This window comes from Tauraco erythrolophus, chromosome 10, assembly GCF_009769465.1.
Source record: "Tauraco erythrolophus isolate bTauEry1 chromosome 10, bTauEry1.pri, whole genome shotgun sequence".
NCBI lineage: Eukaryota > Metazoa > Chordata > Aves > Musophagiformes > Musophagidae > Tauraco > Tauraco erythrolophus.
The window spans coordinates 74,740-145,807 of record NC_141474.1 but is presented as its reverse complement, the minus strand read 5'-3'; the positions used below and the strand labels follow the sequence as shown (position 1 = coordinate 145,807).

At 48.7% G+C, this 71,068-nt stretch overlaps 2 protein-coding genes across 2 annotated transcripts; both read left to right on the top strand.

Moving 5' to 3' along the window:
- The first annotated feature begins 30,305 nt into the window (after nucleotides 1–30,305).
- Nucleotides 30,306–49,721, top strand: LOC104376967 (olfactory receptor 6M1-like). The gene is made up of 2 exons (XM_086617685.1): nucleotides 30,306–31,169; nucleotides 49,632–49,721. The coding sequence occupies exons 1-2, from the start codon at nucleotides 30,306–30,308 to the stop codon at nucleotides 49,719–49,721; spliced, it is 954 nt and encodes a 317-aa protein (XP_086473811.1).
- Nucleotides 49,722–54,253: 4,532 nt separating this feature from the next.
- On the top strand, nucleotides 54,254–56,631 carry LOC147528146 (acrosin-like). Its single transcript, XM_086617683.1, has 5 exons — nucleotides 54,254–54,333; nucleotides 54,641–54,841; nucleotides 55,181–55,446; nucleotides 55,715–55,860; nucleotides 56,323–56,631. Exons 1-5 carry the CDS (start codon nucleotides 54,263–54,265, stop codon nucleotides 56,629–56,631), a joined length of 993 nt encoding a protein of 330 aa, XP_086473809.1. The 5' UTR covers nucleotides 54,254–54,262.
- The last annotated feature ends 14,437 nt before the right edge of the window (nucleotides 56,632–71,068 follow it).

The following is a 71,068-nucleotide window of genomic DNA, read 5'->3' as shown; positions in this document are numbered from 1 at the left end:
GCCAGAGTGACATTTGCTTTCCTCCACTCCTCAAGCACGTCTCCCGTTCCCCACGATTTAACAAAGATGATGGCGAGTGGCCTGGCAATGACATCCACCAGCTCCCTCAGCACCCCGCAGAAGAGTAAACCCGCACCCAATCAGAAGAGTAAAAGTGAGAAAACTTGTGGGTTGAAATAAAGACAGTTTAATAGATAAAGCAAAAGCCGTGCGCACAAGCAAAGCAAAACAAGGAATTAATTCACTACTTCCCATCAGCAGGAAGGTGTTCAGCCATCTCCAGGAGAGCAGGGCTCCATCCTGCGTAACAGTTACTTGGGAAGAAAAACGTCATCCCTCCAAACATCTCCTCTTTCCTCCTTCTTCTCCTAGCTTTTATTGTTGAGCATGACATCGTATGTTATGGGATGTCCCTTTGGTCAGTTAGGTTCAGCTGCCCGAGCTGTGTCCCCTCCCAGCTGCTGACAGAGCAGCATGAGAAGCAGAAAGGGTTTTGACACTGTGTAAGCACTGCTCAGCAGTAACTAAAACATCTCTGTGTTATCAGCACTGTTTTCAGCACAAATCCAAGACATAGCACCATACCAGTTGCTATAAAGAAATTTAACTCTATCCCAGCCAAAACCTGTACATTTCTAATATATCCACAGAATTTACATTCTTACCAGAAAAGCTAGCATACTACTTCAAGATTTATAGATCGTGTATAACTGAAGAATTATCCTGGCATGTTAATGTACACCATAAAGTAAACTGTGCAGACATATTACATATTTCTGTGTAATAAATGAGCCTGAAACTTTAATACATATTTTGTTCCTAAAATCAAATTATTTTATGCAGTATGTATACACTTAGTCTAAAACTCAAGTCTGAATCTTTTATTGTTCTGAATTAAGTTTAATTTTTAGTTTATACTCTTATTATGTTTTCTGAAATAAAATTTGATTCCAAAAGTTACTAATACAATACATGGAAATCTCCTTAACTGTAAACCCTCTGACCTGATGGTGTAAATTTCCAAAATTGAAGTTACAAGTATCTCTCAAAATCAGGAATTTATATTGTAGCATTCGTCAAATTTGCAGAAATTAGTTTATACCCTTAACTGCGTGTTTAGTCCAGCCATTGTACCTCTGACCATGAAGGACCTCATACCTACAAAGTCTTTCAATAGTGAGGAAAGAATGGTTTGGGAAAGCCAAATTTACTTTTGATTTGCAAAAGTAATTGGCAAATATTTTGTCTGGGTATGACATGCTTCCACTTCACAGCTATTAGTTTAATATCTTAGTTTCTCTCTGTGGTCTTTCCAACCTTGGAATGAACAGAACAGTTCAGTTGGAAGGGACCTACAACGATCATCTGGTCCAGCTGCCTAACACTTTAAGGTTGGCCAAAAGTTAAAGCATATTAACTTTTTAATTTCCCATGTCATAGAAAGGCATGGGAGGGCAGAAGATTCTGAGCAGTACCCTGCCAGCAATAACAGTGTACGTCTTGATGATTTTGATACTGGATGGAATTTCAGCAGCTTGTGTAATTTTCAGTGGAAGATAGGCACAGTGTTCTCTTCACAAGCCTAACAGTTTTCAGTATGAAATATAAGCTTCAATAGCAAATGATCTATTTCAAATTGAAAACTGTTTAATCCCAAATTTAATCCTTAGATAAAGTCAATTACAAAGCAGATCATTCTCCATCTCGATGGTGTCAAGTCTTTATGCTCCTGTGAGGAATTTAGTCTCACAGGTACTGCAGGAAAAGCACCTTCTAATTGCAGAGATGTTGGGATAAAATCATGAAAACACAGTGTTCCTCTCTCTTCACCACTCTTCACTGACTGCAAGAAATAAAGTCAACACAGTGTCAGTTTAAGTTATACTAGCAACTTCTATAAAGTGAAATGGTATGCTACTAGTATTGCCTAAAGTAACTCCTTTTAAAAAATGAAAGTCTTTATTTTTTTAATCTTCTGTTACACAGTAGAAGGTATATATTTATAATTACATAACTAAAGATCCAGAAATATAAAAGGCACTTGTATTAACCAAGTGACTGTAATTTAACAATCACTAGATGATATGCGGGAAGTTTGCAGGAATACATTTTTCAAAGCAAGAGGCAAAAATACTTTTTTTTCTGACTGTGTGTGGTATGCATAAATGGATAGACAGGTACTTGAGACAGCAGCCTGCAATACAGGCTCATGTCTGAGCCTGGCACATGGTGCCCAGCTGCTTATTGTTTTTAGCAGTAGGAGCTATTTAGCACTGGTTGATAGAGTCAAATGGCAGAACACACTTTCGTAAGGCATTTTCTTTTCCACACTTTCTCGCCACAGTTTGAATCAGTCTTAAGTCCATAGTAAGTTAATTCACTTTGATTTTTTTGTTGGTTCAAGCTACTTCTAGAATCCGATAGGTCACAGCAGGCAGGTTTTATCTATGCTCACTAAATCCTACTTGAGAACACTAATGTAAAAACCAAGCTCCTTTATTATACAGTGAAAAGTCAACTCGTCTCTTCCTGATTTCTTATGATTCCAGAGAGTCTCAGGAGAGGTTAATTTTTCTAAAGAATAAAACGTTACCTTTATTAAAAATTTTCTAAGAAGTGTCTTTTTTGTCTAAGGTGGGAGTTCCAGCAATTCTCTGTATCATCCAACAATACATTAAACACACCATAACCAAGGTCAATGCATTTATTAGTGAAAGAAATAATATTAAGGCATCTGAATTTAGTACTATTTAAATCTGCCAAACTGATATTAGAACAGCTTAATTTAGGATTTATTTAAAATATTCTTGTTGCATTTCCAACATAAAGTTTTATTAGTGGCTCAACCAGAATCATGTTAAAAACAAAAGAAACAAGCAAAAAATCTAACATAAGCCACAGTACAAAAAGCACACATGTAATTTTAAAACTTTCCACAATTTCATTTAATAAAATATTTTTTAAAAGCCTGTAGAGGTATTTTTGGTTCTGAAACTGCAGACGAATATCTCATGTACTTTTTTAAAGTGCTGGACTGCATTAACTTTCCCAAGAATTTCGTTAGAGGCTTGTCATATGTATGTCTCTTTAGAACTCTAAAAACCTTACTGTTTCTAAAATAAAATTGAAAATCAACCAGCTTTCTAAATTACTTGAGCCTTTGGATGAGAGGGCTGTAGTCAAGATGACAGCTAAATCTCCATATTAATAAATGAAAAAAATCAGATAATATTAGCAACTTAGAATGTCCTGCACTGTGGTAAAGGCTAGCAAAGGTTCTGTGGTTTTTGTTTTGAGGGTATTTTTGTTGATAAGTGTAGTTTTTTTGGTTTTTGGCTTTATTTTTTTTTCACATGTATTTGAATTCCTGGGTACTGACGAGAATTGGAAAGTCATAACGGTGCTGTACCTCTCTTCTGCTCTCTACTGCCATCTTGTGTACGTCTAATGTTATGTTAATGGACACATCTTCCAACCAAGATCTACTAATATGTATAAAATGTGTTTAGGATATAATGGATAAAGCCAGTGTACCTAGCTAGGCATGGATAGCATAACTGACAGAATTGGAAAAGGCCTGTATAATTGAATGTCTCCTTAAACTTTTAGTTTTACATTTGTAGTGGTAGTCTTTCCCATTTTTCTTCTCACGCTGGGAAATTCTAACATATGCAAATCACTGGTTGTTCAAGTGCCAGCTATTTCTTAAATTCCTCTTCTCCCCAAGTGGAAGACAGAATTATTGATGAACTGAAACATAATGACATACTACCAGAGTGGACTCTGTGAGAACATGGATTTGAACATGCTTCAACATTTCTATTGGCATGCAACTTTTTTGTTAATTGCTTTCTCTGCGTGAAGAATGGAGGCAACTATATGTATAAATGAGGTGTTCATCCGGGTGTCCACCAGGATCACCAGACCCTTCCCTTCAGAGGTCCTTCCAAGCCAGTTGGCCTCCAGCCTTTAACTGGTGCATGAAGTTATTCGTCCACAGAGGCAGATCACATTTTTGTTGAGCTTCAAGAAGTTCCTTTTCCCATTTCTCCAGTCTATCAAGATCCTTCAGTTTTATCAGCCAGTTCTCTGAGTTTTGTATCATCTGTGAACATGCCAATGCCTTCTGCCTCATAGGTCATTAACAAAGTCATTAGACAGTAATAGACTCAGTCTCAAGCCCTGACACACACTTCTTGTGGCCTCCAGCTGGAGTTTGTGCTGCTAAGCACAAATCTTTCAATCCAGCAGTTCAGTCAGTTTTTAATGACCATTTATTTTATCTAATCTGTACTTCATCAGTTTATAGGAAACAGTGCCAAAAGCCTTATTAAAGCTGAGATAAAAAACATCCACAGCACTCACATCATTCACAGAGCCAGTCATCTGATTGCAGAAAGCCATCATTTTGGCCAGACATAATTTCTCCTTCATAAATCCATGCTGACTACTTCCAGTCATTTCTTGTACTTATGATTGGAAAAGACTTTCGGGTTTACTTGTTTCTTCTTCCAAGCAGGTCCCTCTGCAGGCCAAATTCTGCTCTCCTTAAATCCAGGCTTGTGACCTCACTCTTTCCCTCTTTCTTACTCTCAAGATCCTGACCTCCACCATCTCATGGTCACTCCAGGCAAAATTCTTACTGTGCTTCACATCCCAGACCATTCTTCCTTATTTATAAGTATGAGATCCAACAAAGCACTTCCATTCTTTGGCTCCTTGATCACTTGCGTCATGAAGTTGCACCAATGCACTCCATAGATGCTTGCGGTCCAACACTACAGTAAGTAACAGTAGTTGAAGACCTTAAGGACTTGCAGCCCCTTGAAGATTAGAGCTGTCAATGTGAGGCTTTTTCCAGTTGTGTAAATAACTCCTTGCCTTTTCTTCTTCTTCTTCTCCTCCTTCTTCTTCCTCTTCTTCTTCTCCCTATTCTTCTTCTTTCAGACAGCCACTAAAACATTACCTATGCTGATCTGCCTGCTAATTCTGACTCATAAGTATGCAGCTGACTCATCAGCTCTTCAGGCAGAGTTCCAAGTGTTCCTGCTACTATCAGAAAAAGACTAATGGCCCTCCTTGCTTTCCTAGCCTGTGATTCCAAAGGGCCTGTATTTATCCTTTGCGGCACACCAGTCATGTGAGGTGTCTCAGTAATTCCTTTAGGGTCATAACTCTACAACTGCAAACACATCTGTAACTCCTCCTGTTTGTTCTCCATGTAATTTGTGTTAGTAGTGTACAAGTAAATCAGAGATGTATCCAGTTGCGCTAATTTCCCAGAATGTCTTTTTGCTTTGAAATCACTTATTAGCAGAAAGCTGTCATCTTGATTTTCTCAGGCTCTCTCTTCACGGTGAAATAGAAAGCTAACTGAAAAATATCTATCCTGTAAAAATTTATGTATATTTATGAAATGAACTATAATGGATTCTTTTTTATTCCTCCCTATTCTATTTGTTTTTACTTTGACTAATTTTGATAAAAACCACATTTTCTCTTTATCTGTGTTTGACACTAACGGAAGCTCAGGAAGGTGAAACACTTGATTTTTGCAAGACGGCTCAATGCTGTACCTTCTTTCATATAAAGCACTGCAGAAGATTTTGGACTATAATAAGAACCATCAGTAGTACTTTAAAGAGACTAGATGAATACTGAGAAGTGAGGAGATTAAACTTGTAATCTTGCAGTGACAGAAACTATTCACTGTAAAACACCATTTAGAATGTTTTCCTTTTATTGATTGCCTTGCTGTGAAAATAGACATTGCTTGGATTTATGTAGAAAATACTAGTTTGCCTTTGTGTACAGTGTTCTGAGAAGAATGGAAGTTGGTACTATTGTGGACCCATTAGAGCAAAATATGAACAAGTACATTAAAAAAATTGGGTCACAAGTAAGAGGAAAGGAAAAGGTAATGAAAATGAATCTGAAATTAAGTTAGCCACTGAATTGCTTTAGCTATCAAAGTATTAATATAGGGAGATCAAAAAAGGAAAGATTCTTGGAGATAAAGCCCAAAACTTGCAATGCAATGGTTGAGAATGAAGACAGAATCACAGAGAATAGAATGGGAGTAGTAGCATAGTAGCAGCTGTGTCCCCACCAACCAGTAAGAAAGAAACGCAAGCTTTCCTAGGTGTTGTGGGCTTCTGGAAGATGCATATTCCAAGTTATAGCCTAAATGTGAATTCTTCAGAAGAAGAATGATTTCACATGGGGCCCTGAGCAACAGCAAGCCTTGGAACAGTATACCTTGGGCCAGTTCGGGCAGGACAAGATGTCAAAAATGTGCTCTACACCGTAACCGGGGCGAATGGTCCTACCTGGAGCCTCTGGCAGAAAGCACCAGGGGAGACTCGAGGTCAACTCCTCCTGTTTTGGAGCTGAGGGTCCAGAGGATCCGAAGCCCGCTACACTCCGACTGAAAAGAAGATACTGGCAGCATATGAAGGAGTTCGAGCTGCTTCAGAAGTGATTGGTACTGAAGTGCAGCTCGTCCTGGCACCCCGACTGCCAGTGCTCGGCTGGACTCTACACATCATGCAACCGATGCCACATGGTGTAGAATGGGTTGCATGGATCACACAAAAGGCTCGTGTAGGAAACCCCAGTTGTCTGGGAATTTTGACAGTGATCACAAACTGCCCAGAAGGCAAAGATTTTGGAATGTCATCAGCGGAGTCGATGACAAGTGCTGAAGAGGCCCATCATATAATGAACTATTGGAGAGTGAAAAGCAACATGCCCTGTTTAGAGATCGGTCCTGCTGCATTGTAGGGAAACATCGAAAGTGGAAAAGCTGCTGTGTGGAGTCCTACACGACAAGTTGCAGAAGCTGCTGAAGGAGAAGGTGAACTGAGCCAGTTTGCAGAGCCATGCCCAATCAAAACTCCCACATACTGTAGAAGGGGATAAAGTCCCCATAGTGAGCATGAAGAATATGTTGGGGAAGGCAGTCAGGGTTAGTCCTGCCACAGGCAAAGGCAAATGCACTCATGGGACTGCTTTTGCCCAAGGATCTAGGTGCAATTGATGGGTGATGCAGGAGGATGGGGAAGCCTGATGTGTACCCCAAGGGGTTTTAATTTTGATAGTGTCATGTTTTGAGATCAAAAGACCAGTCTATCAGTGTCCCAAGTCAGGCGAGACCCTTGGGTCCGACTCCCCCTGTCTTCCCTTGGCAGCCCAGTGAATCGGAGGGTTGTTCGTCTGGCTTATCGTGGGACCCGGCACTAATAGACGAACAAGAGGTAATTTGGCCAGTATACCAGCTCCCAAGTCAGGCGAGACCCTTGGGTCCAACTCCCCCTGCCTTCCCTTGGCAGCTCAGTGAGTCGGAGGGTGATTCGCCCACTTATCAGGGACCGTCACTAGTAGTACTATGGGCCAACTCCTTATAGTAATTCAAAAGTTTCCAGAAACATATATATGTATTTTATTTGTGACAGAATACAGGTTTAAGGATAGCCGGTGACAGTGACTGACTACAAAAACAACTTTAAATAAAATACTACAGTGATAATATAAACTTATTACTGATCAGTGATAATACTAAATAGCTAGCAAGGTGTTAGTAACTAAGCATGTGTAACACAGAGCTCTTACCCAATAGGCGTCCCTAGTGAGGGGGAGAAGAGAGGTTCAACCCGTCGACTGATCCCAGACGTTCCGATGGAGGGGAACTTCTCCCTAGCATCCCCTTTGTCTTTTACCATTTTATATTATTTCTTTACTTTTAGGTGGAGCTCGAGTGACTCTAGTCATACATCACTTTATTAGGATTGGTGAAAATTTCTCTCGTGAGGGGTGGAGGTGTGATTTAGTAGCTAATTTGCCATTACTGCTAAGGCAGTGGTTGTGATTTGTCTTTCACCAGGCGCTCCCTCATCCCTGATAAGAGGGATGAGCCGTGGTACCTCCGTACCACTCTAGTCCTCACTTCAAGGATATTGTGTGGGCCTTGTTTGTAACAGGGGGTGAGCCGTGATATCTCCATATCACTCTACTCCCCGTTTCAAGGATGTTGTGTGGGCCTTGATTGTTGCCGGGAGCAACAGCTCTGTCCAGCAGGCCGTGTCCGTCCTGGGAGCAGCAATTGTGTTTCACTTCAAAGTCGCTCTTTTGAGCTAAATTTTGCAAAGCTGTATTTCTTCAATTTTCACCAATTTCAGTTATTTTCCCACAGATAGAGAATAGCCAGTATTATGTGAGTTACTAAATAACCCTGCTACTGTATGTCATCATTATTACTTTGCTATGTGTTTATATCAATGGTACTACAGTAAGAATCACATAGATTAGTGAAGGATGGACTTTGATGAAAGTGCATAGAGCACAGCAATGATGGAGCTAGAACGGGCTTTGCAACTGGTGTCCAGCAGCTTCCCTGAGACTGACATTTTGAATCCATAGACATGGATGGTGTCAGATACACCAGCCGTGAGCTCTGGATGCAGCGTGCAACAAGCTAACACATCATCTTTCTCGACCTAAAAGACAACAGTCTTTCACAACAGTCCCCCATCCTCCTTTCTGTTAGCTTTTATTGTTAAGCACAACATCATATGGTGTGGAGTATCTCTTTGGTCAGTTTGGGCCAGCTGTTCTGGCTATGTCCTACGTCCCTCTCAACCTCTTGCCCACCTTCATCCTACTGGTGTCTGCAGGGCAAGTTGGAGAGACAGCCTTGATACCGTGCAAGCACTGCTCGGCAGTAATTCAAAACATTAATGTGTTATCAACACTGTTCTAGCTACAAATACAAAACACAGCGTTATGAGGGCTTCTATGGGGAAAGTTAAATCCATTCCAGCCAGACTCAATCCAGCGATGTTTACATGGCAAGATTTTGGAAGCGGGGGTCTGACAGGGGTGAATTCTGTGAGATGTCAGAAGCTGCCCCTATGTCCAATGAGGGGCAGCGATGGCAGTAGCGTCTCTGTGATAATGTATTTAAAAAGAAGTAAAGTCTACTGCATGGTAGTAGATGGGAGAGACGAGAGAGGGTATGTAAAAGAAACAATTATGCAGACACCAAGGTCAGTGAAGAAGTAGGGAGAGGAAATGCTCCAGATGCTGAAGCAGAGGTTCCCCTGCAGCTTTTAGTGAAGACCATTGTGACACAGGTTTTCCCTCTGCAGCCCATGGAGGGTCCCACACTGGAACAAGTGGATAGGTCCGAAGGAGGCTGTGACCCTGAGGAGAGCCCACACTGGAGCAGGCTTTTGGCAGGACCTGTGGAGAAGAGTTCATACTGGAGCAAGTTTTCTGGCAGGACCTTGGAGCAATTAGCGAAGGACTGCAGTCAATGGGAAGGACTCACATTGAAGAGGTTTGTGAATTACTAACTGCCATGGGTAAGACCCCGTGCTGGAGCAAGGGAAGAGTGTGAGGAGGAAGGTGTAGCAGAGACAACGTGTTATGAACGGACCACAACCCCCATTCCCCATCCTCCTGCATTGCTCAGAGGGAGGAGGTATAGAAGTTGGGAGTGAAGTTGAGCTTGGGAAGAAGGGTTGGGTGAGGGGAAAGTGGTTTAAAATTTGTTCTTATTTCTTATTATCCTACACTAATTTTTATTGGCAGTAAATTAAATTAATTTCCCCAAGTCGAGTCTGTTTTGCCCATGACAATAGTTGCTATGTGATCAGCCTAGCTTAGTATTTTGTGACAGTCAATACAGGGCTCGAAGAGTTCAGGATAACAACCGATTTGACTAGAGTGTGCCAGATCCAATTTACAGCTGTTATAGCTGTTTGGCTATTAATTGGCAGGCTCCTGTGCTTGCCATTGGTCTCGCCTGCCTTACTGTGTATTACTTGCTTACTGGTGGTTGCTTTTTGCTTTTACTGTTTGCTGTAAGCTTATCATCTTACTCTGCTATGCCTGGGATCATTTTCATGACAGCAGTGGCCATGCATCGAGGCCGGCAGATGGCCAGGGCATGACTGCTGTTCCTGTGCTGCTCTACTAGACAGGCTGGAATTCCAGTTTGAACTCGAGTCAAAGGGACTATAACCTGTGGAATAAGCTCAAGTGGGAGCAGAACACCCTAAAGTACCTGTGGTCATGGATAACTCCATGTGGTCATAAGTACATGTGGTCATGAGTACCTGTGGTCATGGATAAGTACACCTTGAAGTGTCTGTAGCCATGGTTATATTTGTGCTGTAGCAGATATAGTTCTGAAGGGATTGTGGCCCAAAGATGTGTCCAAGTTGGAAACGGTACACCTCAAAGTACCTGTGGTTGTGGATAAGTCCATTCTGCAGCAGATACACCCTGAAGTGTCAGTGACTGTGTGCATGAGGCCATCCTGGGACGCTTCAAAGCATGTGTGGCTGTGGATAAATCTATGGCACAGCAAATACACCCCCGAAGGGACTGTGGCCATGAATAAAATCACGTTGGAGCAGGCTCATTCCTGAAAGGATTGTAACCCATGTATAAAGCTGCATTGTAGCAAGTGTATCTCAAAGCATTTGTGGCTATGGATAAGTATATGTCGCAGCAGGCTGCCATATTTATGAGATAACATGGTTGGTTCGTAGCCAAATTATTTGCGATGGAAAAGGTATGCATGAGACTCCTTGTACCCACAACTTTCTTTGTTCTTTGATAAATGAGTCTCGGAAAAAGCCACTTGCTGTTCATGAGTTAATCTCATGATCTGTGTTCCAAGCTCATATGCATCGATGCTTACTATGTCACTCTGCTCCTTCATGGATTTTCAGAGAACAGCTTGAAACTAAGGAAGTTCACGGCCCGCTACAGCTCAGGCCACTACCTCCTTCAGAACCTGCACCAAACCACTGCCAGTCTAGTCAAGGGGATGAGGGCATCCGTCACACTCTCTCCTATATTGTGCGAGATTTTTGTTTTACAATAATCAAAGTTGTGAGGTTTGTTAATTTTATAGTTATCTCTACTCCTAATTTTGAGTCTTGATTGCAAAATCAAGGTATTTTTTCCCACCTCTCCCCACACAGTTACCATTCACTCTAGTCTCTCAGTATCCTGAAACCAACATTTATGATATTCATGTTTACTCAATAACACAGGCCTGGGATGTGAATTTCAAAGACACATGAAAGTGTACAATTGAATTAATATACAGCAATATTTCCCTTCTTTGGTCAGATTTTTTTTTTCAATTTGTGCATGCTTTATAAATTTGTGGATTGGGTTATTACTTTGGCCACCTATTTCTGGTGTGAATTAATTCCATAAAGGGAGCTAGAATATTACAATTAGAAGGAAACATTATTAACTACATCTTTTACAATTCCTAAACAGCAGATTAAGTAATGAGTTTTGACACTGCATTTCACTTTATTCTGGTTTTACACGCACACTTTTGTATATTAGAATGGCACTGAAAACTACATAACAGAATTTTTAAAGGTTCTTGTGTCCAGAATGACTTCTACAATTCTATTTGAAGTCGTAATTGTCTTGTTTAAATCAGAGACCTCAAAATCGTAGCTGAGTAGAAACTATATGGCTGAAGAAGATATATTATTCTGTGTATCCCAATGCAGTGGGTTAACCATGGTAGTCAGCCACTTCTATCCACGCAGCTGCTTACTTGTTCTTCCTCCCTTCCCCGCAGTGGGACGAGGAAAGAGGAAAGTAAGAATAAAAGCAAGAAAATTGGTCAATCAAGATGCAAACTGTTTGGTAAGTGGAGAAGTGGAAGAAGTGAGAAAGAAAATGAAACAAGTGAAGCAAAGGCACTGGCACAGGTTGCCCAGGGAAGTTGTGGCTGGCTCATCCATGGAAGTGTTCAAGGCCAGGTTGGATGAGGCTTTGAGCAACCTGGTGTTAGGAAGGTAGTGTAGTGGAAGGTGTCCTTGCCCATGGCAGGGGGCTTGGAACTATATGATCTTTAAGATCCCTTCCAACCCAAAACATTCTATGATTCTATGCTCCATTTCTTAAAAAAGTGTGGCATATAGATCACTTAGCGCTTAGTTCAACATTTGTAGCGACACTTTAAAAACACCTCCATGAGATATTTAACCAAGTTTTAAAAAATACTGGTTTTTGATCTGACATGGATATGATGAACTGTCAGATGCATTTTTATTTGAATATGCTACTTCAAATGGGAGTGATATATCAGGGAGACTTTTGCCTAAAGAGCATATTGTTGTACTAGGAGGTGCTCAGTCTGTTTGTGGCTGCAGGTGTCTACCTCAGTTCTTGAGGAAGCATCAGATAGACTATCTTAGCCATTAGCCATGGGGCAGGAGATCAATTGATTTTTACGGTAGTATGATCACTTCCTGAAAAGCTAAGCTTTAATCACACTTTAAGAAAAGTATTGTGCTTGATAAAGGCAGATACTTAACATATTTATAATTCTAGATTTAAAGTGTCTAATTCCAGTATTTAATCTGGTTGTTTATCACATATACTTAATTTTTATCCACTGATTCCAATAAGGGGGTCTAAAAATTTGTGTTTCAGACCAGGTAGTTTGAGCTTGGCTAAAACATGTGTTTTGAAAAGGCATCGTTTACAAATACTTTTGGTATTTGTTTTGGGGGCTTGTCACATTTATTTTTTACTAGATCAGCTATTGGTTCTTTTTAAACTTAAGCCTTTTAAAGCCTGATCATTTATGAAGGTTTTCCAATCCTCTGTAACTCTTGACCAAAACTTATAGTAGCAGTAGTGGTATTTAACAGTACCAACTAATCAAACATTACTAGTTGATATACTAAGTCTTGTGGAATAACATAATTTTAGAGTCGTTGTGTCAAGATGCAGCAAGGACTAGTTGCTCCGTCAAGGATGGGGAGCAATTGCAGGGAAGGTCCTCACCAGGCAGGGCCCTGTCTCACAGTACTTGAGCAAGACAAGCAAGACTGAGCCAAGCATGGCTGTCAGGTTAACCGAAAGTCTGGGTCATGAGGCAAGTTTGTGATGATGAAGCAGTTCAAACTGGGAAGTCAATCTGCAGGTCATGGTCAGGATCAGGTCCAGTGAACAGAGACAGAAAACACCTGATGATTGTTGGGCATGTCCATAGTGACAAGAAAGGTCCAAGGTCAAGTCAAGAAATCAGTTCACAAGTCAGGATAAGTGAGGCTTCATGGCCGGGGATGGCTGTGGCTGAGCTGGAGACCAGAACTCTGGCAACATAGCTCAGACAGGGATAATCCTGACATGGTCAGGGAGTATCGATGAAGGCCATAGGTGAGACTGGTCAGGATCACGTCAGTGCACTGAGGACCCTGACAGGCTGTGGAATCAGTAGTCAGTTTTAGATTTCTTTTAATATACTAGGAGGAAGAGGTTGTCCTGGGTTTGGCTGAGATAGAGTTAACTTTTCACAGGAAAACTGGAAGGAGGTACTGCATGGGCAGCTGACCAAAATTAGTCAGGGGGTAATTCAATACCATATGATGTCGTGCCTGGAGATTATAAACTGGGGGAGCTAGCTGAGGAAGGGGCTTTTTTGCATCTTCGCTGATAGCGAGTGGGCTGGGCTTCTAGGTTCCTGGTTCCAGTTTTCGCGTGGTGAGCATTTGTACTGCTTGTTTTCTACTCCTGTCTTTTAATTAATATTATCATTGTTATTACTCTTTTCTTGTTGTGGTGGTTTTTTTTTTTGCACTGTGCTATTAAACTGTCCCTATCTCAACCTACGAGTTTTAAACTTTTCTTCTGATTTTCTTCTCCCATCGTACGGAGGTAGAGGAGTGAGCAAGAGGTGGTGTGGTTGCTTAGCTACCAGCTGGGCTAAACCACGACAGAGGTAAAGAGCATTTCTGCAAAACAAGTCATTCAAAACCATGATAGTTTAAGCATTAAACACATACAGGTGTTTACACTTGCATACTCTTTGGTTGTTGTAACAGAGAAATTGTGGGATATATATCAGCGTTCTGGTAGAAGTGGTGTAGACTATACGTTTGTATAGATGGGTTGTCAAGAGTAGAATAATGAGTAGTTATTCATTCATAGAAATATAGTAACCTCTTCAGACAAAGTAATAAAGCAGACTATTTAGCATATTTCTCAAGAGAATTAAATCTGGATTTATGGGGAAAGATAAAATGCTTTACAAGGACAACATATTTTGATCCTCAAAAGTTATTTTTGCTAGAAGCACTTTACATGCAGATTGTATCCACTTAGCTGACCACAACTTGTGTTGGCAGTGAGGAACTTGTGGGTTTATTCTACCCAAATAACTAAATAAAGCAGAAAAATTCTGTTCACATTAAATTTAATGTTCAAAAAGAGATGAATGCCATATTTTAAGTGCTGACACAAACATTCCTTAAAAACATTCTGGAAAATATCCTGTGACATTTCTAAAAAAAAATATTGCAAAACACAGGGAAATTACTGTAGATATTTGTAAATGCTATACTAATGATATTGACAAAGAGTTACCTATTGGCTTTAATTTTACATATTCTAATTTAGCTTAATCCCTGCAGAAGAGAACAAAACTCCAGTAATTCCTATAGCAGTATATTCTGATATTGGATCACTGTGTGTTTTGAACCAGACAATACAGTGGTTTTGGTTTGTGTGTTTACTTTTTAGCCAACGACTCTTTTTTCTACAGTTTGACTAAAGTGGGCAAACTGTTTCACTTTTCATAATAGCTTAGGAATCTGACTGATTTCATACAGAATTTTCACAATCTTTGGTTAGGCCTTACAGTGACAAAACATGCAGTAAAAGTGAAAGACAAGATGACAGAAAATACAGAGGCATTATTCTATTAGACAAAAGAATATAATCCAGTGGTTGTAGCTGAAGTAAATGCTGGAAATCAAGTGCTCATTTTTAGTATTGAAGTTGATTCACTCTTGGTGAAGCAAACTAAGAGATATAGGGGATTTCCAATATTCCAGGTCTTGAATTAGAGACTGAATACCTCTATTAAAATGATAGATTTTGTTATGTGGGAACTCAGATAAGATGTTTATAAAAAATAAGTTGGTAAAATAGGTCTTTAAACTGTATACTAATAAAATGTCTTGGTATACTAATAAAAATAAAGAAACAAGCAAAATAGAATATTTCATGATATTTCTGTCAAAGTTAAGTGGCAAGTGTTAGAATAACAGAATCACAGAATGTTAGGGATTGGAAGGGACCTTAAAGGATCATCTAGTCCAATCCCCCTGCCTGAGCAGATCATCTATATCAGATCACACAAGAAAGCATTCAGGCAGGTTTTGAACATCTCCAGAGAAGGAGACTCCACAACCTCTCTGGGCAGCCTGAGAAGAGAGCTTTTAATCAACTATGCACTGGCATCTTAGGAGCTTCAGAAGTTTCCCTGATCTGTAAACTTTTAGGTCCTCCTTTATTTGGTGTTGTATTCCTACTTTTTGTTACTCCTTTCTGGAAGCACTGCACAGTTTCTCTACTGTGACTAAGTATTCTAACCCTGCAACGTTATCTAGTAACTAGTGTTCTGTGCTGGCTTTGCTATTGTGAACTGTGTCTGTGTAAAGAATTTATTTTTTTTATTTATTTTAAATCTTGACCTCCATAGTAATTTAGTGCAATATTATTTTTGGAGAAAGTTTAAGAAATATACACATATTTAGTAGCATTATATTTGTTGGGACTTTTGTATTAATCATCACCATCTCTTTTCATCTTTATTTTAGGCCCAGGAAAAAAGGAAAAATATTCTCATATAAAAAGTGATCAGTGTCTATAATACCACTGGTATGTTCCCATAAAAACATATCTTCCCAATTAGATCATTTATTATGATTATTTTCTCTCTAATACACCTACATATTTCTCTTATATAAATGTTCTTGAAAGCAATGATGATTCATATTATAAGGTTATTAAGGACTTTTCATAAAATGACTACAAAATTCTTATACATTATTAGAACAGTTAACTATCTACCATGAAATGCTTCCTATTGGTCAGTTACCAAAGGGAGCTGCTCTGAAGCCAACCTGATCTGCTACAGAGCAGTAGATCTTGGCGCACAGGGGGTTTTCCTGAAGCAAGGAAACACCAGGGGAACTAAGAGACCCCATAAGAGCTGGTAGTTCCTGTGGGAGACCATAAAATGGCCTGGGCCTTGCCGGAACGAAAGTAGATACTCCCTCCCCCAAAAATCAGCCTAGGGAGCGTGAGCGACCACGAGCGCTGTGAACAGAGCGGGCAAACAGGGCGTGGTGTGGCAGTCAGGGTGTGGTGGAGCAGTTTGGGAGGAATGGCGCGCGAGAAGGGCGCAGTCAGCCTGCCAGCTCGAGGGGTGAGTTTAGCTGCTGGCTGTCACCCTCTCATAAGGTGCTCTGCTATGGTATCCACCTGGCAGGAGGCCGAGTCCTCTGCACTTAGCAGAAGGGATGTGGCAACACTGACAGAGCTCCCACGAAAACACACAGCTGTGAAGGGCTCAGGATGCAGAGAGTGCCAACGCCTGGTAAGGGGCGGCAGTGGTGACAACAACTGCCTGAGGTGTGACCAGGTGGATGATCTGCTCAGCATGGTTGCAGAGCTGTGAGAGGAAGTAGAAAGGTTGAGGAGAATCAGGGACTCCGAGAAAGAGAGGGACTGGTGGTGTCATGATCTGTCCAATCTGAGACAGTAACAGGAAGAGCCACACACAGAAAAAAAACTAGGATGCAGGAGATTCTTCCTCCACCAGGCTGAAGGCAGTAGCTTAAAGGAAAGAGTGAATGGAGACAAGCTCATGCTCTAGGTGGCAGGCAAACCCCCTCCTTGCCCACCTAGCCTTCGCAGGTGCCTCTGCATGACAGGTATGAGGCGCCGGCAACAGAAGGCCCATCAGCGGATGATGTGGCTGATGGTCCATCTACACTGGAGGCATTGTCAGGTTCAGAAAGGCCTACCCCCTTATATCACGACTGTGTCCACGGAGAATAAAAGATGCGTAATAGTTATAGACGACTCCCATCTGAGCGGAAGAGAAGCACCGATATGCCGGGCAGACCCTCCTCTTAGGGAAGTTTTCCTCTAGGAAACTTCCTAGCCTGGTACGGCCCACGGACTACTATTCGTTACTGCTCTTCCATGTGAGTGGTGATGAAACTGAAATACGGAGTCCACGGTTGATCAAGAGGGATTTCGGGACCCTGGGACAGCTGGTAAGAGGATCTGGGGCACAGGTAATCTTCTCTTCCATCCTTCCAGTTGCAAGCAGTGACACTGGAAGAAGCAAGTGCATTCAGTCGATTAATATGTGGCTCCGTGGCTGGTGTCATCGCCACAATTTTGGCTTTTTTGACAATGGGATGGGCCACATGGCACCAGGCATACTGGCACCAGATAGGACTTGCCATTCTCAGAGGGGAACAAGGGTCTTAGCGCAACAGCTAGCAGGGCTCATTGACAGGGCTTCAAACTAGATTCGAAGGGGGAGGGGGGTAATATCAAGAATGATCAAGATATGCTGAAAGTACCTGAAGAACAGAAGAAGGGAATTCCAGCCGCTCCAGCCAGGAAGTCAGATTCATCTGGGGCCCAACTTAAATGCCTTTATGCCAATGCGCGCAGAGTGGGGAACAAGCAACAGGAGTTAGAAGTGTGTGTGTGCCTGTTGGGATATGATCTTATTGGCATCACGGAGACGTGATGGGATGAATGAGCTACTTGAGGATATGGTTTAATGGGGATTAGGGATGGTTGGACTCGATGATCTCTAAGGTCTTTTCCAACCTAGAAATCTATGAAATCTATGAAAATCTATGAATCCTATGACTGGTGTGTCAGAATAGAAGGGTACAGGCTCTTTAGGAAGGATAGGCAGGGGAGAAGAGGAGCAGGGGTTGCCCTCTATGTCAAAGACCAGCTGGAGTGCATGGAGCTGCACCTGGGGACAGATGAGGTCCCAAATGAGAGCTTATGGGTCAGGATTAAAGAGAGAGCAGGGACAGGGGACATAGTAGTAGGGGTCTGCGACAGACCATCTGACCAGGAAGACCGGGTGGATGAGGCCCTCTACAGACAGATAGGAGTTGCCTCACGTTCATGAGCCCTGGTCCCCATGGGGTACTTCAACCACCCCGATATCTGTTGGAAGGACAACACAGCAGGGCATAGGCAATCCAGGAGGTTCCTGGAATGCATGGATGATAACTTCCTTCTCCAAGTGGTAGAGGAACCAACGAGGAGAGGTGCTTTACTGGACCTTGTTCTCACCAACAAAGAAGGGCTGGTGGGGAATGTGATGCTCAAAGACAGCCTTGGCTGCGATTATGAAATGGTGGAGTTCAAGATTCTTAGGGAAACAAGAAGGGCACGCAGCGAGCTCACTACCCTGGGTTTCAGGAGAGGGGACTTGGGCCTCTTTAGGGATCTCCTCGGTAGAGTACAAAAAGCCCTGGAGGGAAGAGGTGTCCAGGAAAGCTGGTTAATATTCAAGGATCACCTCCTCCAAGAAGGAGTGGTGCATACCAAAAAAGAGAAAGTCAAGTAGGAACACCAAGAGGCCTGCATGGATGAACAGGAGCTCCTGGACCAACTCAGACACAAAAAGAAGGTCTACAGAGGGTGGAAAAAAGGACAGGTAGACTGGGAAGAATACAGAGCAATTGTCTGAGCAGCCAGAGATCAGGTTAGGAAAGCTAAAGCCCTGATAGAGTTAAATCTGGCCTGGGACATCAAGGGCAACAAGAAAAACTTCTATAGATATGTCAGTGGTAGAAAGAAATCTAGTGAAAATGTAGGTGTTGTGGGTTAGGTTGAACCCCCACATGCAGCCGGTCAGTCCCCCTCCCCCACCCCGAGAAATGAGGAATTAAAGGAGAAACGGAAAACCCGTGGGTTGAGATAAGAGTGATTTAATACAGATGATTTAATACAGTGTAGGTGCTCACCACCCCCTCGTATGCGAAGCCCGTCTCGTCCCGAAGCTGCAAATCCCGGACGAACGCGAGGCTCCGAAATAGAGAGGGGGGGAGAGAGGGAGAGAGTACTCCGAGAGTGGGAGTACTGGGAGAGAGAGGGAAAAAAGGCAAAATAGAGCAAAAACGCAGCAAGCGCAAAAGAGCAGAAGCGGCAAAAGAGCCAAAGCGCAAAAAAGCCCTTCTGTCCGGCTGTCCCTCACCTTTATACTGGGCATGATGCTGCATGATATGGAATACTAATTGGCCAGTTTGGCCCTCGATCTTAAGTTCCACCACAAATCACAAGGGGACTTGTGTCCCCCTTGTCCCGGCTACGCTGCCCCCCCTTATCCCGCCGTGTTTCTGCACTCTAGCACACTGAAAAGTCCTTGGAGTCTCACGTCCAACCACCAACATCAACTTGCTATCAGCATTCTTCTCAGAGCAAGCCTCCGAGTAAAACCAAAACAGGGAGCTCTTCTAGCTCCTAAAAAGAAGAGCTAACACTGTCACAACTAAAACTAAGACAGTTGGCCCTCTCCAGAAGGAAACAGGGGACCTGGCTACCCAGGATATGGAGAAGGCTGAGGTACTCAATGACTTTTTTGCCTTCGTCTTCACAGGCAAGAGCTCTAGCGGCACAGCCCAATTCACAGAAGGCAAAGGAAGGGACTGGGAGAATGGAGAACCGCCCACGGTAGGAGAAGATCAGGTTCAAGAACATCTAAAGAACAAAGAAGGTAGACAAGTCCATGGTACCAGACGAGGTGAATCCGTGGGTCCTGAGGGAACTGGCAGATGAAGTTGCTAAGCCACTGTCCATCATATTTCAGAAGTCGTGGCAATCTGGTGAAGTTACCAATGACTGGAAAAGGGAAACATAGCCCCCATTTTTAAAAAAGAAAAAAGGAGACCCAGGGAACTACAAGCCAGTCAGTCTCACCTCTGTGCCCGGCAAGATCATGGAGCAGATCCTCCTGGCGACTATGCTAAGGCACATAGAAAATAAGGAGGTGCTTGGTGACAGCCAACATGGCTTCACTAAGGGCAAATCCTGCCTGACTAATTTGGTGGCCTTCTATGATGAGGTTACAGCATTGATGGATGGCGAAGAGCAACTGACATTGTCTACCTGGACTAATCCAAAGCATTTGACACTGTCTCACACGACATCCTTGTCTCCAAACCGGAAAGACATGGTTTTGATGTATGGACCACTCAATGGATAAGGAATTGGCTGGATGGTCGCGCGCAAACAGTTATGGTCAACGGTTCAATGTCCACGTGGAGGCTAGTGACGAGTGGTGTTCCTCAGGGTCAGTACTGGGGCCAGTGCTATTTAACATCTTTGTCATCAACATGGACAGTGGGATCGAGTGCACCCTCAGCAAGTTTGCTGATGGTGTTGTGGACACGCTGGAGGGAAGGGATGCCATCCAGAGGGACCCTGACAGGCTGGAGAGATGGGCCTGTGAGAACTTCATGAAGTTCAACAAGGCCAAGTGCAAGGTCCTGCACGTGGGTCGGGGCAATCCCAAGCACAAGTACAGGCTGGGCGGAGAATGGATTGAGAGCAGCCCTTAGGAAAAGGACTTGGGAGTGCTGGTGGATGAGAAGCTCAACATGAGCCGGCAATGTGCACTGGCAGCCCAGAAAGCCAACTGTGTCCTGGGCCACATCAAAAGCAGCGTGGCCAGCAGGTCGAGGGAGGTGATTCTGCCCCTCTACTCTGCTCTCGTGAGACCCCACCTGGAATACTGTGTTCAGCTCTGGAGTCTCCAACACAAGAAGGACATGGAGCTACTGGAGCGGGTCCAAAGGAGGGCCACAAAGACAATCCAAGGGCTGGAGCACCTCTCCTATTAAGATAGGCTGAGATAGTTGGGGCTGTTCAGCCTGGAGAAGAGAAGGCCCTGGGGTGGTCTTCTAGCAGTCTTCCAGTACCTGAAGGACCCTACATGAAAGCTGGAGAGGGACATTTCATAATAGGCATATTCAGTGCCCTATTAACGTTTGAAATGGTCTTCACAAGTTACGTCAAATTTAGATTATCACTGTAATATAAGCAATTGGTAACAAAAGCTTTGATAACTATGCATTGGCTTTTAAATGGCACCCACCATATATCCAAAACACTTACAAAGCCAGCAAACTACCATTTAGAAATTAAAAGTGCAATAGTAAATTTGCTTTGATTATCATACGAGAGATGGAAAACAAAGATGAAATTGCAATGACTATCTGGTACTGCTCAACATGACTGTACTGAATGACTTAATAAATTCTCTCCGTCTCTAGATTATATGAAGTCTCATATAATATAAGTATACGTCTATAAGTAGACGATGCTTCAGTGACATTTGTTAACAGCTGTTTATATGTTATAGTAATTTGAATTTCCCCCATATTCGGTAGTACTCTGTATTTGCTGTTTCAGAGCAATCTGCAGCAACGTCCCTCGCTCCTCTCTCCCCCCGGCCCCATCTCTCTATTCTTTTTTGTACTTCTGCTTAGCAGTGAAGTTGAGGAGGTTACTGAGCTTGCAGTACAGTGAAGAGTTTTCTTTGTATCCAGTTTTCCTTTCTGATATGTACATTATTTTCCTGCTAGTCAACAAGCTAATAGTCACAGGAAGACAGTTCATTATGACCTGAGAAATACCTTGGATTGGAAAGGAATACTATTTTATGTCTCTTTCCAGCGAAACAGGAGACTGATAAACTCTGAAAGAAACAACTTAGCTTATTCCATTTAGGATGGGAGCTTTTGAAGTGGAGAATTGTTTAGAAGATACAGAATGTGATATGAAACAAAACTTACCATTGTCTGTTTGAATTGTCTTCCATAATGAATAGAGAGACATAACAAATTTTTTGAGCTCTGCAATTACAAAAAGAGCAGTGATTACTCCATCAGGAACCATCGACAAATTAACATAAAATGGCATTAATGAAGAAATAATTATATGTGAAAGTCTTTTATTGTTTGATCTCTGTTATTATTGTCTCTTATGAACTCTAATCACTGTCAGTGCACAACTGTATTTAGCTCTCCAACCCTATTTAATCCGAAACAAAAGTGAACTCCCATCTTCCACTACACTTCAATCTTTCTAATTGATGCAATTCATTCTTATTTTGTGGTGATAAAGCAGGAAAAAAGCTGCCAAAGTGATATCAGCAGCAATCCAGTTATTAGTGTTTTCGTACACACAGTTATGTATTAATATCTGCAGTGTATTTTTAGCCTGGAATCGTAAAGCAATTAAGCACTTGATTGGATATCAGTCTGAATACCTCTCCTCTATACACACAAATGTGCATTGTTTTGTTAAAAAAGCTCACAAATCAAAGATGAATTGGACACCCTCCATGATTCTGTTTTGCAACTAATTTCAAAATGCCTACTGCATTTCGATTTACTTGCAATTAAGGGTATCTCATCTATATGGTCAGAATCGATGATTTATAAGCATGCCAGAATAGAAATTGAATAAGTCTTCCATGTTCTTTGCGTATATATTTTAAATATTAAAACATTAGGAAAAGCTAGATCCACTACCCAGGTATCCAGGCCCAGGAAAGACTGAAATGTTGTCTATCTGAATTCACAAGACAAAAATGACAAAATATTGTCTACAGATAGAAGAACAGAATGGTACAGAGGAAATACAGAACTTATATTTATGGGGAAAAGTGTCTTTCTGTGTATGAAGAAATTAAACAAGAAATGTTAGAGGCACCATCTAAAAAGTAATGTGCAAAATAAAGTCCAAGCTGTATCCTAACAGACATGTTAAGAGTCCATTGACTGAGTTTCATATTAGCACAAATAAAATTATAAAATTATTAAATAGAACAGATTAAATTATTAAATATCCAGCAGAATAGATGGACCATCATGAAGCAAGGCTGGATATCAAAGAATTCGAAATTCTGATATTTATCATAAACCCCAGGAATTTTGGGTGAGCTCCCAAAGGGTTAAAGGATAGAAAATATGAAAATCAAATCATGCTCATGGATCAGTTCAGCCTGGAGAAGAGAAGGCTCCAGGGTGATCTTATAGCAGCTTTCTAGTACCTAAAGGGGGCCTACAGAAAAGCTGGAGAGGGACTTTTTACAAGGGCGTGTAGTGATAGGACAAGGGGCAATGGATTTAAGCTGAAAGAGGGGAGATTTAAGTTAGATATAAGAAAAATTCTTTACATTGAGGGTGGTGAGGTACTGGAACAGGTTGTCCAGAGAAGCTGTGGATGCCCCATCCCTGGCAGTGTTCAAGGCCAGGTTGGATGGGGCTTTGGGCAACCTGGTGTAGTGGAGGATGTCCCTTGCCCATGGCAGGGGGGTTGGAACTAGATGATCTTTGAGGTCCCTTCCAACCCTAACCAGTCTATGATTCTATGATCAGTGCTGTAAGAATGTTTAGAGACCATCTTGGCGTTTGCGCTGGGTTTATTTGGGTTTTGGTAGCAGGGGAGGGGTTGCAGAGATAGCTCCTCTAAGGAGATGTGAGAATCTTCCCCAGCTCCAAAACTAGTAGGACCATGTCGTGGTTTAGGCCAATCCAGCAAATAAACTCCACACAACCACTCTCTCACTCCTTCTCCAATTAAATGGAGAGGAGAAATATATAATAAAAGGACTGAGGGTCGAGACAAGAACAGAGAGAGCACGCACCAACCATGTTCCCAGGCAAAACAGACTCATCTTTCTTAAAACAATTTATTAACTGTTGTTTAAAAGGACAAAGGGAAACAAAACCAGTTACTTGAGAGGACAGAGAGAAAACAAGGCCAGATCTTAAAAACAACACCTCCCCACCCACCTTTCCTTTTTTCCTGGCTCTACCTCCCCCCCAGTGGCGCAGGGGGACAGGGAATGGGGGAGTGCAGGTCAGTTCATCCGTGTTGTTAGCTGCCGCTCCTTTCTTAAAGGAGGAGGAGTCCTTACACCATTGTCCCTTGCTTCGGTGGATCCCCTACTCACGAGGAAAATCCACAGACTTCTCCAGCGTGAGTCCTACCCACATGACGCAATCATTCCCCATCGGGTTGCTCCAGTACAGGCTTTACCACAGTCTCGGATTCTTTGGGAGTTGTGGCCACTCGCTTCGGCGTGGGTCGTCCCGCGGACTCTAGATGCCTCGCGACCTCGTCGTGCATCCCATGCTCCATGACCTCTCTCAGGCTCGGGCATCTCTTTCCCGATGTGGGCTTCTCCACAGGCTGCGAGCGGGTCTCTGTTCCACCGAGTCCATCCCTGGCTGCAGGCGGGCCCCTGCCATCTCGCCACCGGTTGCAGGGGGAACTCAGCTCTGACTCACCTCCTACCGCTCCATCTTCACTGACCTCTTGTCTGTGTGGCCGTTTCTGTGTGGTCTTAGTCCTCTCTGGATGAACTCGGCCCAGCAGGCACCACCCTGGTCTGAAAGCCAGCCACAAAAAGGCCACCCAAGTCTTCTCCTCAGATCACTGTGATGAACCAACTCGGTTCCTGTTATCAGCTGCAAGATGATAGTTAACACACAACCAAGGCAATGGAAAGTGGGACTGCTCTCCTGGTTCAATCTGACTAAGCATTGCAAACCAAGATATTCCCATCTGCCTTACACAGCACCAACTACAATGCTCTCAAGCTTCTATGGAACTTGCGGAATAAGGCTCCGAGAGCCCAGACATGCCTTGGAAAACTCAGATCCTCTCAACGAGGTTTAGAAAGAAAGACATGTTGTGGGGCTTTTCAAAATATTATTTTCTATTTAGCCCTCAGCTTCTCATTCAATTCTCTTTAAAAACTATCTAGCTCATAATTCTTTTTCAGGAGATAACTGACAGAAATCTTACCAGGTCTTTCCTCCTTTGCACTAAACTGACAGGTTGCTCTAGTTGTCACTTCACATGACCCACCATTTCACACACATTTAAAGAGAGCTTATTAAGCATCCATACTGACAGGCATGCAGGAGTGACGTTCATCTGGTCGAGCTGTGCCAGCTCCACAGAGATGGGGCGAGGGTGTTGTTAGTGTAGTACACAACAGGGACCCTACTGTAGCCTACAGGCAGACCCAAACACGCGTGAACCACCTTGTCCAAGCTTACTAACAGCAGATCTGCCTGCATGAACAACCGTTTGCCTACAGAAGGTGAACTGAGTGGCCACCAGCAAGGACAGGTAACCCTTCTCTCTCAGAGGAGTGCCGATTCCCCTGTACCACCCAGTGCTTCTCAAGCCCACTGTGGACCCATGTGGACTGCTCCGCCCCACCAGGCCCACCAGCCTTGCCAAGCATCAAGGGTTGCAGCAACAGATCCTGATGCAGTGATGTGCCCAGCAGCTGCTGGAAGCGATTGGGTGGGCAACTGTTCACCTCCAGGCCAGCTGCCAGCTTTGCCTTGTTGGTGCTTGTCAGGCGCTTCAAGTGGATGAGGAGGTCGGGGCAGTCGCGGCGGAAGTGTGGGCTGTGGAAGTGGTGCAGGGGCCCAGTGGAACTGCCACCATCAGCACCCATCAGGCCTGGCTCGGCCCCCTCCACACTGCCCTCCAGCCTCATCACCAACTTGTGGAAGCTGTAGGGATTGAGCTTTCGGATGAAAATGCTGAAGTTCTTGGTCTTAAAGGGGCAGTTTCTGCATCCCCATTGCTGTCTGGCCCCATGGCACAGCCTTGCCCTGCACCCAGAAGCTCACGCTCTTCAGAAGCCCTCACCAGAAGCGGCTGGTTGATGAGCAGCCCCTCGCCGCAGTCATCCCGGCAGCCACAGCTTCACTGGGAAGTTGTAGGAGTTGATGAGGGAGGGCAGTTGCATCTCATCCATGGCAGTAGAGGGGAAAGGACGCGGCAGCGCGGAGAGGACACAGCAGTGACCAGTCCAGGACATGGTTGCCACGGGCAATGGACACACTGACCGCTCATGCATCAATGGTTGTTGCGCGAGGATCGCTCCCCCGCCCAGTGCTGGGATCGGTCCACGCACCACCCGGCACGGGCACGTGACCAGCTCGAGACGCGTTGCCTACCTCCATGGCCCCACTTGGCCTTGCCCTGCCGGTGCTGCCCTGTCTTGTTACCCAGCAATGAAGGAGTTAAAACTTTTGTATAAGAATTTCATGAAGGGTTTAGTAGGCAGTTTGCACATCCCTAAGGAGCAGAACATTGAGTAGCTGAGGTGAAAGCTAGCTGAAGACAGCCACCCCCAGTGGCTCTGTCATCCTCAGACTGAAAAAATGCCAGCTCCAGGCCCAATTAAGCTTGTTAGTGCTCCAGGGGAGTCCCACAGACTCCAGCAGTGTGCAGTGGTCTGCGGTGCTCTACAGCAGAGTCCAGTGTCATCTGGCGGTCTGCAGCGAGGTCAAGCAGCGTCCAGCAGTCTCCGATATTCTCCATCAGTCTCCAGTGGCGTCTGATGGTCTCTGGCAGTCTCCAGTAGCATCCAATGGTCTGTGATGGTCTCCATCGGTCTCCAGAGACCACCAGACACTGCTGATAGTCTGCAATGGTCTCTGTCAGTCTCCAGAGGTGTCTGATGGTCTACAGCGGCGTCTGGTGATCTGTGATGGTCTCTGGCAGGGTCCAGTGTCATCTGGCAGTCCTCAATGGTCTTCAGAGGGGTCTAGTGGTGTCCAGCAGTCTCTGATGGTCTCCATCGGTCTCCAGTGGCATCTGGTGGTCTCTGGCAGTCTCCAACGGTCTCCAGTAGCATTAGATGGTCTGTGATGGTCTCTGTCAGTCTCCAGAGACCACCAGACACCGCTGATTGTCTGCGATGGCCTCTGTCAGTCTCCTGAGGCGTCTGGTGATCTTCGATGGTCTCCATTGGTCTCCAGTGGTGTCTGTTGATCTGTGATAGTCTCTGGCAGGGTCCAGTGTCATCTGGCGGTCTTTCATGGTCTTCAGTGGGGTCTCGCAGTGTCCAGCAGTCTCTGATGGTCTCCATCGTTCTCCAGCGGCGTCTGGTGGTCTCTGATGGTCTCTGGCATTCTGCGACGGTCTACAGCGATGTCTGGCAGTGTCCAGTGGTCTCCAGCAGTGTCCAGTGGTCTCCAAGGGACTCTTCCTGGTGCTATGGGGCTGCTGGCCAGAATCATCAAATCATAGAGTGATAGAATGATTTGGGTTGGAAGAGACCACAAAGATCATCTATTTCCAACCCCCATGGAGTCCTGTGGGCAGGGACACCTTCCTCTAGATGAGGTTTCTCAAAGCCTCTTCCAACCCGGCCTTGAACACTTCCAGGGATGGGGCAGCCACAACTTCTCTGGGCAACCTGGTCCAGTGCCTCACCACCCTCAGAGTAAAGAATTTCTTCCTTATATCTAATTGAAATCTCCCCTCTGTCAGTTTCAAGTCACGGCCCTTGTCCTGTCGCTACACGCCCTTGTACAAAGACCTCCAGCTTTCTTGTAGGCCCCCTTTCGGTCCTTGAAGGCTGCTCTAAGATCTCCCCAGAGGCTTCTCTTCTGCAGGCTGAACAACCCCACCTTTCTCAGCCTATCTTCATTGAAGAGATGCTCCAGCCCTTGGATCATCTTTATGTCCCTCCTGTGGACCCACTTGCACAGGCCCATGTTCTGCTTATGTTTGGAACATGGACCTGTTGGGGTGGGTCCATGGGAGGTCCATAAGATGGGAGCCCCTCTCCTCCCCTCTTCCCCAGGGCTCAGGGCAAAGGAGATGTCCCCCTTCATGATGGGCAGGGTTGGGGAATGGGAAAGCAGGGCTCATGTGGGGCTTGACAGACTCACCCTTTCAGACCCGCTCTGCTGAGGAACCTCTTAGCACACAGGGCCGTGACTCCTCAAGGAACGTACCAAAGGGCTTAGAATGGTTTCGCATGAAAGGGGAAGGAAAATCAGAGACTACTTCAGTCTGGAGCGAGTTCCCAAGAACAAAGGGCATTACCAGCTGACTCTAAAAGGCATTACAACAGCCTAGAAAGGAGACATGAGACACTGGTTTAGGGGTAGTTGGAGGAGAGGGAAGGAGATGACGCTTTACACAAACTCTACTGAGCTTCCATTTCCCACCCATAACACTCCCAGCACATCTTAGATTAATGTAAGTGCTTTGTCACATTTCACCTCTGTTTTCCTTGCTGTCTGCCTGCCTTCTTACTTGCTATCCCGTCTTTGATATTCCTCCTATCCTGTGATATTCTGAGGACATGAGACTTGTGCCAGGGTCTCTACCCCTTCCTTTGATTTTATCTTGTTGGCTTCTCTCAGCTAATCTGCACAGAGCGAGATGGTTCTGAGAGTTTTAGGTTTGTGTAAGTTTTGTGAGCAAAACGAGCAGAACAGAAAGGAGATGGCTGCATAGGGGAAGGCTGTCTGAAAACGTCATGTTACGACAAGATCAGGTCAATAGAGGTCAGGGAGCAATTTGACCAGTCTACCAGCTTCCCAAGAAAGACGAGACCCTTGTACCCGACCCGCCTGCCTATCCTGGGCAGCCGACTAAGCTGGAGAGTGTTCGCCCTCTGTATCAATTATGGAGTTTCTGGAAACTTATATTTTTATATATATGACAAACTTTGTTACATATGCTTGTGACAGGATACAGATTTGAAGACAGCCGGTGACAAGGACTGACTATGAAAACAGATTTGATTTAGAACAACATAAAATTAGAACCGATCAGTGACAATAGCTGCAAGATGTTAGTAAGTAAATGCGCACTACACAGAGCTCTTACCCAACAGGCGTCCCTAGTTGGGGAGAGAAGAGAGGTTCAGCCCGTCGACTGATCCCAGACATTCCAATGGAGGTCTTTCCCAACACCCCTTTCTCTTAAGCCATTTTTATACTTTTTCGATGAGGCTTGAGTGACTCTAGTCAAGCATACCTTTGTCAAGACTGATGTAAATTTTCTTCACTTCGATTTAAAGGTGCAGACAAGAAGAAATTCAGGGTGCATGCTCAGTGAGGGGGTGGTCGCAGCCCGGAAGTGGGTAGCTTTTGGGATGGAGGTATATTTTGGTATTATAAAGATATTATTATGAGCAAAGTTCACCCCAAAGGCCAGCCATCTGGCAACTTGTTAGATATCGACATGTCCAAATGGCCCGGGTGAATGCCTCTGTCCATCACCATTGTTGAGGCCAGGGCCCCAAGACTTTCTTGTCAGCCGTGCGGTTCCCTTTGCAGTTCCATTCTCTACCCTCGAGAACAGGGATGAGCCATGGTACCTTCATACCGCTCTGCTCCCCATTTTAAGGGCATTGCATGTTCTGCTCGGCCAGGGCAGGCCTCGTTCTTGCCAACTGCATTGTGTTCCTGGGAGCAGCAGCCATCTCTTGCCTCAGAGCTACCTTTAACATTACAGCTTTTGAGCTAAACTTTGCGAAGCAGTGTTTCTGTGTATCCCCAATTTTGGTTATTTTCCACAGGAAAGAAGCACTGCACCAAGAATTTGAACTTTTCAAAACCTCAGGTAATAAATTCAGGACCAGCTCCGTACCAAACTAAGCTTCGCTTATACAGCGTTCACAGGAAAGAAAAGAAAAAACCAAAACACAAACACGAAACGAGAGCAAAGGCTCAATTCTCTATTCATTTTAGTTTCTTTATTTATTTGTTTTAAAAGATAATTTTTTCCTCCCAACTGAATGAATTTCCCTTCTCCCCCCATCCCCCCCTTTTTAAAATCTTTTTATACCCTTAGATTTTTTCCTTTTTTTTTATTCCCCTCTTCTGGGTTGCTTCTTAAATCTTCTTTCCTTTTTCTCTGAGAGCCAGAATGTTTTATCAAAACTATTTTTCAGCAAGAAATTTGTCAGTCACTGAGGAAGAATCTGATTATAAAGCTTTCTGTTCTACCTGTTCAAATTCTGTTCACATGTGGATGGAAAGACACTCCTGAAAACAGAAGAGTTTTCAGCATAGCGTGTTTGTCTTTTCCCTGTTTGGCTCTGGTTTTCCTTGAAAATAAAACTTTTCCCAGGGAATAAAACTTCCCTCTTTTTTAACTGTCCTGCTACCATTTACTTCCCACACGTCTCGTTTGTCACCATCTTCATGCCATCTTCTCTCTGTTTCTCTCCTAATGAAAAGACTAAAGCCAGTTTGCTGAGATGTTTTATCTTTCAGTAGAACGCATTTCAGTTCATCCTGAAAGATGCGTTTCAATAGACTAGATTAAGACATTCTGAGAAATGACTATTTTTTTCTCCATTGACTCTGACGGGACTCTAGGGTAAAGAGCTCAAATACAATAACTTACGTGTTGTTTATAGTGGATTCCTACTCTAACCCCCACACTAAGTTTGCTCCTTGTTTATAAAATGGTGTCCTCTTGCTCTAGGTTGATTCTCCTCTCCTCTGGTTTTCCTTCCAGACTTTGTGTGAATGCCTATCCTTTTGTATTCTTTTGCTCTACCTCACCTCGTGAAGTGTAGTTTCCTCGACTGACCCTCTGCCCTTACTCACTGCAGCTCAGATGCAGAAATGTTGAACCACACAACAGTCACAGAGTTCCTTCTCTTTGGCTTCCCCTCCCTCCACCATCAGGAGCACCTCATGGCAATCGTTCTCCTCATTTTGTACCTGGTGATCTTAGGGGGAAACCTGCTGGTCATTTCCTTCGTTCTTGCTGAAAGAGACCTCTACAGGCCCATGTACTTTTTCCTCTGTAACCTCTCCTGTTTGGAGATCTTCATTGCAACATCCATCATACTCAAAGCTATAGGAAAGTTGCTGATGGGCAGCAAAGCCATTTCCTACCCAGGCTGCTTAACTCAGTGCTACTTCTACTCCCTTCTGGGCTGCATTGGGTTTGTCCTTCTGGCTGTCATGTCCTATGACCGCTATGTGGCCATATGCCACCCTCTTCAGTACCCCATGCTCATGAGCAGTCAACTTTGTCTTCAGCTACTGTTGGGCTCATGGGCTGCAGACTTCCTGGCCACCACTGTCTCCACTGTCCTGGGGACGCCCTTCTGCAATGCCAATCATATCAACCACTTCTTCTGTGACAGTGCACTTTTGATCAAGTTGTCCTGTGCAGAAACACAGACTGTTGAGCTGATCACCTTTGTGGTCTCATCCATCGTCCTCCTGGGTTCACTAAGTATGACAGCAGTGTTCTACCTTTACATCATTAACACCATACTGAGGTTGCCCTCAGCTTCCTCACGGCACAAAACATTCTCTACCGGCTCCTCACACTTCTCCATCATCATATTGGGCTACGGTAGCTGCATTTTCATCTATGTCCAGCCTTCAAGTCACCACATTTCCTATAACAAGGCTGTGGCCCTTCTCAACACAGTGGTCACTCCTTTGATGAGTCTCTTTATTTTCAGACTGAGGGTAGGCTTGAGGAGGAGGGTGATAATCTGCAGGAAATACTTTTCCACCTGAGAAGAGATTTTGTAAATGAATTTTGAGAGGGGAGAGGGCTGGGGAGGGCAAACACATTATTCTGATGCATTTGTGGAAGTGAGACCTTTTTTTTTTATACAGTGTGAAATTTCCTGAAATGAATATCACATCAGATTCTTTTCTGCAACAGATCACCATATGAAGAGCTTACATAGGAATGCCTTTCAAGCCGCCTAAAAGCACTTTACAAACCCTGGTGAATAACACGATGGCATTTTCGAAGTGTGGAAACGGAGACGGAAAGCAACAAGCAGAGGACTTTATCCCTCCGTGACACACCCCATTCTCAACAAACTTCACCCTCCTCCAGTTCTGATGCAACCTGTCCTTGCTCCTGAATATGGTTTCTTGATTACTTGGGTGGCAGATCTTTGTTGAACCTCTTAGTCTTCAGGAAATGTAAGAAAATAGGTAGAATACAATAAAGAGAACAATAATGTCTTTATTTCTCTACCAAGCAGCACTTACTGCTCCACATTAACCTCATTAATAGAAACATGCCTGAAATAATGTCCTGTTTGTCTGTCCAAAATTACTTCTGTTCTGCTTTGGTACGAAATCTACAATCTTGGTCAGAAGTGTAGTTTTTAGTAACAATGCACCTGTCTCCAGATCAAGCCTCATGAAATAAATGTCCAGTCCTTGACACAATGCTCTTGGACCCAATACTTCAGCTAATCTGGTAAATTCAGTGGAATTAGCTTATTCAAACATAGACTTTTATAATGTTGCTGTCTAAAAAGAGGAGTTCATTGTCTGGCCTCCTTTGGTAGTGGGGAGCAACCAGCACCCCAGAGGGTGATATCACCTCTTCCCATGGTGGTCTTCAGGAGACCTGTACTCAGCACAGACTTGGCAGCTCAGTTTTGCACTCTGTAATGCCAGGTGCACTGAAGCACACGCTGGGCAACGGGTGGTGATTTGCACGGGTGAGGGACTCTTGCTCAGTGGGGCCATCCTTTGAAGACATGAGGAATACAACTGTACCTTCAAGTCTCTCCAAAATTAAACAGAAACATCTTCTCTTCTCTAATCCCTGCCACAGTGTTGCCATTTTGCAATTTTCCTGGATTACTTTTCACTCATGGTTTGCAAGAAAAACATGCTCCTTCAGGAAGAGAATCAAAATCAGAATTTGCTCATTCATTTAAATGAAAACATGGGATTTTCATTCAACGTGAGATTTTTTTTTCCTTTGCTCTGAGAGGATTTTCATTTCTTTGCCTGACCAACTTGGTGGCCTTTTACGATGGGGTGACAGCATCGGTGGACAAGGGTCGACCAATGGATGTCATCTACCTGGACTTGTGCAAAGCTTTTGACACTGTCCCGCACAACATTCTTCTCTCTAAATTAGAGAGTCATGGGTTTGATGGATGGACCACTCAGTGGATAAGGAATTGGCTCAATGGCCGCACTCAGAGAGTAGTGGTCAACGGCTCAATGTCCAAGTGGAGACCGGTCACAAGTGGCGTCCCTCAGGGGTCCGTGTTGGGCCCAGCCCTCTTCAACATCTTTGTCGGTGACGTGGACAGTGGCATGGAGTGCACCCTCAGCAAGTTCGCCGATGACACCAAGCTGTGTGGTGCCGTCGACACGCTGGAAGGGAGGGATGCCATCCAGAGGGACCTCGACAGGCTGGAGAGGTGGGCCCGTACCAACCTCATGAAGTTTAACCAGGCCAAATGCAAGGTCCTACATCTGGGTCGTGGCAATCCCAGGCATAAATACAGACTGGGTGGTGATTGGATCGAGAGCAGCCCTGAGGAGAAGGACTTGGGAGTACTGGTGGACGAGAAGCTCAATATGAGCCGGCAATGTGCTCTTGCGGCCCAGAAGGCCAACCGCGTCCTGGGCTGCATCAAGAGGAGCGTGGCCAGCAGGTCGAGGGAGGTGATTCTCCCCCTCTACTCTGCCCTCGTGAGACCTCACTTGGAGTACTGTGTCCAGTTCTGGAGTCCCCAACATAAGAAGGACATAGACCAGTTGGAGAGGGTCCAGAGGAGGGCCACGAAGATGATAAGAGGGCTGGAGCACCTTTCCTATGAGGACAGGCTGAAAGAGTTGGGGCTGTTCAGCCTGGAGAAGAGGAGGCTCCGGGGTGACCTTATAGCGGTCTTCCAGTACCTCAAGGGGGCCTACAGGAAAGATGGGGAGAGGCTGTTCAGGAGGGCCAGTTATGATAGGACAAGGGGTAATGGTTTTAAAATAGAGGGAGGTAGGTTCAGGTTGGATATTAGGAAAAAATTTTTTACTATGAGAGTGGTAGAACACTGGAACAGGTTGCCCAGAGAGGTGGTGGATGCTCCATCCCTGGAGACGTTCAAGGCCAGGTTGGATGAGGCCCTGAGCAACCTGATCTAGTTGGAGATATCCCTGTTCCTTGCAGGGGGGTTGGACTAGATGACCTTTGAAGGTCCCTTCCAGCCCTAACCATTCTATGATTCTATGATTCATTGTTTAAATAACTTCCCTCCCATGCCATGGAAACGCTGAAATAAGGAGATGATTACATCAAACTGTCACACACATTACTAATACAGAAAACTGCGATGAATGAGTGTGGTCTTAAATGCCTCAGTTAGTGGGGTGAATCCTATCCCATCCAAGCTGGCAAAGAGTGCCTTCAATGCCACCAATGCTTCTTCAGCAAAGAGATTTTGGAATCACAGGTGGTGACTTAGCTTGGCTGTCTTGGGCATGTTATTGTGATAAATCCTCCCCAAAGCCACTGTGCACCAATGGCTCTGATATTTTTGGGTAGATAGCTTGGGTTAGACTGAATTTCCACTGGTGCCTCTACGCAACAAATATCAGAGGCCCTTGTGTTGCTCTAGTGCCATGTTCTCCCAGCTTATTCACGCAACAGAAATGTCCAGGCGCAACCGTGGGCATAGTTCATTCAGGAAAGTGCTCCTTAGAGTTTAGGCACAGATCACTCCAAGAGCTGCTCCTTACAAGACATATGAACAAGACTGTGCCTGGTGCTGCTTCCTCTACTCTTGCAGACACCAATCTGTGTTTCATACCACACACACATGCAGAACGTCCTTACTGTCATCCTAAAAACAAAGCGAAGCACACATTACAGCCCTCACTTGATTTCATGTGCTCTAGGTGGAAGAAAAACACAAATCTAGGACTGTGTCTCTGGACTGCAGGGAATCCCCATGGGTCATGTCACGAACTCTGTCACGAACTGAAGGTATCTTCTCGCAACCCAAGGGTCATTGCGATCACCTCGTACCTCAGAAGGTCTTTATCTCACTCAGAAGGTTTTTCTGCAAGAGGGCTCCCGAGCACTCTCCAAGGGCTCCTACCTCTCCAACGTCCTGGAGAATAATGCGCCACTCCCAGGAGGGAGTGCCCCACCTTTAACCACCCATGGGTCACGTGGTTTCTGGCTGACCAACGTGACTCACAGCACCTGTTTTAACAAAACACAGGTGCTTTCTATTCAACCCATACAGCAGTCAGAAGACTTCCCCGACAAATCCCCCTTTCTTTTTTTTTTTTGAAAAAAAACCTAATCGCCTTAGGGGTTATATCATTCTGATTCCTTTTTCCATCACCACTTGTCGAATACCTTTGAGACCCAAACCAAGGGGAAGTCTTATTTCCCATTATGCCACGACGGCGATGGATATATCCATTGGTCTGGTGCTGACGGATACATCCACCCCGGCCGTTCTGGCTGCTTTTCCTGTTGATCTATTACTGGATTGGCCTGCGGCTGCCGCAACATTCCCTCAGAGGTTTTTTCCGGACTGTGGTTGGCCTGTGGCTGCTGCAACGTTCCCGCAAAGGTTTTTTTCCGGACTGTAGGACGCACGTCTCTTTGTTTTGCCTTTCCTATGTCCCCGATTTGACCGGCCGTTAGTGTAAACCTTTGATCTGCAGTTTTTAGCGAGACGACCTATTTTCCCACAAGTATAACATCTCTGTTTAGCTAGGGCAGTGGCCAGTGTGGTCATCTCATGTTCTACCGACATTTCTTCTAGAGAGGGCTCCCCCGACAATACTTCAATAACTCTCTGGCAATCAGGGTTGGCATTATCTTTTGCCAGCTGTCTTGTTAACAAGGCCCATAGTCTGCTGTCAAATATCTGCTTTTCTTTTGCCCCTTGCAACCTTTCTGCAAACTGTAGAAAAGTTTCCTTGACCCCTTGTTTAATCGTAGAATACCTCGCTTTGGGCTCCGTCATTTCTGTCATACGCATTAATGCCTGCATCCCTATTTGTTTAACTTGCTCGAGAATCTGGGGATGCCACTGCGCTTGGACCGCCGGGTTACTAAATACGTGATCTGTTCCCATCAGTACATCTGTGCCGACAGCATAGCACGGGTCGCCTTGGGGCAATTATATTCTGCAGTGTCTGATGATCGGCCGACTGCCTCCAAATGTTCATGAAAATGGAGCATTGTACTGGCTGGAACATAACCTGAGCCAGATGTTGAAAGTCATACGGCACCAGTACCTCTAGGTTCAATAATCGCAATAATTGTGTCACTGCTGGGGAATTCGGACCGTACTGCGCTACTGCCTTCTGCATATCCTGTATCACTTTCCACGACCAGCCCAAAGGTTGATTGGGCTGGTTAGAGCCTGGGAGGGCCAGTTCTACAGGGAATGCACTTGTCCCTCCCCCCTTTCCGTTACAGATGATTCTTTATTATTAACTGGTACCCCCAGAGCTTGAACCAAATTCCTGTCCCCGGCCTCCATTGCCTTCATCTTAACCTCGTCCCAAAAAAGTACTGGGTCACGAGGTTGAACTGTCGTGGCAGGTGGGGTAATTTTTTCTGCCGCTTTTAGCTGTGCTATGAGGGATAGATACGCTCTCAGGGGGTCCGGCTCCATTAAATGGGTGGATTTTGGCGACCTTCTCCTTGGCTTAGATACCGGCGGCAACTCCCCAGCTGAACTGTCACTTACTTTAGAGGTCTCTCCTATAGCCTCTCTTACTGCAGGGGGGGGTTATGGCCTGCTGCAGCATTTCCACCATGACCGCTAGCTGTTGGGACACTCCTCATAGTATTGTCATAGCCTGTTTTACCAATATTGGCTGTGTTACTCGCACCTGTGCCGGATATGTTGCGGGATACAAAGTTGCCGGGGATGGGGCCAATTGCTCAAGTGGCGGAGCCGTAGGCATGACAAATCCCAAAGAGGAAGGAGGGGCTGCTGGGGCAAAGGGTGGGGGACGCTTCAACACCTCCTGCAGGGTGGGGCAGAGTCCCTGCACGGTCCCCGCAGCTTTCTTAATCTCTGTGAACAGTGAAGATATGTCAGATTCACTGTCCACACTGTCTGGGGTCAGTCCTCCCTCAGGCAGTTCATCATCTCTATCGAAACCTTCGCCCACGGATACATAGTCTGTTTCCTCTCCTTCTGCCATTCCCTTTTGAATTATATTGTCTAGGGCCCCCCATGTACACAGCAGGCCAGTCAGGCCCTTTTGCTCAAACACAGTTTCACAAAGTAACTTATCCCCCAGCTTTTTCCACAGCTCAAGCCTAAAGGTGGCATTAAGATTCACTAGGTCTTCATGCTCCAATGCCCAATTAAGCAAATTATAGAGATCTTCATTGCTTATATTGGCCCCCACAGCCATTATCGCAGATTTAAGAAACGCAAAGGTTTGGTTTTCCTTCACAAAATTCGGTCTCATTTTCTGTTCCCAGCGGCTCACCTTGTTCTTTGTGTCTAAGTCGAAACCAATCAATCCACAGCTCCCCTGCTGCTCTCGAGCTTTGCTGGGCTCTACCGCGCTTCGTCCTGCGGTCAAGTAGTTCGCATTCCGACGAATCACATCGGGGTCACCAGATGTCACGAACTGAAGGTATCTTCTCGCAACCCAAGGGTCGTTGCGATCACCTCGTACCTCAGAACGTCTTTATCTCACTCAGAAGGTTTTCCTGCAAGAGGGCTTCCAAGCACTCTCCAAGGGCCCCTACCTCTCCAACACCCTGGAGGGAAATGTGCCACTCCCAGGAGGGAGTGCCCCACCTTTAACCACCCATGGGTCACGCGGTTTCCGGCTGACCAACGTGACTCACAGCACCTGTTTTAACGAAACACAGGTGCTTTCTATTCAACCCGTACAGCCGCCAGAAGACTTCCCCGACAGGTCAGATGAGAACAAGGAGACACAGTAGCTATGCACTCTGAGCAGCATGGCCTGAGGACCAGGGTCTCTTCCCTGTAACGGGTGTGGACTGTACTTCCTTCTGTCCATAAAATTCCCCTAAATACTTACTCACCTCCCTTGCTCTTGAGCTGGATGAATAATGCATTTATATTGTCTCTAAATTGGAGAGACATGGATTTGATGGATAGGCCACTCGGTGGATAAGGAATTGGCTGGATGGTCACACTCAAAGGGCTGTGGTCCATGGTTCAGTGTCCAAGTGGAAGCCAGTGATGAGTGGTGTTCCTCAGGGGTCAGTACTGGGGCCAGTGCTATTTAACATCTTTGTCATCGACATGGACAGTAGGATCGAGTGCACCCTCAGCAAGTTTGCAGATGACACCAAGTTGTGTGGTGTGGTTGACACACTGGAGGGAAAGGATGCCATCAAGAGAGACCTCGACAGGCTGGAGAGGTGGGCCTGTGAGAACCTCATGAAGATCAACAAGGCCAAGTGCAAGGTCCTGCACGTGGGTTGAGGCAATCAGAAGCATAAGTACAGGCTGGGCAGAGAATGGGTTGAGAGCAGCACAGAGGAAAAGGACTTGGGAGTGCTGGTGGATAAGAAGCTCAACATGAGCCGGCCATGTGCACTGGCAGCCCAGAAAGCCAACTGCATCCTGGGCTGCATCCAAAGAAGCATGGGCAGCAGGTCGAGGGAGGAGATTCTGCCCCTCTACTCTGCTGTCGTGAGAGCCCACCTGGAATACTGCATTCAGCTCTGGACTCCCCAGCACAAGAAGGACATGGAGCTGCTGGAGCGGGTCCAGAGGAGGGCTACGAAGATCATCCAAGGGCTGGAGCACTTCTCCTATGAAGACAGGCTGAGAGAGTTGGGGCTGTTCAGCCTGGAGAAGAGCAGGCTCCAGGGTGACCTTGCTACAGCCTTCCAGTACCTGAAGGGGGCCTACAGGAAAGCTGGAGAGGGACTTTTTACAAGGACATGTAGTTATAAGACAACGGGCAATGACTTGAAACTGAAAGAGGGCGGATTTAGATTAGCTATAAGGAAGAAATTTTTCACTCTGAGGGTGGTGAGGTGCTGGAACAGGTTGCCCAGAGAAGTTGTGGATGCCCCATCCCTGAAAGTGTTCAAGGCCAGGTTGGATGAGGCTTTGGGCAACCTGGTGTAGTGGAGGGTTTCCCTGCCCATGGCAGGGGGGTTGGAACTAGATGATCTTTGAGGTCCCTTCCAACCCAAACCATTCTGTGATTCTATATGATACTATGATTTTTTTTTAGTGACGATATTGTGCATAAAGAAGTATCCCAGTTCACTTTGAGGACCGTATTAAACAAAGAAAGAACTATTCTGATCCACTTCATACCAATTCTTTCTTTTGTCCAGCCAGGAGGCTGATACATGTTCTGTGGGTTGCCAGGGAACTGAAGGCAAAATCAGTTTCAGTCAGCTCAGACAAATTTGGCCTTGAAATCACCTCCTTCTTTTGATTTGTGGGACTGACTCATTGCCAATGGCTTCTCTGGAGACACAACTATCTGAGGTGAACCCCTCCCAAATCACCTCTGAGCCACTCCTCTTGGTTCCTTCTGCTACTCATGGGTAGAGAGACATTTCCCATTCACAATTGATCACATCCTAAATTGGCTGACTGTGTGCTCAGGACTGAAGAGATCTCTCTCTGCTGACCACAGAAAAGGGCCTCAGCTCAGACACCTCATTTAAAGATTAAAGGTGATCTTAGGTCTTAATATATATTTTAAGTTCAGACCTAAGATTTTGACCTTAATTGAGACTATTGCTTGTGGATTCATCTGTGCAGAGCTCCTCTGATAAGTCACCCCCCTTCTAGTCTTTTTTCCATCGACCAAGAGGATCATGTGTTCATCTGGAGGAAGAAAGATGGTACAAGGAGAGAAAAGAGACGATTTTAGAGTGATTTCAGCTGTCCACATGAAGTGGGGTGAGTTATAGATCCTGAATATCTTTGGGGACATTTGAGACATTTTCTTCTGCTGAATCAGAAGTGAGGCCAGATGATGGAGTCAGGAGCAGGTATTGTAATAAAGATGTCTATACTTGGACAGAATAGAGCCTCCCCTGTCAGGGAGCAAGAGCAGGGCTGCTCCCTACAGTAGAAAATGCTGGGAGCCGAGGGAGACACAGTGGCTGGATGCACAGGCTTCTCTCCAGCAAGGCCCCAAGCCCTGGTATCTGAGCAAAGCAAGCAGGACAGGACTAGTCAGGAAGTGGATCCATTGATGAGGATGAGGTTCAGGTCCAATGATCACCAAGCCCTCCCATAGTGATAAGGCAGTGCCAAGATCAAGCCAGGAAGTCAATCTGCAGTTGAGATCCAGATCAAAGGGCTTTAACGTCTTGGTCTTTCATCTCCCCTCGGTGCCTGCAGGCAGTACCCTCAGCCCTGCTGGGCTTTGCAGAGGAGCTGCTCCTGGGCACAGCTGTCTCTCTGAAGCGCTGCCCGCTTGTCATGAGCTCCCTCCCTCCCAGGAGCCCGGCCCAGCTCAGCAGCAGAGGACCAGCCCAAGGCAGCACCTTCTCTGCCCCCTCTGGGCTCCCTCCAGGTGTCCCTGGGGCTCCAGGGGAACCTGCTGTGAAACAGGCTGAAGCAATCACTGATGTTCCCTCCCTCAGCTGGGGAGATACACTTATTTTCGGCTCTGGCATTTCTCCTATCAGGAAAAGAGTCAGCTCCAAGAATCACCTTTTCTTGTCCCATCTTTAGACAGGACAGCCAGACAGGGACAAGGAGGGATCTCCTATAGAGGTATTCATTGGAATGATTCGAGTCGTGTGCCATAGGGAAACCTTAGTCTCACTCTTCTCCTTCTGCTCTATTTACCAGATCACCACTGACTGCCTTGGCAGTTGCTTCAAATCCACATCTCCTTGCAGAGTTCGGGGTATCTCCTCAATTCCATATTAAATCCAGGCTCACAGAGCTGCCTGAGATGCCAGGGCTTGCAGGAACACTAGAAGACTTACAGGAAAGCAATTCCCACTCAGAACACGTGTGTGACAGACACCCAGACAACATTGCAGGGAGGGTGATTTGCTGCCTGTGGCCATTGACTGTGGCCATCAGTCAGAGGCCTCAATCCTCAGATGCTGTCCAAGAGGCAGGGCTGTCCCTCCTCTACCCAACAGCTGCAGACATTGTATGGACATGAAGCACATCCCACTGAGGTCTTTTCTCACTCCCTTGACGACTCAGTCAAGGAAAACACCAATCGTTTTCACAATGTGCCTGGATTCATCTTGTCTGCAAGGACAGCATCCTTCAAGCACAGCAATGATCCTTCCAAAAACTCAATTGAAACTGGAAAGGGAATGCAATGGGAATCAAGATGAGCTGTTGCTACATCAGGAACATTAGAGAAGAAATAGAATGTGGGAACAATGCTGTATTTATTAAGAGGAGGTGTAGATAGACGTATGCCCTCTTTGCCTCAGCAGCAGCGAGGTCTCCCAGGCCTTTGAGCTTTAAGGCAGGACTCTGGAAAGGAACTGTCAGCAGTGGATGGGGATCGAGCCAGGGGTTACTTCAGCAAACACCACCCTTCTCAGTTCATGGGATCTGCGAGGTTGCATCCAAGGGCACTGGGCAGCAAGCTCAGCTCAAGTGGATGACTGAGCAGAGCCACCCCCCAGCAGTGGGTATTCTCCACCTGCCAGGCTGAAGAATCTACCCAAGACGGAGATGTCTGATTGGCACAGGAGGGACCTTCTCTCCTGCTGTATTCTCAGGACTGTCATTTTCCTCCTCCTCTACCTGCAGACATCTACTGCTTTCCCTTTCTGGGCTCACACACGGTTGTAAGGATTTGCTAACACCATCAGTCATCAGCTTGTTTCTCACTGACATCCCCTGACCCTCCCTCCCAGACTTACAACTGGCCCATCACTGCTGTTCAGGACCATTCACTCTTCAGCAGAGGCCTTGAGCTACCTGCATCTTCCTGGTGAATATTACAGTCTTCCTGGCTCCTTCCAGAGCTCATGGTGAGAGTTCTGGGCCATAACAGGGCCTTTATGACCATCTCTGATGAAACACTTGTCTTTTTATGATCATCTGTGCAGAAAGTGTAGTCACAGAAAAGCACCAAATACATCCAAAAGGACACCGAGTGAAGTGTCAGTAAGAACCAGGTAAGCTACCCCCATGGCTGTGGCTTCCTGGCAAGGAGTCTGTCCTGAGAAGGGGATCCAGCCTCTGCTGCTCTCTAGGGAGGGAAACCCCCAGTGTTCATGCCACTTGGGGACACAAAGGGTGACTTTTGCAAGACCACTTTTCATCTGAACTGCTTCAAGTATGTGCTTGTGGATGGGGTATCAAGCTGAATATTGCAAATACTGATTCAGCTGGCATTGCCCAAAGTGGCGACCACAGGTGCCGATCGCTCCCCTGCAGGCAGTTATTTTGAGGCAGATTCATGCTTTTGTGGTGGTTGTTGTTGATACCGATATCCTTAGGGAAATCAGACAAACACTTGACAAATAACTGAACGATGATCACTTTAGTGGCACTCCGGGAACTGGTTCCTGTTTGTCAATGTCTCACTGTCCTTGTGCAGGGTGTGGTGTAAAAGGTGCTGAGCAGAGGAGGATAATTGCTTCTTCTGGCTGTGCTCCTGCTCATACAGCCCAGGATGCCGTTGGCCACCTTTTCTGTGGGCTCATGTTTTGCCTAATGAAAGTCAAGGAGCACCAGAGCATTTCCCGCAGAGCTGTTGCCCAGCCATGCAAACCTCTGGCCTCTGTCACTGTCGGAGTGCAGATCCTTGAAGAGACTGCACGAAGAAAATCCTGTGTAAATAGAGACTGGAGCTCTAAAGTTAGGCCTCAAGTGCAGAATGCCCTTGAAGTTAAGGATAAGAAAACTATGCAGTATGATAAGGGAGTAGTGTTTGCTTAGAGCAGAGCTTCGCTAGGCGGGTACCTGTTTGAAATAAGCTGTTAAATATGACAAGCGTATGTATCATCCAATAATGGTGTAGAAAAGGTGTGGTCTCAGGATTATTGGCAAATACTGTCTATATAAGCAATAAGAACTGCGCAATAAACGAGACTTCCTGCAGCTAACTCATATTGAGTCGTCTCAGTACTTCTCCAAATCCCTTCTCCGCATTATGGCGCCCGAACAGGGACGGGAAAAAAATGAGCTGGACTCATCGTTTCACTCGGGACATTTATTACTTGTTTTGAACGAGTGTTATTTTAGCGGGGAAGGGACGGCGACCTACAGGCGGCCCATCGGGGAAAGCCGGGCGGATCTACCCAGGCGGCCTATACAGGAAAGCCGACGATCCGCAGGATCCATTAAGGCGGCCCATCGGGGAAAGCCGTGCAGATCTACATACAGGCGGCCTATAGGGGAAAGCGGAAGATCTGTAGGATCCACTGTCGCGGTAAGACGATGGAACGGGACGTTGCATTGTCGTTGTTGGGAAGCTTCTTAGAGAAGCGTGGATTAAAACTTGGAAAAAGATATTGGCCCCCCCTGATTGCAGGGGGGTATGCAAAAGATATTATCGTGAAACACGAAGAATTAGGAACCAAAGGAAAGAAGAAGTAAGCGACTGAAGAAAAAAAAATAAGTGACAACTGCCTCAACAGGAGGAGGTAAGCGACTGGGAACAATGGGAAGCATGGCTTTAACAGAACATAAGTCTGTAGTTAAAGTGTTGACAAAGTGCTAGAGAAACCAGCACTATTAACAGTTCTGACTTGATAAAACTCCCAGTACTCCTGGTTTGGGTATCAGCCCATGTACCGGAGGCAAGCTCTTCAAATATATACATGACAAGGACTTGGGACACTATAGACGTTAAACTTTGGCGTGCAGCCACCTGTGGGGATGCTGCTGGCCTGGAAAAGTCATCATCGAATCTTTTGATCCAGGGCCCCGAACGACAGACAGACTTATTTCTTTCCCCCTCTTCCAACGAAGTCGGTACACCGGCACCCCCGCGCCGCACCGCCCACCGCGCCCGGCGGCGCCCCGGGAACGCCGCTGCTGCTGCCGGCCGGGGCCGCGGGCGCGGCGTTTGTCTCGGCGCTGCTGCTCGTGTGCAGAGCGAGCCGCGGCTGGACGGGACGGAGACGCGCGGCGGGACCCGCTGCGCCGGTTCGTTCGCAGCTGATGGTCCCTCGGCGGGAGGGGGCGGCGGCGGTTACGGAGCGCGAGCGGCCGGAGCTGCGGCAACAACAACAACAACGACAACAAGGGGGGGCCGGCACAGGGCCGCTGGGTCGTCATCGCCACCCTGCCCCCCCGCCCGGCTGAGGCGAGGGAGGGCGGACCCACCCCCCCCCCCCCGCCGCTGCTGCCCCCCATCCGTCGGCCGCGCCTGGCGAGCGGCCGCTTGGCCCCGCCCCCCCCGCCCGGCTGAGGCCCGGGGCCCAGGTTGTACCGAGAGACAGCGCATCGTAACTTGGATCATCTCGATCGGCATCGCGGGAAATAACTAATCCTCTTCTGTTCCAGCAATTTGAACAGTTAATATCAGTGTTGCAAAACCGTAAACGTGCATATTCCATTGTACATCTGCGAGCGCACACCACGCTGCCAGGGCCTATAGCAGAAGGGAGCAGGTGAGCTGAGCCCCTCACGAGTGCAGCTCTGGTACCAAACTCGCTCATGCAGGCAAACATCTTGCATGACTGCTACCATCAGACTGCTAATGCTATTAGGTGACAATTTGGTATAACAACAGAGCAAGCCCGCTCAATCGTACAATTGTGTAGCACCTGTCAAAATATGATCATGCCATCAGTGAATGGTGTTGATCTTCGTGGTTTACGCTCGCAGGAACTTTGGCATACACTTCGTATCAGACATATGTATTTTTGTCATCATAAGATATTGAGCATGTTACTGGTATTCCTTACAATCCTACTGGGCAACCGATCATAGAATACACACATGGTACTTTGGAGAATACGCTTTTAAAACAAGAATGATGGGGAAATCTCCCAATGAAACAATAGCTAAAGTGTTATAGGTGTTTAATCTCTTAAATCGAGAGCTAAATATTTTGGGATGAATAAAATGTCACACATGTCAAAATCAGGCACAGGCAGGGTTACAGCAAGTGGCTTTCCAACAACTGACTGAATTGGCTAAGAGAGCATTAAGACGTGTCCCTGATTTTGGGGACAGGGGAGGCTTCCTCTGCTTCCATTCGGCAGGGAGCACAGGAACCTTATGAGCATTTCTTTGATCAGCTACAAATGGCAGTTCAGAGATAAACAGAAAATCCGGCTACTGCAGATGTGTTGGTATTCCAGTTAGCCATTGAAAATGCTAACACAGACTGCCAACAAGCTCTTGATCTTATCGGAAATCGGAAAAAAAAAAAAAAAAAAAAAAAAAAAAAAAAAAAAAAAAAAAAAAGGCCAAACAAACAAACAAAACACCAAAATGCTAGTAACTGCTTCTGCAGGGCTATAATAGAGCTTAGCAGGGTATTCCTTCGCATATAAGGGGATATCCATGTACTATAGGGACTTCAAGAATGTATTTCCCTAACACCACCATGAACTTAAGTCATAGACACACCCAGAATAGCTGCAGCACGCACGCTTATGATAGCTAGTGCGATTCCAGAGCAGAATTTTGGGAACCAGCTAAAATCATTGCAGCTTCAATATTTGCACCAGGAGTTGGAGTGGCACAGGTGTTAACTATACTGAATAAGTTGGGTTGTTGGCTTGCAAAACAAACTAATGCTACAGCTTCTGCTTTATCAATGCTCTTAATTGACAGGATGGTTAAAATCTCTAGTAAAGCAGACATTATATTGCTAGTAGTTCTTTTATGCATAGTAATAATCACCCCCTGCCTATTGTCATGCTCCCAGCGAACGGTACAGAGTACGGTTCATCAAGTAATGGTCATAGAAAAACAAAAAAGGGGAATTGTGGCATCATACACACAGCTACAGTTGGGGTTTGACCTTGATGATTTAAGCCTGTGCTCTTTTCTGAAGTTGGGAAACACCGATAACGAGGGTGAGAAAGAGAAGGGAGTGTGAACAGCTGGCACAGGGAGTGTGAGAAGTTGACATGGGGAGTTTGGGAAGTTGATATAGAGTGTGTGAGAAAATGATGTTTACTTTAGCAAGTGAAAAATAGCTCCTTTTTAGGCATAGCCAATAGTAAAGTTAAAATAGGTGCGTGCACTATTGTTTGTACCCAATCACAGCTGGGTGAGGGCCGCGTGGACACATCGTGGCCAGAGTAATAATCTATAAAAGCTGCCTATATAACAATAAAGGTCACTCTGCTATCACAAAAGAATTTTGGACACAGACAGTCACAGCTGCACAGCCTCCTTTAACAGTAATCATTAATGGGAAGGCTTTTCTGGCCTAGTTGACACAGGGGCTGATGTATCTATAGTGAAAAATCCTGACTGGCCGCCCTCTCGGCCTCTGATACAAGCCCTGGCAGCTGTGATCAGAGTAGGTGGAACACAGATCCCACAGCAGAGTGCACAGACCTTGTTAGCAGTAGGCCCAGGTAACAAACAAGCTATTTTGAAACCATATGTTTTTGATGTCCCATATACATTATGAGGTCGGGCTTTGTTGAATCACTGGAATGTGAGGCTAACCTCAAATTTTTAGCACGTCACTGATGTCCAGCCCTGACTCAAGCTGGCAAGCCGGTCTGGGTCGATCAGTGGCCATTAAAAAGCGAGCGGCTGGAGTGAGCTCAAAAATTAGTCAATGAACAGCTCAAATTAGGACATATAATTCCCTCCAATATTTGTTATCCCAAAGAAATCAGGAAAATGGAGATTTATGTTAAAAGATTTAAGAGCTATTAATGCAATCATTTCACCAATGGGTGCATTACAACCGGGTGTACCAAATCCTACTATGATTTCAGAATGTTAGCATTTGATGGTGATTGATTTAAAAGACTGGGTTTTTCTACCTTTTTACTCTTTTATTTATTTACACCCTAACGATTGTCCTAGATTTGCCTTTTCAGTTCCAGTACTTAACGATGAACAACCCACGCAACAATATCATTGGATTGTACTGCCTCAAGGAATGATGATTAGTCCTACAGTTTGTCAATTGCTGGTTGATGATACTTCCCATCAGGTCAGACAGTAGATCAAGCTCAGCAGATTGTACACGCCTGCCCTGACCGTCAACATATTGTGCCTTCAAATACTCCAGCAGGAGTAAATCTAACAGGTTTATGTGCCAATGAATTATGGCAATCTGATATTACTTATATTCCATCATTTAATCGATCTAAATATGTGCATGTAACTGTTGATATGTTTTCTGCCGTTGTTGTTGCTACTGCTCACACTGAAGAAAACCATGGGAGTACCAAAGAAAATTGGGACAGACAGTGATCCAGTAGGGTGCCTTCTTACAGGATTGGGGAGTGACTCACACTACCAGTATCCCTCATTCACCTATGGGACAAGTGGTTATTGAATGAATTCATTTAACATCAAAACAAATACCTAAAAAAAAAAAAAAAAAAAAAAAAAAAAAAAAAAAAAAAAAAAAAAAAAAAAAGGGGGCAGTCTTCCGTATATTTCCCCACAAGAGTTAAATTTATTAGGATAAAATTTGTAGGTTGTGCCAGCAACAACCACGCTACACAAACATGTGTTGTTTTAATCTAAGTGACCATGGTGAGTCCATCCACAAACAATTGCAATGGCTTGGAGAGCATTCGGGGAGAATTGTGGTAGAGGATTGTATATTGATATGTAAACTGTCTTTATGTTTCTTATGATTTAGTATATTACGTGTGTGAAAGTTGCTTGTATATATGCTTTGTGTCTTTTCTCCGATCGGAAGGTGTATGGATTCCACCCGTAGCTACTGGAAGGAAAAGAATTGACTGGTACCAAATTAATGACAAAGAATTACTGACTGGACCTAATTGTGAGCACGTAACTTTGAAAAGAGAAGCTAGGAGGATTGTTATTGAACAACATGTTGCGATTCGCAAAAACCGCTGTTAGCCGGCAGAGCACATACTGGGCAGCCTTGTTGCACGCACTGGCCACGCGTGCGGCAACGCCGTGTCAGTACCTTTGTCATAGACTCTGTTGAGGGTGAAAAGAGATGGCTCAGAGCGGAGCTGAGGGAGGCTGCAGAGCACACTTTGTGGATAAACAGGGGACGCCCTGAAGGTGCCGTGCCTGCCTCTCTTCTCTGCGATGACCCTGCTGATTGTTACCCTCCTGCTCAGTGGAATCTTGGATATAACGGAAATAGTAAAGCCCTCAGAAAGGGAAGTAGTATGCTAGAAACTGCTTTGCAAGGCTGTACCAAAACAACATGCTAGTAACTGGGGTTGACGGTCTCGTGCACAGGGTTTTCTTCGTGCAAGAAAAGAAAGGGGGATTTGTCGGAGTGCAGATCCTTGAAGAGACTGCACGAAGAAAATCCTGTGTAAATAGAGACTGGAGCTCTAAAGTTAGGCCTCAAGTGCAGAATGCCCTTGAAGTTAAGGATAAGAAAACTATGCAGTATGATAAGGGAGTAGTGTTTGCTTAGAGCAGAGCTTCGCTAGGCGGGTACCTGTTTGAAATAAGCTGTTAAATATGACAAGCGTATGTATCATCCAATAATGGTGTAGAAAAGGTGTGGTCTCAGGATTATTGGCAAATACTGTCTATATAAGCAATAAGAACTGCGCAATAAACGAGACTTCCTGCAGCTAACTCATATTGAGTCGTCTCAGTACTTCTCCAAATCCCTTCTCCGCAGTCACCACAGCCTGGAATTCTCCTACTCTGTCCTTGGGTCTTTTAAAAGGTATGGGAGATTTGTTTTTTTGCTTTCTCCAGTCATGATGACATTCCAACTTGTATCAGAGCAGCCCTGCTCTCGACATCCTTGGATTTGTCCCATCTGGTGCAATGGCCTATTGAGGACTGACCTCACCTAAGTAACCCCTGACTTGATCTCCATTCACTGCTGGATGTCACCTGGGAATTGGCAGAGTTGGTGCTGAAGACAAAAGCCAAGAGGACCTCACAACTATCTTCACCTACTCTTAGTAAATTCAGCAGCGGCCACACATCATCTTCATTATTTCTTTAGCTGTTCCTGAAGTAGTAACAGCTCATTGTGGGGCCCTTGAACTCCCTTGCAAGTGTCAGCTCCAGGGGAGCTCTGGCTTTGCTAAAACCAACCGTATTTCTGAATTTCTCCTTTGTTTCAATCCCATATCCACCTCTTGTAGGCTTCCTTTTTTCTAAGGAGCTCCGCCATAAGTTCTTTTTTTCTCAAGCTTCTCTCCCAATGTCTCTGCTTGTTTTCCTGACTACTGGTGTGGACAGTCTTGTCCTTGAAAGACTCTGTCCTTGAGGACCAGCCATACTGAGCTCTGCTGTCCTTCAGTACTGTCCTAGGTTACGATGTAAGATGTGCCCAAAAGTATATATTCTATCACCATCTTCGTGAGCTGTTGAGACCGGGTGTGGCAATGGTTCCCTTGCCTCCTCCTCCCAGACTGTCTTCTGTTAATGGGCCATCAATGCCTTGCCCATGACTCCTAGATCACTCTCTCCAGGAGCCATCTCTGTTTGATGGGCAATCAAGGATCCACCGCCAGACTCCCAGAACAACATTGGCCCCACGTGAGATGCTCCAGCCAGGAGGGGAGGGGGCGCCTCGCGACGGCACCTGCGGGTGGGAAAGCGGCGGTAGGGCGGGCGGTCAGCACCGGAAACAAGGGTCTGTCCTGGAGCCTTTGGCAGAAGGGGCCTGGTGAGACTCGGGGCCGACCACTGGGATTCTGGAGCCAAAGCTACAAAGGGTCTGAAGCCAACTACACCCCAACAGAGAAAGAAATCTTGGCTGTCTATGAAGGAGTCCAAGCTGCCTCAGAGGTAATTGGCACAGAGGCACAACTCCTCCTGGCACCCCGACTACCGGTGCTGGGGTGGATGTTTAAGGGAAAGGTTCCTTCCACGCATCATGCCACTGACGCTACTTGGAGCAAATGGATTGCCCTCATCACGCAGCGCGCCCGTATTGGAAGCCCAAATCGCCCTGGGATCTTGGAAATAATTACGAAGTGGCCGGAAGGTGAGACTTTTGGATTATCTTCTGAAGAAGAGGAGGAGCAAGTGACACGTGCCAAGGAAGCGCCCCCACATAATGAGCTACCACAGAGTGGAAGACGATATGCCCTCTTCACTGATGGCTCCTGCCGAATTGTAGGTGCTAGCCGGAAATGGAAAGCTGCTGTATGGAGCCCTGCACGACAAGTTGCACAAGCTACTGAGGGAGAAGGTGGATCGAGCCAACTAGCTGAACTCAAAGCCGTCCAATTAGCCCTGGATATTGCTGAGAGAGAGAAGTGGCCAAAGCTCTAGCTCTACACTGATTCATGGATGGCAGCCAATGCTCTGTGGGGCTGTCATCCTCTCCAGCTGATCGGGACGGATGTTCAGGAGTGAAATGTACACACACACGTCACTCCCGAGAGTCGCGAGCACAGCACGTTCATGGGGTGTCTGATCCCACCTTCGGCCTCCCATCCTGCTTGGAACCCTCATGTTGCCCTCCTGCCCCTCCCCCCAGGAGCCCTCTGCTCCTGTGGAATCGACGGAACAGCCCGCGGGCCAAGGGCACCCTGGGCAAGGTGCCCAATCCCAGCCCCAATCCCAGTCCCATCCCCACTCCCATTCCCAATCCCAGTCCCATCCCCACTCCCATTCCCAATCCCAGTCTCATTCCCAGCCCAATCCCAGCCCCAATCCCAGCCCCAGCCCCACTCCCATTCCCAATCCCAGTCTCATTCCCAGCCCAATCCCAGCCCCAATCCCAGCCCCAGCCCCACTCCCATTCCCTATCCCAGTCTCATTCCCAGCCAAGCCCCAGCCCTGTCCCAATCCCAGTCCCATCCCAATCCCATTCTCATTCTCATCCCAGTCTCATTCGCAGTTCCATTCCCATCCCAATCCCAGTCCCATCTCCAGTCCTGTCCCAGTCCCATTCCACTCCCAATCCCATTCCCAATCTTAGTCCCGTCCCAGTCCCAGTCCTATCCAATCCTATTCCATCCCATCCCCATTCCAGTCCCATCGCAATCCCAATCCCACTCCCACTCCCAGTCCTGCCCCAGCCCCATCCCGCTCCCTTTGCCGCCGCCGTGGGCGGAGCGTTCCCGTGGGGACGGGGCGGAGCCACCCCGAGGGGCGTGTCCCGCCTCGTGCCGGGGCGGGGGAGGCGCGTTGCATCACGGCGGGGGGCGGGGCCGGGGACGCGCCGGGCGCGCGGCGCTGCGCCTTTGTTCGAGCAGCGGCCGGAGCTCGCGGAGCCGCCAGCGCCGGTCCCGCTCCCGGTCCCGCTCCCGGTCCCGCTCCCGGTCTCGGTCCCGGTCCCGCTCCCGGTCCCGCGCCCTCCCCCCTGCACAACCCCGCCGCAGGTACCAGAGAAGGGAATTGCGACCGGGGGGATGGGAGGAAGCGGGAGAGGAGATAAGGGCGGGGGGGGGAGGGCCGGGCTGATTCCTGGATCGCGGCGCGGGGGGAGCGGCACGGGGCAGGGGGCGGGGTGAGGTAATGGGGGGGGGGGCAGAGGTGCAGTAAACTGAAGGGGGGGGTCCTGGGCTGGGGTGATTTGGGGGGGCAAAGCTGAGGTAAAAGGGAGCGGGTCTGACCCCGCTGAGGTGATTTGGGGGGGCAAAGCTGAGGTGAGTTGGGGGAGGGGGGGGCTGACCTCTTTGAGGTAAATTAGGGAGGTCCTGGGCTGGGGTGATTTGGGGGGTGGAGGGTCAAAGCTGAGGTAAATGGGGGGGAGCCTGACACCGCTGAGATGATTTATGGGGGAAGCTGGTCTTAGGTGACTTGTGGGGGACAAAGCTGAGGTAAAAGGGGGGTCCTGACCCCACTGAGGTGAGGGCACCACCTCTCACAGCTTCGCCCTGTCCCCAGGGGCGTCCCGGGGGTCCCCCATCACCCCAGAGGAGGAAGAGGAGCTGGATCCAGCAGGTGAAGAGACAATGACGGTGTGGAGGCGACGCCAGGAGCTGGAGGTAGAAGGTGGTGCAGCCAGTGACCAGTCGCACCCGCAGCTGATGCTGCCGACGGCTGTGCAGGGACAGATGGACGCAGCCCAGCGGCAGGAGCCTGGTGAGGAAGAACACGTGTGTCATGGCAGGGGGGCGGTCACAGCGTTGTGGGGCTGGAGCTCCTCGTGTCAAGGGACGACGGCAGCACCGGGGCACCAGGGCCGGGGGTGCTGCGGGAGCAGGAGCAGGGATCTCATTTTTAGGGATTTAATGTCCTGGACCTTTAGGCTGCAGCTCTTGCTTTCTAGCATCCAAAGTCTCAGCTTTAGGGCGCAAAACTGATTGCTGTGGCAAATTGTCTTTTTTGGGGCCCAAAGTCTCATTTTTAGGAGCCAGCCCCTCCTTTTATGGACTGAATGCTCGTTTGAAGGCCCAAAGCCTCATTTTTAAGCTCCAAACACTCATCTTAGGATCCAAACCCTCATTTTAGGGGGCCAAACCCACCTTTTTATGTCCCAAAACTGCACTTTTAGGGATCAAAGCCTCTTTTGATGCTCCAAAGCCTTGTTTTTATGGTCCAAACCCACTTTAGGGGCTCAAAGCCCCATTTTTGAGTCCACAGCTTTGATTCTAGGGTTGAAAACATCCTTTTTAGGGGTCTAACCCTCCTTTTTAGGGTCAAACCCTCATTTGTAAGTTCGAAGCGCTGCTTTTGAGCTTCACAGACTCCTCTGAAGGGCTCAGAGCATCATTTTTCAGGCGCCATGTCTGATGTTGAGGGTCCAGAGCCCCAATGGCTGTAGAGGTCAAAGCACGATTTATAGGTTCCAAAGGCTCATTTTTGGGCTCAAACCCTCTCTTTTGGTTTCCAAAGCCTCATTTTCCAGAACGAAAACCTCACTTTGAGCTGAAATTCGGAGGGCTTACAGCCTCGTTTTGAGCCGTCAAAGACCCATTTTTGGGTGCAAAGCCGTACTTTTTGTTACCGAAGCATCACTGGAAGGTACAGACCGAACTTCACCTGACTTCAGGGTCCAAAGCCTCAATTTCATTTCCAAAGATCCATTTCCAGGTCCCAAGGCCTCTTCCTAAGGCCCAAACCCCTTTGTTGCAGCTCTAAGCCTCAACTGTAGTGTCCAGAGCCCCATGTTTGGGTCCAAAGATTCAGTTCTTTGGGGCCGTGGAGGAACCAATAGGTTTTCCTCATTTTCAGGGTCCAAAGCATCATTTGTAGCACTGTGCCCACACTTTTTAGTGCCTAAAGCCTCACGTTTAGGGCTAAAATCCTCATTTTTAGGGTCCAAAGAGTTCTTTTATTACCCAGAGCCTTTTTTTAGGGCCCACAGTTTCCTTTTTTGAGTCCAAACTCTCATTTCTATGGTCCAAACCCCTCTTTTAGGGCCCGAAGCCTCATTTTCAGGGAACAAACGCTCATTTACAAGTTCCAAATCCCCCTTTTAAAGTGTGAAGACTCATTTTAAGAGCCCAGAGCATTAATTTTAAGGCCCAAAGTTGGATTTGGAAGGTCCAAAGCCTCACTTTTAGCATCTAAACCTTATTTATAGGGTCCAAATCTGTCTTCTATTACTCATAGCCTATTTTTAAGGACAAACACGTTCATTTTTAGGGTCTAAACCCTCACATTTCTGGCAGAAAACCTCATTTTAAGCTCTAAAGTCTCATTTGATGGTCCAGAGGCTCAGCTGTAGTTTGCAAAGACTCATTTTTAGAGACCAAAGCTGCATTTTTAGTTTCCGAAGCCTCATTTGCAGGCTCCAAAGTGGCATTTTTAGGATCCAGCCAGTTGTTTCTGGGATCCAAACTGCATCTGGACTGTCCAAACCCTCCTTTTTATGGCCCAAACCCTCCTTTTGATCGTGCATGGGTCTCACACACAGCTTCCTGCTTGCTGACACCGCAGGCGTCCTTGTCCCTTTGTGCCCTGATACAAAGTTCAGCCCAGAACTGATGAATTCCTGAGCTTGCTGGTGTTACGACATGGACAATTGTGCTACTGCTCTGAATTTATTGCTGTGCTGTTACTCAGCAATGAACGGTCAGGCAGTGGCTGCTGGTGTCCGGTCCATCTGTGCAAGGTGCTGGGGTGAGCAGGACGGCTGTCCGGACACACGGGGCAGCTTCTGGTGCTCATGTTGGGTTCCTGAAGCTTCAGAGTGGCACCTGTGGAGAGAAACAGCTACTGAACCCCACGTCAGCTGCGGTGCTGGGCAGGTGTTAGGGTGTGGGGCAGCACTGGGTGCCCTGTGGGGTATTGGCACCCAACTGCACATGGCAGCCATGGGCACGGAGAGCTCCATGCAGAAAATAGAGTGCCCCGCGCCCCTTAGCTGGGGCTCTGCTCGACTGCCCATGGCTCGTCTGCTCTTGGCTGTGACTGTCCTGACCTGCCTGCTCTGCGCGTGCTGGGAAGGAGAAGACCTGACCTCGGCAGACCGCAGGGACCCAAGCTGGGCACGGCACTGCAGGGCCAGGAGAGCCTCCTGTTCTCCTTTCTCATGGCTATACACACACACGTCACTCCCGAGAGTCGCGAGCACAGCACGTTCATGGGGTGTCTGATCCCACCTTCAGCCTCCCATCCTGCTTGGAACCCTCATGTTGCCTTCCTGCCCCTCCCCCCAGGAGCCCTCTGCTCCTGTGGAATCGACGGAACCAGCAGCTCTGTGACATCACAGCCCGCGGGCCAAGGGCACCCTGGGCAAGGCGAGCACGGCAGGCACTACGTCGGCTGCTGCGCTGGTGGTGACTTGCCGTCAGTTGGTGGTGACTTGCCGTCAGCTAGGTGGTGACTAGCTGACACGTGGTGCTGGCAGCCATGAAACTCCTCATCATCCTCGTCCTGCTGGCCCTGTGCTGGCCCGCGCATGGCACGTGGGACACCTGCGGGTAAGTGGCCCGAGGCTCTGGCAGGGAGCTTGGGAAACCCTTCTGGGGCTCACTGGAGGGGGCCCGCGTGTCCCCCGTGGCCACGCCACGGCTTGCCGAGCCCCACCTGGGAGCCTCAGCTCCTCGCCAGCACCCAGGCCGCTGGCACAGCTGCTCTGCGGGGCTAAAGCAGGAACAGGGGCGGACGGACGCACGTCCCATGGGGTTCCTGCTGTCCCTGCAACGCCTGGTGGGGAGGGAGACGGCTGACCTTCAGCCTGAACAGCAGCAAGCCGCGGAGCAGGGCAGTAACGAGCTTCTGTTACAGAACGACCTGCGGGCTCCGGCCCATGGACTATCGCTCCGGCACATCGCGCGTGGTGGGTGGCAGAGATGCCAAGGCAGGGGCTTGGCCCTGGATCGTCAGCATCCAGGACCCTTCGAAAATCGGCACGGGGCACATATGCGGAGGGTCCCTCATCGCCTCACAGTGGGTCCTCACGGCAGCCCACTGCTTCATCGAGGCCAGGTAAGGAGGACCAGGGAATGGGCATAGCCCCACAACAGTAAAGCAGGTGCCCTGTCCGCAGCACCACGTGCTCCTCCCATCCCCTTTCCTTGCGGTCCAACCAGTGCCTGGGCACTCCTGAGCCCGGCTGAGACACGGCTCAGGAGAAGGCTGGGCTCTTGCCACGGCTTCCTAGATGCCTCCAGCTCCACAGCCCTTGTGCCTCAGGCGTGCGAGGGCAGTCGCAGCCTCCGTGCGCTGCTTTCCTCTCTCCCGTGGGAAGCAGAAGGCAGGGAACTGCTGGGATGCTGCAGCACGTGGCCCCGCTCCCTCTGACCCCTCTCTCCATCCGCCTTCCAGGCACATCACGATGTGGCGCGTGGTGGTCGGGGCCACCCGCTTGACTCAGCCGGGACCCGAGACCCAAGTGCGCCACATCAAGCGGCTGCTGGTGCACGAAGACTACAGCAACGTCACGGAGGGCAACGACATCGCGCTGCTGGAGCTGGACCAGCCCGTGCAGTGCGGCTACTACGTCCAGCTCGCCTGCGTACCCGATGCCTCGCTGAGGGTCTCCCAGCTGAGCACCTGCTATGTCAGTGGTTGGGGAGCCACGACTGCAAGATGTGAGTTCCCCAAAAACGCCGTGTCCTGAGCGCAAGCTTGGCACGCTGGGCAGATGGGTTGGGCTTCCTGACCACAAAGGTGAAAGCCAGAGGCAGACTCGGGGAACGTACGCCTCTGGAGAGATGGGCCTGAGTCATTCCCCAAAGCAAGAGAAAACCCGGGACAGTGCCTTCAGGATGCAAAGCCAATCCCTGGGGGAAGGGTTCACCGGGACAGGGGAGAAGTGGCAACGAGCTGCTGGGTGCTAAATCCTTTCTGTGCTCACAGCTGGAGGATCAACTGATGTCCTGCAAGAAGCCAAGGTCGGCCTCATCGATGCCAAGCTGTGTAACAGCAGCCAGTGGTACAGAGGGGCCATCCACAGCCACAACCTGTGCGCTGGCTACGCGAAGGGCGGCATCGACACCTGCCAGGTAGGAGCGTGCCACAAGCCAAGCCCCAGCAGCAGCACCGGCAGCCCTGTCCCAGCCCACACGTACCCCGGCATGTGCTCTGCCTGGCAAGTCACCCTCCCACCACGGGGTCCTCACGGCTCTGGGGCTCACCTCCCCTTCTCCAGCTGCAGGTCCTTGCCCAGTGCTCCCCCCTTGTCCCAGAGGCCCAGAAAGCCCGGTGCTGCTCGGGGCAGTCCACAGCTCCGGAACCCAATCCTGGAACATCCCTCTTCCACACATCCCGGATCGCCGTGCAGGGAGGGCAGACAGCCCTACGTTACAGACCCACCACCCCCTCCCAGTTCCGTAGGCTCCGGCACCCAAGCAGAGCCTTTCTGGACACTGAATGCAGCACTGGCAGGTGCTGGGGAGAGAAGACGGCCAACCCTAGTGCTGACGGTGGCCACCAACACCACCTCACTCCTCTCTCCTCTGCTGCAGGGTGACAGCGGTGGTCCTCTCATCTGCAAAGACAGGAGTGCCGACCACTTCTGGCTCGTTGGCGTGACCAGCTGGGGGAGAGGCTGTGCGAGAGCCAGGCGGCCCGGAGTCTACACCTCCACCCAGCACTTTTATGACTGGATCCTGGGACAGATGGGACTGCACCCAGCAGTAACAGCTACTCCAACGCCACAGCCAGTCTTCACCTCCACCCCTATGCAGAGGCCCTGCTCATTTTACGTGCAATTTTTTAACCTAGTGCAGCAGCTCCTGCAGTTCATACGGGGAGAAAAACGAGCAGCAGTATAGGAGGATCCACCGCAGGTTTCAGGGTACCACCACCACGTGCTTCTTGCCTATCCAAAGGCAGCCTCGGTGGCAAAGCCCTGCTCTGTCCTGCCCACTCTCCTCTGAGGCACACAAATGCTGAAGGGGACTTTCTTCTTGAAATAAAGTTGCCGCTTCTCACAGCAAACCTCACTTCTGTCCAGTTCAGTCTCCTGGGGGAGGCAAGGACTGCCACGGCCGGCACCTGCAGGATGAGGCTGCAGGTGGGGCACGAAGGGCAAGAGTCACTCCAAAGGGCTGAAAGCGCCCGGTGAGAGAGGAGGGTGCTCGGAGCCACCGTGGGATGGAGAAGGCTGGCACACTGAGACTAGGAAGAGGATGGGAAAAAAACATGTGAAAGCAGACAAGCTTGGGGGTCCGCACTAAGGGCGACAAGCTGATGATTAGGGCCGGGCTGAGCTCACGGAACAGACCGTGGGAAACTCTCGAGCACGACAAGAGGAATTGCTGGGCATAGGAAAGAGAGTGAGAAGCTGGCAGGAGTTGCAGTGCCATAAGGAACAGCCAGATCCAACGGAGAGTTAAGGGGCATTGATGTGAGAGGTGGTCACACTTCACAGGTGGTTGAAGGAAGAGTTGGGGTCATTTAGGGGAGAGGAATGTGGCAGGGACAGCAGTGCCTAGGAAACCGCATCAGTAACGCCAGGGAGGTCCCAGGTGACTTGGCTACCAGCACTTGAACCCCCCAGTCTGTTCCCAGGCTGGACAAACCTGGGAGCAAGGGGGCAAAAATAAGCGAGGTAGGTCCCTTGTTTGGGAGGAGACGGGTGGAGAGAGGGAGGAGTCAGGGAATGTGAGGGGGGATGTATTAACATGGAAAATGCGGAGAAGGAGGGATCAGAAGGAGTCAGGGAAGATGAGGGGGGATGACTTTATTCAGGTGGAATGCGTAACAGCAGAGGTGCAGGACGGGGAAAAAAGTCACAGAATGCAAAGCTGTAGTAAACAGGAACATGGGATGTGAGGAAAAGGAAATATTTCTACACGAGGGTAAAAGGAATCCCAGCCTGGAAGTGAATGGGAAAGTTTTTGGATGGTCATGAACCGTTGCTTGAGGCCGTAGTTAGAATTTCCTAGAAACATGGCGGGGAGTCAGGCATTCATAGATGTGAGAACACAGAGAAGTTACAGGAATTATTGACACTGATAGTGGATCGAGCCAACTAGCTGAACTCAAAGCCGTCCAATGAGCCCTGGATATTGCTGAAAGAGAGAAGTGGCCAAAGCTCTACCTCTACACTGATTCATGGATGGTAGCCAATGCTCTGTGGAGCTGGCTGGAAAGGTGGAAAAGGGCAAACTGGCAGCGTAAGGGAAAACCAGTCTGGGCTGCTGATGAGTGGAAAGACATTGCCACTCGGGTAGTGAAGCTACCTGTGAAAGTCCGCCATGTAGATGCCCATGTCCCTAAGAGTCGGGCTAATGAAGAGCATCGTAACAACAAGCAGGTAGGTCAGGCTGCGAAAATAGAGGTGTCCCAGATAGACTTGGATTGGCAACATAAAGGCGAGTTGTTCTTAGCTCGATGGGCCCATGATGCCTCAGGCCATCAGGGCAGAGATGCCACCTATAAGTGGGCACGAGACCGAGGGGTGGATTTAACCATGGACAGTATCTCTCAGGTTATCCATGACTGTGAGACATGCGCTGCAATTAAGCAGGCCAAGCGAGTGAAACCCCTATGGTATGGTGGGCGGTGGTCCAAATACAAGTATGGGGAGGCCTGGCAGATTGATTACATCACACTGCCTCAAACCTGCCAAGGCAGGCATTGTGTGCTCACCATGGTAGAAGCCACCACAGGATGGTTGGAGACCTACCCTGTGCCTCACGCTACTGCCCGTAACACCATCTTGGGTCTGGAAAAGCAAATCCTGTGGAGACATGGCACCCCTGAGAGAATCGAATCAGACAACGGGACCCATTTCAAAAATGGTCTTATAAACACCTGGGCCAGAGAACATGGTATTGAATGGATATATCATATCCCTTACCATGCACCAGCTGCCGGGAAGGTTGAACGGTGTAATGGACTGCTTAAGACTACCCTGAAGGCACTTAGTGGGGGAACCTTTGTCACAGACTGCCTGTATCTTCTCACTTCAGGAATCACAACCCAGAAGGTTGTTGTGATTCCCCTCATATATCAGAAGGTCTTGTTTCACTCCAAAGGTCTATACCACAATCAAAGGCTTCTAACAGAGAGCTTCTGGACACCACTCTCCAGAGACTCCCACCACTCCAATCTTCAGGACAGAACTGCCCCACTCCCTCTTGGGAGTGCCCCACCTTTAAGCCTCCATGGGTCACGTGGTCTCCGGCTGACCAACGTGACTCAGCACCTGTCTTGATGAGGCACAGGTGCTTTCTGTTTAGCCCATGTAGCAGCCAGGAACTTCCTCAACAAACCTTCAGAAATTGGGAAATGAACTTAGCAAAAGCCACCTGGATGGTCAATACCCGAGGGTCCGTCAATCGAGCTGGTCCCGCCCAATCTGAACCCTTGCACACAGTGGATGGAGATAAAGTCCCTGTGGTGCACATGAGAGGTATGTTAGGAAAGACTGTTTGGATTAATCCCACCTCAGGCAAAGGCAAACCCATCCGTGGGATTGTTTTTGCTCAAGGATCTGGTTACACTTGGTTGGTAATGCAGAAGGATGGGGAAACACGTTGTGTACCACAAGGAGACCTGATTTGAAGTGAGAACTGTATGTAAGGTGTTTTGGTTTTGTTTTGGTTTTTTTTTTCATTCTGTATCTCTCTATCTGTAAAAGGATATTGATTTGAGTATGGTGGTAATAGAATAAGGGGTGGATTATGTCCTAGGTTATGATGTAAGATGTGCCCAAAAGTATGTTTTCTATCACTGTCTTCATGAGCTGTTGAGACCAGGTGGGGCAATGTTTCCCTTGCCTCCTCCTCCCAGACTGTCTTCTGTTAATCAATCAAGGACCCACCCAGACTCCCAGAACAACATCGGCCCCATGTGAGATGCTCCAGCCGGGAGGGAAGCGGTGCCTCGCGACGGCACCCGCGCGCGGGAAAGCGGCGATGGTCGGTCGGGCTCTGGCCGGCACCGGGGGAGACAGACGGGCACTGCTCGCTGCTGCTGGGCTAGCTGGGAGAGAGCAGCCACTCGAGGTTTGCTGCGTGCCTTCCTCCCACACCGGGGGGGCCTGGGCCGGCCGGCGTTGACACCCCAGAGGAGCGGCTTTTTCCTTCTTCCCCGCCGGGTTCCCGAAGGAAGACCGGGCCATCTGCGGCACCGCCGGCCCTTCGGAGGGGCCCGCGCCCTTCGGCAGGATCGATGCGTCTGCGGAGCCACGGCTGCCGTTGCAGGAGGGCTGCAGCCACCGTTTGATCAGACTGCTGCCGTGCTGACCAGCAGGGAGTCAGGGCATATTCTGACTCTGTCAGTGGGTTTGGGGTTTTTTTTAGCCCCTTAATTTCAAAATTTTAGTAATTTGGAGGGAGGGGGTTTACATTTTCCATTTCGAGGGAGGCTCCTGCCTTCATTAGCAGACCGCTGTCTTTTTTTTTCAAACCGAGACAAGTACTTGGCATTCAAGGACACACAGAAGCTGCAGGTCCTCCACTTCTGGCTTTTCCTGGGCATCTACCCGGCTGTCCTCCTGGGAAATAGACTCTTATCACAGCCATAGCCTGTGACAACCACCTCCACTTCCCCCATGTTCTTCTTCCTTAACCTCTCCCTTCTTGACCTTGGCTGCATCTCCACTACTCTTCCTCAAACCATGGTCAATTCTCTGTGGAACACCAGGGCCATCTCTGACTAGGGATGTGCCACCCGGGTCTTTCTATTTGTCTTCTTGATTGCAGCAGAGTTTTATCTTCTCACCCCATGGCCTATGACCACTATGTTGCCATCTGCAAATCCCTGCACTACAGGACCATCCTAGAAAGCAGAGCTTGTGTCCACATGGCAGCAGCTGTCTGGAACGGTAGGTTTCTCAATGCTGTGCTGCACACAGCCACTACATTTTCACGTGTGACTGCCGGGAGTTCTTGTGCAAAGCCCAAGTTTAGCTCTATAAAATTGTGATAACATTGTTCACAAAGAAACTGCTTTATTCATTCCACTTCCAATTCATCATCCATCCTGACAGTTCGATTCATAGACAATGTAAACGAGAAGCCATGCTCTCTGGGTACTTCAACACAATAAAGGACACTGCAGTGAATAGATGTCTGAGCTCCTTCCTCTTAGACATATGTGAAGCTGATGGCAAAATGCCTGGGTGCAGAGGTGAAGGGAAGAAGGCTCCCAGCACAGCAGCACTGCCAGGGAGCATCAGCCTTGTTCTTTCCAGAGCTGTTTGCTTTCCACTTCCCTCCTCTCCTCCTGAGCCTTTGTGTTGGAGTGAGGCCTGAGTGCTCTGGAGGCTTGGACAGTCTCCTTATAGCCAGATTGGAGATATCTGGGCTAAAGAAGTAGACAGTGAGATGGACAGGAGGATGACTGTGAAATCAGGCTCACATGTCACCAGTAGTACAGAGTCCTTGCAGCCACTCACTATCAGCATCTCTCTGTGACCAGCACTTGGGCCAACACTGTTGAACAACTTTATTATCTCCCTGTACGATGGGATGGAGCTCACCTACATCTCCTTTGGCAAGCCAAGGAGAGCTCTTGAGCTACCTCGTCTAGTTCACCATGCCTCGAGCAGGAGAAGTGGACAAGACAATGTTCAAGTCTCTTTCAACCTGAGTTCTTCTGTCATGCCATGAGTCTTTCTCTTGGACAGTTCATTGAAGATAGAAGAGGCAGAGGAAGGAGAAAAGAGAGAGACAGAAGGAGAGAGATAAAATATGACAGTCTAAATACAGTAGTGCTGTGGTTTAGATTGGCCAGCAACTAAACTCCACACAGCCACTCTCTCACTCACCCTCCCCCACCCCCAGGGATGGGGAAGAGAATTAAAGGGTAAAAGGGAAAGAGACCCATAGGTTGAGACAAGAACAATTTAATGCTACTAATACAGGAATATATAGCGTTGTATAACGATAATAAGATAAACAAGTGATGCACAGTGTGATTGCTCATCACCCCTTCACCAAGCCCTGTCCATTCCCAGACTAACGATCCCAAAACAAATAAGTCCCAACAAACACCACAATCCCGAAAGAATGAGAAGCCTGAAAAGAGAGAGATGGAGGGAGCACTCCAAGAGTCTGAGAGTGGGAGCCTCAGAAAAGCAAAGGCCCTTCTTTCTTGTTAACCATCAGTTTTATACTGGGCATGATGCTGCATGATATGGAATACTTCACTGGTCAATTCAGCCCTCAATACAAAGTCTAAGTTCGGATCACAAGGGGAGTCGTGGACCCTTTGTCCTGGCCATGCTCCCCCCCATCCTGTTGTGCTCCTGCACACTGGCAAGAACACGGCAGGTGATAAGTCATTGAGGCCTCAGTGCCAGCTACAAACACCAGTGCGCTGTCAGCGTTCTTCTCATAACGAGTCCCAGACTCAAACCAAAACATGGAGCTCTTCTGGCTGCTGAAAAGAAGAGCTGACTCTGTCCCAGCTGAAACCAGGACACTGACATACCTGTAGAAGTTTTTCTTGTTGCCTGTGATGTCTCTGGCCAGATTTAATTTTATCAGGGCTTTAGCTTTCCTAACCTGATCCTTGGTTGCTCAGACAATTTCTCTGTATTCCTCCCAGGCTTCCACCCTCTGAAGGCTTCCCTCTTGTATTTGAGTTTGTCCAGGAGCTCCTTGTTCATTCATGCAGGCCTCTTGGCATTTCTGCCCATCCTCTTTATTGGGATGCACGGCTCCTGAGCTTGGAGGAGATGATCCTTGAATATTAACCAGCTTTCTTGGGCCCCTCTTCCCTCCAGGGCTTTATCCCATGGTACTGTACCAAGCAGATCCCTGAAGAGGCCAAAGTCTGCTCTCCTGAAAGCCAGGGTAGTGACCTTGCTGTGCGCCCTCCTTACCTCCCTAAGGATCTTGAACTCCCCCATTTCATGGTCTCTACAGGCAAGGCTGCCCTTGAGCTTCATATTCCCCACCAGCCCTTCCTTGTTGGTGAGAACAAGGTCCAGCGTAGCACCTCTCTTCATTGGTCAGTTGCAGAAAGAAGTTCTCATTAATACCTTCCAGGAACCTTCTGGATTGCTTCTGCCCTGCTGTGTTGTCCCTCCAACAGATATCAGGATGGTTGAGCTCCTCCTTCATGGACATGACCGAAAGAGGTTCTGCTGGGCCAGTGCCACGGCCATGTGTACATGACCCGGCATGGGCAGGGACCATATTCTGTTGCTTTTCCATGCTGAAAGGGAGAACTCTGCCCGTGTCCGGGTTTCATGATGTGAGGTGGCTTCTCCCTGGCTGCAGGGCAGCAAGCCGTGGGTCTCCCTGCCCCATGGAAAGAGCACCCACATGACCATTGCTGAAGAGAGACAAGAGACGGGCAGCCAAGCAGAGCAGTGGGTGAACTCCAGCTGGGGCCAGCCATGGTCCTTTCAGTACGTTAATTAAACCATTTCTGAAATGGGCTGTGTGACTGGCTGGGGAGCATCCCAGGGCTGGCAGGAGCTGTGCCGTGCCAGCGCGAAGCCACTCTCCGCTCTCCAGAAGGGCCTGCTGCTCTAGGGAGACTCGTGGCAATCTGAGCAACCGCCAGAGCCATCTTCCCAAAAGGCAAGGAGGAGCAGTGGGAGAACCTACAGGCTGCTCTGTCCTGGGAAGGTGTTGGCACGAACACTCCTTGACCTTGTTCCCAGGGAGGTGCTGGAGGAGCAGAGGACTGGGAAGAGCCAGCCATGCTCTCCCTGGAGCCAGTGGTGTGAGATGGGCTGGAGGCCCTCTGGGACTGCCCCCGGCCGTGGGACTGAGCCGAGAGGGGCTCTGTGGGCAGCATCAGGGGTGGGTGGTGTGTTGGCCGGGGGGTTGGGCTGTGAGGGTGGTGGCGCTCGGTATGGCAAGGCTGGCTGAGGGTTTGCGGGCTCCTTACTGGGGAGGTGTCTCATGGACTGCTCTTCTTCAGCGCCTCTGCTCCACAGATGGAGTGTGCGAGGGATCACGCTGCCAGGCAGGACCGGGGAGGCTCCCAGGCTCAGGGTGGCAGTGCTGGAGGCTGGGCTGTGCCAGCAAGGGCATGGGTAACACCGTGGGAAGGGGTTCCTCTGCACCACTGGGCCAGGGGAGGCTGTGCCTGGGCACCGGGCACAGGCTGGGGCTCCCAGCTCCAGGCAGACACGGGCACTTGGAGCGAGGCTGGCAGAGGCCCAGCTGGTTGGGAGCAGGAGCTCTGGGGGCACAGGCAGGGGCTCTGCTGGGCCTCGAGAAGGGGGAGCGGAGGGGCTCTCCAGCTCTGCCTGCCGGCGTGGGTCTTGGCTGGCCCCATCTTTCTCCTGAGATGGACCAGACAGAGATGAGCACTGGGGGAAAACAGCCATCTTTTATTGGGCTTGGAGAGCGTCTATGGCCGAGCAGAGGCCAGCAGCACCATATCCTCAGCGCGGCTGAATGCCCGGGTGTCGTGGGTTAGGTTGAAAACTTCCTCCCCCACACAGCTGGTCACTCCCCCTCCCCCACCCCCAGGAATGAGGGAGAGAATTAAAGGATAAACGGGAAACCCGTGGGTTGAGACAAGAATGATTTTTAATACAGATGATTCAATACACAGGATAGGTGCTCACCACCCCCTCGTATGCGAAGCCCGTCTCGTCCCGAAGCTGCAATCCCGGACGAATGTGAGGCCCCGAAATAGAGAGGGGCAGAGAGGGAGAGAGAGAGAGAAAAGAAAGAAAAAACAGCAGAGCAACAACGCAGCAAGCGCAAAAGAGCAAAAGCGCAAAAGAGCAAAAGCGCAAAAGCCCTTCTTCCCGGCTGACCCTCGCTTTTATACTGGGCATGACGCTGCATGATATGGAATGCTAACTGGCCAGTTTGGCCCTCAGTCTTCAGTTCCACACAAATCACAAGGGGAATCGTGTCCCCCTTGTCCCAGCTATGCTCCCCCCTTATCCCGCCGTGCTCCTGCACTCCGGCACACGGAAAAGTCCTTGGCAGCTTGTTATCAGCGTTCTTCTCAGAGTGAGCCTCTGAGTAAAACCAAAACACGGAGCTCTTCTAGCTGTTAAAAAAAACCTCTGTCCCAGCAAAAACTAGGACACGGGGGCACCGTCCGTGCATCCCTCCCTGGCATGTCTCTCCATGCCGCTCCCTCGGGGCGCTGCGCGGACTCAGGGCCAGCCGCCATCTCCAGGTGCTCGCCTGTTGCTGGCAGCGGGGTGTTACTCCTCTTGCTCTCCCGTGATGCAGGAAAAGCGGAAAGCCCTGTGCAGAGCCCTGAGCACCCGCCTGAAGCGGGAGGGCTGTCGCTGTTGATCCGGGGCGTGCGGGAGAGCGGTGATGTCTGTGGGGGAAGGAGAGCTGTAGGCGAGGGGCTGGGCGGGCAACGGGCGAGCTGCTGCCTGCCCCGTGCCACGGAGGGCTTTCCCCAAGGACAGGTGGTGGGGCAGAGCCAGCCTCCGTGCCTGCAGGGCTGCCGGCCTGGCCTGGGTCCCGCTCGCCGGGATGGCCGGGTGACGTACCTGGGTCATCCCGGGCAGACTCGGTGTCCTGAGGTGCTGCAGCTGTTGTTGCTGCCAATGCTGCATCCCTGCTGTGTGCCGGGTCCTGCTGCTCCACCCGCTGCTGGCTGAGTCCCTGGATGACAAGGAAAGCCTTGGCCATGATGTCTCTCACGATGCGCTCGGCTATGTCCCCCAGCACTTTGTCGAAGGCGGCAGTGCGGTGCAGGGCACATGCGGGGCTCTCTGCCTGCGCTGCTGTGGGCTGCTCCCACTCCTCAGGGCCATCCTGCTGCTGCTGCAGTGGGGCTTTCCTGAGCTTGGCTGGGCCGTGCCCAGCGTGGGCCGGGCAGCATTTCTCCAGCTCCTTCCGAGGCTCCATCTTGGTGGACGGGACAGGCAGATGCTCCGTGCGAGACCCGTACTGCACCCGCTGGGACTTGCGGCTGATGTTGCACTTGATGCGCACCACGGGCCGTGCTGGTTCCTGCCCTGCTGCGCGTCCCCGGTGCCCCGGCCCCATGTCCCTGCCCGGGGCAGCTGGCACAGAGGCCCAGCCGGCAGCACCAATGCCCCCACGTGCATGGGGACTCGGCGCGGGCTGAGCTGCGGGGCCGTGTGGGGCACGTCTCCAGCTCTCCACCCTCACGGCTGTGCCCCGGCCACCGCGAATGCTCCGAGCAGATATGACAAGCTGTCGGTGGCCGCTGCCTGTCGTGCCAATGGCCGTTTCCCTGCCCCTGGCAGAAGACGCAGCGGGTGCTGGCGACAGAGGAGGCAGTTTCAGGGAGGTTCTGGCACGTGCCCGTGGCCGAGCTGCCTGTGTCTGCCCGGCTGCCGCTGCCTGCCTGGGGAGGGGCAGCAGTGCCGGTGTGCCGGCCATCTCCTCCCGTGTCCCCCGGCTGCTGCTCAGTACCACTCTGACGCGGGGCAGTGCCACCCTCTGCGCCTGGCTGTCCGTCTGCAAGAGAAGCCAAGAAGAGAGGCTGCATGACTGCAGCCCTTGCCCCCGCTTCCCCCTGGCACAGCTCCTGTGGCCGGGCTCCCCTGCAGCCCTCCGGGCCACCCGCCTGCCCATCCGTGGCTCCTGGCATCGGGAAGACATTCAGCCCTGTCTCCCTTGGGCTCCCTACCTGTGCGTGGCGGCTCCCGGCGGCCTGCGAGCTCTCTGGGCAGGGGAGCCGTGGCAGCCTGTCCCCATGGCGGGAGGAGGCCTGGCTCCGGCTGCCCTGCGGTGCTGCCTGCAGCTGCCCATGGTCCACCTGCGGGCGGGAGGATGGGAGGCACAGCATGGAGTGGGAGGCATGGCATGGAGGAGGAGGCATGGCATGGAGGGGAGGCATGGCTGGGAGGAGGAGGCATGGCAGGGAGGAGGAGGCACAGCATGCAGGCGGCTGCCTTGGCATAGCGGCCCCTATAGTGCTGGCAAGCCCTGATCGGTGCGGCCCCATCCCACCCCTCGCCTCTCCCTCCTGCCCCGTCTCTCACCTGCCGCCTCTGCTGCCAGCTCGGCAGCCTGTTGACTGGTTGGGAGTGGCCCTCTGCCTTCTTATCCATTGCCATCTTTGCCTTATCTGTGGGCACCTTCGCCTTCTTCTCTGTGGGCACCTTCACCTTCTTATCTGTGGGCACCTTCACCACCTTATCCATGGGCATCTTCAACTTCTTATCCGTGGGAATCTTTGCCTTCTTATCCGTGGGCATCTTCGCCTTCTTATCTACGGGCACCTTTGCCCTCTTACCCGTGGACACTCTGGTGCACCTGATGCCCAGTGCCGCAGGAGATGCTCCTCCCGAGGCAGCTGCTCTCCCGGCAGTGGGCACTCTGGTGCCCCTGATGCTCTGTGCCACAGGAGAGATGCTCCTCCCGAGGCAGCTGCTCTCCCGGCAGTGGGCATACAGCGCTCTTGGTCTTTAAGGCTCCTCCAGTCGCCACGGGACCCTCCGTCACAATGGTCTCCGGGCACCTGAAGGTCCCCCATCACAAGGCCTGGCTGGTCGCCATGGAGACGCCCCCGCCTGTGACCGGCTGGGACCGGCTGTAACCAGCTGTGCCCGGCACGGGCAGCCCCTGCTCTCCCTGCACAGAGGTCCTGGCAGCCCTAGCCAACGCCTCCCACATGTCCCCGGTGCCCACAGCTGCTGCAGAGCTCCGTCCTGTGTGCCCTCGGCAGCTCCGGGTGCCACCATCAGGGGCCTTCTCAGGTGTGTGGGAGTCACTGAATCATGGAATGGTTTGGGTTGGAAGGGACCTCAAAGATCATCCAGTTCCAACCCCCCTGCCATGGGCAGGGAAACCCTCCACTACACCAGGTTGCTCAAAGCCCCATCCAACCTGGCCTTGAACACTGCCAGGGATGGGGCAGCCACAGCTTCTCTGGGCAACCTGTGCCAGTGCCTCACCACCCTCAGACGGAATAGCTTCTTCCTTATATCTAACCTAAATCTGCCCTCTTTCAGTTTAAAGCCATTTCCCCGTGTCCTATCACTACACGCCCTTGTAAAAAGCCCCTCTCCAGCTTCCCTGTAGGCCCCCTTTAGGTACTGGAAAGCTGCTATAAGATCACCCCGGAGCCTTCTCTTCTCCAGGCTGAACAGCCCCAACTCTCTCAGCCTGTCTCCATAGCAGAGGTGCTCCAGCCCTCGGATCATCTTCGTGGCCTCCTCTGGACCCGCTCCAGCAGCTCCATGTCTGGGAACCCATTAGGAGGCGTGTCGAGGAGGAGCCTGAGGCGGATCCTGAGGCGGGAACTATGGAAATGGTCTCCTGGGAGAGACTGACCTTTTTGGGGGGGCTGTGAGTGTGTTTGTATAAATACAAGAAAACTGCCACGGCGGGGGGGCGTCTTGGTGGAGCGGAGACTCCCGGCGCACCCAGCGCTGTTTGCTTGCTTGCCCTAAATAAATTTTAACTATTAATTTTACAGTTATTGGCTGTTGAGAATCATTTTCTCGCCAAACTATTGAAATTAACCTATAACAACACCATCACACGTGTCACAGTCTCATTGTAGGATCCAAAGCTGCATTTTGGGGCCAAAAGCTGCATTTTAGGGTCCAAATCCTCATTTTTGGGAACAAACCCTCAGGTTTTGGGTCCAAACCCTCATTTTTAGGGTCCAGGTCTCATTTTTGAGGCCCGAAGTTTCATTTTCAGGGCCAAAATCTCCATTTTTAGGGTCCAAAGTCTCATTTTTAGGGTCAAACCCCACATTATTAGGGCCCAAAGCCACATTTTTGGGGCCTGAAGCCACATTTTTAGAGCCAAAGCTGAATTTCTAGGGTCCAAACTCTCAGTTTTAGGGTCCAAATTTCATTTTTAGAGCCCAAACCTGCATTTTATAGGGCCTAAATCTTCAGTTTTAGTGCCAAAAGCCTCAGGTTTAGGGTCTAAAGTCTCATTTTTATGGCCCAAACTTTATTTTTATCATCCAAAGCCACAATTTTAGGGTTCAAAGTCTCATTTTTGGGGCCAAAGCCACATTTTCAGGGTCCAGAGCCTCAGTTTTAGGGTCAAAAGCTTCATTTTTAGGGTCCAAAGCTGTGGTTTTGGGGCACGAAGCTTCAGGTTTAGGGTCAAACCTTTATTTTTAGAGCTCAAAGACGCATTTTTAGGGTCTAAAGTCTCATTTTTTGAGGCCCAAAGTCTCCTTTTTAGGGTCCAAAGTATGGCATCCAATCATCATTAGCCAGCTGGATTGAGTTGAAGATAATGAACTGATGAACTAATTAACTCAAGGTACAGATCCTGCCTACAAGAGGCAGGCCATTTCCTCCTGGCTGTGGAAGATGCAACAGTGTCCTTGGTGCCGCAGCCCAGGCTGGTGAGCAACACCAATGCTTCATTTTCAGGGTCCAAAGCAGCATTTTTAGGGCCTAGACCCACACTTTAGGGTCCAAATCCACAGTTGAAGGTCTGAAGCCTCATTTTAAAACCCTCACTTTAGGGTCAAAAGCTGCGTTTCCAGGTCCAAACCCTGTATTTTAGGGCTCAAACCCTCAATTTTGCATTAAAACCTGCATTTTTAGTGGTCAAATCCTCATTTTAAGGTCCAAAACTTCTTTTTCTAAAGGTCTAAAGCCACATGTTTAGGGCCAAAAGCCTCATTTTAAGGCTCAAACCCACAGTTTTAGAATCTGAACCACATTTTAAGGGTAGAAAGCCTCAATTTTAGGGTCTAAATCCTCATTTTTAGGGTCAAAAGCCTCTCTTTAGGGCCCAAAGTGGCATTTATCAGATCCAAATCCTCGTTTTGGGGTCCAAACCCTCATTTTTAGGGCCTAAACCTTCATTTTTAGGGTACAAATCCTCATTTATAGTTTCCAAACCTAAATTTTGAGGGTCTAGATAATAATTTTGAGGGCAAATAGCCTCATTTTTAGGGTCTAAATCTTCATTTTAAGGGCCCAAACACTCATTTTTAGGGCCCGAAGCCTCATTTCTGGTTTCCAAACCCAAATTTTGAGGGTCTAATTCCTTTTTTTCAGGGTCCAATCCCTTTTTTTAGGGTAGAAAGCCTCATTTTTAAGACCAAACCCCTCACTTTTAGGCCCAAAACCTTCATTTTTGGTTCCAAAGTCTCATTTTTATAACTGAAAGTCTCATTTTTAGGGTAAAACCCGTCATTTTCAGGACTACAAGTCTCTTTTTTAGGGTAAAAACTTTCATTTTTGGGTGCTAGGTCTCATTTTTGTAACCAAAAGCCTCATTTTTAGGACCAAAAGCCTCATTTTGAGGGCCAAAACCTTCATTTTTGGGTCCAAAGTCTCATTTTTGGGTCTGAATCCTCCTTTTCAAGGGCTCAACCTCCCCCCTCCCACTCCCACCCCCCCATTACCATGGAAACAGAGGAACACTGAGGGATCCTTGTGCAAGGCCCACTTGTCCTCGTGCAAGGGCCGGGTCACATGGGGGCTCATGCAGAGCCCCGGGTGTCCTGGTGCAAAGCCAGTGCTGCCCGGGCTCGGGCAACCGCTGGTGCTCCTCCTGTGAAGCCCAGGCACGCGTGACTGCCGGGAGTTCTCGTGCAAATCCCATCGGTCCTCGTGCAAAGCCCGGGCATGTGGCTCCTCCCTTGTGCGAGCGCTGCAGAGCCTTGTGCGACACCCGGGGTGTCCTTGTGCAAATCCGGGGCACGCGTGGCCTCGTGCAACCGCTCCAGATCCTTGTGCAACTGCTTCAGTCCTTGTGCAAACGCTCGGGATCCTCGAGCAAAGCCCAGGCAGCCTTGTGCAAAACCCTCGTGCAAAGGCCAGACCGCACCCCGCCCCCTTCCCTCTCTCCCTCCCCCTTCTCTTGCACACGCGTGGGCAAGCCCCTCCCCCTGTGTGAGGCCAGGCTGGGACACGGGGTTAAAAACAGCCACCGCGCCCCTCCCCCCACACCCGGGTCCTCCCCCGGGGGGAGGGGCTTTACCGGGCACGTGGCCCCGCCCCCTGGGGGTGTTTCACGCTGAGCGCACGTGCTGCCCCGCGCCGCCCCCGGGCGGGGCTGGGTGGAGCCACGCCCCCCGCCCCCCCGCGGCTGAGCTGTTGTGGTTCTCATTGGCTGGCACGGGGTCGGGGGTTCTGTTATTGGCTGTGGTCGCGGGGCGGGCAGGGGGGAGACGGCCGGGGGGGGGCCAGCAGCCTGTGTTGTCCCGCTGACCCCCCCAGTCGCAGCCCAATCCCAGCCCCAATCCCAGTCCCATCCCCACTCCCATTCCCAACCCAATCCCAGCCCCAATCACAGCCCCAGCCCCACTCCCATTCCCAATCCCAGTTCCATTCCCAGCCCAATCCCAGCCCCAATCACAGCCCCAGCCCCACTCCTATTCCCTATCCCAGTCTCATTCCCAGCCCAGCCC

Excerpts from the sequence above, each read along its gene's own strand:
- LOC104376967 (XM_086617685.1), top strand. The coding sequence starts at position 30,306 with ATGTTGAACCACACAACAGTCACAGAGTTCCTTCTCTTTGGCTTCCCC. Across the intron at positions 31,170-49,631 it reads TCTTTATTTTCAGACTGAGG|GTGCTAGCCGGAAATGGAAA; the intron begins GTAGGCTTGAGG and ends GCCGAATTGTAG.
- LOC147528146 (XM_086617683.1), top strand. The coding sequence starts at position 54,263 with ATGAAACTCCTCATCATCCTCGTCCTGCTGGCCCTGTGCTGGCCCGCG. Across the intron at positions 54,842-55,180 it reads CACTGCTTCATCGAGGCCAG|GCACATCACGATGTGGCGCG; the intron begins GTAAGGAGGACC and ends TCCGCCTTCCAG. Across the intron at positions 55,447-55,714 it reads GGGAGCCACGACTGCAAGAT|CTGGAGGATCAACTGATGTC; the intron begins GTGAGTTCCCCA and ends CTGTGCTCACAG.